The sequence below is a fragment of the Labrus mixtus genome, chromosome 8 (genome assembly GCF_963584025.1).
Source record: "Labrus mixtus chromosome 8, fLabMix1.1, whole genome shotgun sequence".
In the NCBI taxonomy this organism is placed as follows: Eukaryota; Metazoa; Chordata; class Actinopteri; order Labriformes; family Labridae; genus Labrus; species Labrus mixtus.
Window position 1 is genome coordinate 24099284 of NC_083619.1, and position 72089 is coordinate 24171372.

General features: G+C 39.6%; 2 protein-coding genes across 5 annotated transcripts; both read left to right on the top strand.

The window, feature by feature from the left end:
* The first annotated feature begins 4976 nt into the window (after positions 1-4976).
* LOC132979467 (unconventional myosin-IXb-like) lies at positions 4977-37393 on the top strand. 4 transcript variants are annotated; one of them, XM_061045303.1, is made up of 42 exons: positions 4977-5169; positions 5264-5309; positions 5636-6487; positions 12186-12280; positions 12459-12521; positions 12710-12809; positions 14354-14454; positions 16279-16402; positions 16696-16785; positions 16884-17000; positions 17402-17536; positions 17980-18101; positions 18571-18712; positions 19040-19229; positions 19400-19475; positions 20714-20803; positions 20915-20954; positions 21106-21228; positions 22467-22547; positions 22651-22761; positions 22933-23055; positions 23627-23776; positions 23972-24102; positions 24965-25306; positions 25501-25582; positions 25832-26029; positions 27743-27852; positions 27964-28043; positions 29501-29688; positions 30489-30596; positions 30786-30956; positions 31054-31095; positions 31184-31295; positions 31421-31494; positions 31600-31792; positions 32591-32719; positions 33004-33109; positions 33288-33419; positions 33585-33708; positions 35012-35112; positions 35199-35323; positions 36226-37393. In XM_061045303.1, the coding sequence occupies exons 3-42, from the start codon at positions 5702-5704 to the stop codon at positions 36504-36506; spliced, it is 5688 nt and encodes a 1895-aa protein (XP_060901286.1). In that variant the 5' UTR covers positions 4977-5169; positions 5264-5309; positions 5636-5701; the 3' UTR covers positions 36507-37393. The 4 variants fall into 4 exon arrangements, with proteins under 4 accessions (XP_060901286.1, XP_060901287.1, XP_060901289.1 ...); XM_061045304.1 differs by lacking the exon at positions 5264-5309; XM_061045306.1 differs by having other exon boundaries at positions 4977-5309; positions 35199-35335; positions 36226-36360.
* Positions 37394-38811: 1418 nt separating this feature from the next.
* Positions 38812-56781, top strand: mfsd14a2 (major facilitator superfamily domain containing 14A2). The gene is made up of 12 exons (XM_061045316.1): positions 38812-39044; positions 42167-42262; positions 47143-47205; positions 48585-48712; positions 49386-49500; positions 49663-49881; positions 51292-51405; positions 52614-52685; positions 53713-53825; positions 55355-55452; positions 56135-56292; positions 56400-56781. The coding sequence occupies exons 1-12, from the start codon at positions 38961-38963 to the stop codon at positions 56610-56612; spliced, it is 1473 nt and encodes a 490-aa protein (XP_060901299.1). The 5' UTR covers positions 38812-38960; the 3' UTR covers positions 56613-56781.
* The last annotated feature ends 15308 nt before the right edge of the window (positions 56782-72089 follow it).

A 72089-nucleotide genomic window follows, 5' to 3' on the forward strand; every position in this document is an offset into this window, starting at 1 on the left:
GCAGAAAGCAGCGCTGTCTTGCTAAGAACATGCAACAGAAGCCAGGAAAGATTGTTCAGGTTTGACAGCACTGAGGAGCCTCGTTCTGTCTTGTTATCCCACCTATTTTTTTACCATGTGCAGGTAAGTTGAGATTCCAAACATTTGCCGGCACTCATAAGACAAGATGCATGAATTTTGATATCTGATTTCAAGATGTGTACTGTGTCGCGTTAAAATGCATCTTTTCTCATATGGGATTATTTTTGCTGAATACGGCGCTGCAGAATCGCCTGTATGGAGTGTTTCAGCCTGTGCCGTTTAGTCTTTCTGTTTTTTATTTCTATTTCTACCTATACACCGACTTTTTCTTTCAACAACTTCCTCATCTCCTTTTCTAGAAAATGACCATTACCTGGGCAGAACAGAATTAAAACAAAGTCATGCCAGAAAGAAAAAAAGCAGCAGAGGAGGCTTTGTTATTCCCCGAGATGGATCATCACACTTCTCCTCCACAGGGAAGAAGAAGGTGGTGGGATGACAAAGGCTGCAGCTGCCTTTTCTTCTCCTGAAGCAGAGTGAAAAATGACATAATGGCAGCAGAGCTCAGGTAACCTCACACTGGACACTGATACCCTTGAAACTATTATCTCACTCTTGGGTCGTGTTTACAGGACTTTTGCCACTGCAAGAGTGTAAAATCCAAGTAATTCTGAGGACAGAGATCTATGTAGATTACTTTTTGAGATTAAAACAATGAAGACATGATAAGGAGATTTGAGTGCCATAATCTCAACATTTAACATGTAACTTGGAGGAAACAAGAGCCTAGGCGGGATTTTACGACTTGTGCAGCTGATGATTTTCCAATTTCAAATGATCAAAGTAAAGTAAATATCAGGATATCAAGACACTATCTATGGCTGTGTGTGTAATAGTTGTTCTGTTTGGCTCCAGATCAAGGCAGCATGACCGTGAGATAAAGTTGTTTACCGCTGAGCAGTGATGTAATGAAACCTCCGTTGGTTCGTGCAGACTAAAAGTTTGTCTTGAAAACTGAGACCACGTGTCCCGAGGCTCAGACAAACTATCTGAGTACAAACGATAATAGGCAGAGGACTCTTCACAGCAAGTCAGGGAAAGAAATAAATGTACTGTGTGAAAAGAGAAAGCTGATATGTGCAGTTAAAGCTTAAAAACAACCTGTGATCACGCCATTTACATACAGTAACATAAACCTCATACCAATGGGCCCCTCAAAGCTGAGGCCTGTATCGAATACAGTATGAACCGTGGTGACAAGTTACAAACAAAGAATGCATTTAAACTTTACATTTTCTGTTTTTCTGTGCTCAAAACTTTTCAAACTTATTTCTTCAAAGTAGATAACAAAGACTTAATATTATGAACAGTTCATAAAATAAGAGATGTCGTGCAATGTTCAAACCGCAGACTGTATAAAGAAAGGACGGCACAAGCGCTCCACCTACTGACCAGCTGCACTATAGGTCATAAACCCCGCCTCCTCGATGTTAGCAGATAACACATGGAGCAAACTTTCAATGTAAAATACACATGAAATACATTTTTCTCACACCTGGTTTCTGTCACAATGGTAAGCTCTCATCACATTGATTTGTGTTCTAGTCCTCTGTTTTAAAATATTTTATTTTTAGCTGGTTATTTGACGCTATAAAAAAAAGGAAAAAACGCCATGATTGACAGCTCTGTTGACAAATGCGGCTCCTGCTGCGCTGTGAGCAACAAATAAACAGAGTAGAGGAGAAACGGTGAGTAGAAGTGTGACAAACACGAGTGTGTGCTTCAAATCGACACAAGAATCACGTCTGCTGTGGACTGTACCCACCTGAGGGACCTTTGACCTTTTATCTCTAAGTTTGATGTGTGTTTAGGTTTTCGAGTAAGCTACGTGACATCATCAGTGGATCCACCGGCCAATCCCTCGAAGACTCAAATGAGCAATTTGTAATCGCCTGTCACAGGTGGGATTTTGGCTTCATTGTTGTACAACATAGGGAGGTGGAGATACGTTGTCAGTCTTTATACACAGTCAATGGTTCTAACGCAGATGGTGTAAGTAATCATGATACACTAAACATAATCAGAACATTTACTTTTCTTAACTTAAACAAATAAAATAGAAACTTCTAGTTTAAGTCGTATTTTCACTTTTAATTTAGTAACTTATCTAAGCCCTTGTGTAACTCTTGCTGCTGGATTTAAGGAGTGATGTAAGCAATGCCTTACATGTCATCAAAACAACCGTTCAATTATTGCATTTGAAAGTACTAAACTGTGGTGTAACTCCAACCAAGCACTCGTCTTCTGTGGGAACATATTTTACAATCAACGGCTGGTTTAGTATCAGACTAAAGCATATTTTCCTCTCAGGTTTTTTTCAGACCTAATGACCTTTTCCCCCCACATTGGTTCTGGAGTTTTCATTTGCATAAACCACAGCACGAGAGCAGCAGCAGAAATGATGACTTTGACAGGACTGAGCATGATCGAAACATCACTTACACCCATGATCTCAATTTAACATGCCATCACTTTCACCAGTCAAATCAAGATGTTTTGTTTTTCTTGCAGAACGAAACACAGAAAGCTTCCATTCTCCCACTCAGCGATGACTTCTCTGAAGATGCAGAACTTAGTTCATTAGTGAGCATTGAACCAAACAGGAATTGTTCACAGTGGCTAAGTTCAGTTTCTGACATGAAAGAATGAGCGCCCGCATACCTGAGAGCCCCGGCCGACGCCGAGTGGAGAGGTGAGGGAAGACAGATGCGTGGGATTGAAATTGTCAGGGCCACCTATACAGTAAAGTAATGAAGGAATGCTGTAAAAGTCATTGCAGGTCCAGACACTGTGCAGCATGTAGCTTCTCCTGATTTATGTCTAAGAAGAAGAAGAAAACGGAAGGGCAACTTTGGATCACAGACGGTCTATTCAGGAGGATTTGTGGGAAGTAATACTTGTATCTGTTTTAGTTAGTAGTGTCTTAATTTTGTCTTAAAGCTGCAGAGCTCCCAAAAATATTCATGGTTTAAGACAAAACAAGCGTTATTCATGTGTCAACTATGGGCCAACTTACCTTGCAGAGTTTACATTTGTACCGTTACTTGTTAAATGTTTAGATTGTGATAATGTGGACTTTTTCCAGCTGTGTACTCCTGTGCCTACTGAACTGGATTCAGTGTGTCTTTGCAGAACTGGCTCAGTCCAGCAGGAACAAGAGTGACATCTAATAAAACAAGCCTCCCATCGTCCACATTGAAATAATTAGAAGGAGCACGTCAGAAATGACCAAAAACATGTAAATCACAGCACCTATAGGAGCAGCTTTTTAGACAGGAATGATGAATTTGCAATTCTGACACAAAAAAAGATGTGTGTGTGTGTGTGTGTGTGTGTGTGTGTGTGTGTGTGTGTGTGTGTGTGTGTGTGTGTGTCCGTTTCTGTGTATATCATGTGTGTGTATCCTAATTTGTGTCCCAGTGTGGCTGAATCTGGCTGCCTCTGCAGGTAGTGGTTATCAGCAGCAGCTGATTTGTGCTGAGTAACACTTTACGCATGCCTCACTTCATCCCTCACACTATAATAAGCTGTCAGAGTGTCTGCAAGCTGCTTCTCTAAATTGGGAAACACCGGCTCAACACCTCTGCAGTCATTATAAACCTGCATGGACAGGCGCGACATTAGCATAAGCAAAACTGATCATCAGAAGACATTTTATTGATTTTGGATGCCCTCAGTTGTTGAGGTGCTGCGTGAACAGTTGCTTTTCTCACCTTGGGTCATCTTTCTGTGAACTCATTTATCAACAAAATAAAATAATGCAACATGTGCAGAAATTCATACAGCTCCTCCAGAGAGAAAAAAAAATGCATATTGATTTTTGTTTCTTATAACACGGTTGCTTCTCAATTCAATCAGAAACTCTGCCTGTTATTCTATCATTGTTTCCTGCATGCTGATTTTCCTGTATTATAGGCCTGCATTAAATGTTATTATTAGCCATACTTATCTGTAATTGAATGATAAATACCTATATTTCATATTAGATAATACTTTTATTATTCAAGGGGAAACATAGCATGCTGTACGCTGCTCTACCCAGCTCTAATATAAATTTTAAATGACATTGAGTGTGCTGACTTTTCTGTTTTCTTGTAGTCTTTTTTGCGGTCGTGCACCTGAAGATTTATGACTGTTTGAGTGTGCTCCTTTTCTCTGCTGTTTTGAAACACAGCATTGAAGAAGCCGAAGGTTTTCTGGCACAGCTTCACCAACTACCAAGGTGCATTAAGAGTGGAAGGCTTAGAAGAGGTCAAAATGCTGCAGAGACACGAAGATCAACTTTATTATCAAATTAGACCGACGCGTTTTTGGCATGTGGCCTTCATCAGGGTCATCACAGAAACATAGCATTGACACGCCCCCATCTGAAACATTAAAAGTATTTACACATTAATCCATCACTTAATACTCCAAGGATATAATACACCTATAGGCCTACACATTATTCAAAGGGCAGTCTTAATGATAGCCTACCTTACATGTGGTATGCTACTTAATTTATATTTGTATGTTAACACTTCTTTGCTTTCCAGTTACATTTAAAATGCAGGTTAAAAACAAGTACCATGACTTTTTTTTTTTCATGTGATTAAATATTGTCTTGTGATACCGCATCTGTCCAGCAGGGGGCGCCATTGCAACAGTTGAACTTCAGGTAACAAATTGGGCTCAATTAAAGTGTTCATTCGTAACGCTCCCTATTAAAAAATCTCCTCCTTCGTAATAAGAGTTTGTCACAGTCTCTTCTTCTGCTTTATTTCCGGCAGTTTTATCACATACTGGCTTTGTTTTTCCGCCTCCTTTCGGTGAGAGTGGGGTGGACTTCCACATATCTTCACCTCGTCGACGGCTGTGTGTGTCGGTGTGTGTGTACGGTGTGTGTGTGTACGGTGTGTGTGTGTGTGGAGGAATCTAGGAAGTAACCTAACTTCTCGACCAGGACGACGGGAGACCTCAGTCCTCAAATTCTCTGGAAAACTGTGACTTAAATCACTAATTTCGTGTCCGAACTGCCGCGAAGTTACTATTTCATCATGTTTAAAAGCGAATAAGCAACTTTTTGGCTCACCTTTTTGGGCAGCACAGGTGAGGGAAACTTTTTTTTTTAACCTCCTGTAGCCCATATTTTTTCCAGTATTTGGAGTTCGTCAACGCTCCCAAGTTTTACCCTCGCTTTTAGGAATACTTCGGCTCTTAAGGATGAACTGAGGGTTTGTTTTCGAAAGGTAAGACTTTGACATGTTGTATGCTACTTTTTGACACTTGTTAAGTGTTTGTCATTTGTTACTTGGCATGTTGTGTATTGGGATTTTGATACACAGGAAGACTTGCTGTATGTTCATGTTGATACTGCTGGGGAAAGCAAGGTAAACAGAAACTCACATTTTTATATTCTTATGTCATTTTCTCGCGTTTTAATACTAGAAATATTACATTAGGTGTTAGAAATAAGAGTGATTTAAAAAAAAAAAAAGCTTCCTCTACCACTGCTTTTGACTTGAGAAGGCTTTATTTTGATTATTTTGGTCTCTGAAATGTGTTTTTCCCCCAGTGGAGATTGGCAGAAAGGTGGGGCTGTGCGTTATGCTGAAGCCTGCCTGTACATCAGGATATCAGGATGAGCGCTACAGATGGAGCCGGGGCCCCTGAGCGGGACGAAGAGGCCCGTGTCGTGCAGATCTACCCCAGGCCGTCCCAGGACACAGCCGCCTACTGTCCCCTGCAGGTCAGTGGTGGGGACACGACGAGGACAGTCATCCACAACGCCGTGGTCACGCTGGGCCTGGATGCCAGCCAGAAGTACAGCCTGCTGGAGGTGAGGGAGAGCGATGGAGAGGAGAGGTTACTGCGGGCTGGAGACTCCCCTTTGGAGCTTGTCCTGCTGTGGCCACCAGAGACGCAGAGGTGGCACCTTAAGACCCAAGGCTACTACTTCATCCTGCAGCAGCAGCAGCAGCAAGCTAACAGTGGAGACGACCAAGTGGAAAGCATCACAGAGGAATATGATGATCTTTGTAACCTGCAAACTGTGACTGAGGAGAGTATCCTTGAAGTGTTACGCCAGCGCTTCTACAAGCTTAAAATCTACACCTATGCCAGCAGAGTCCTCATCTCCCTCAACCCCAATAAGTTCCTACCCACTTACTACAATCCCAAGTTTGTCAACATGTATGAGAAGCAACCACTGGGCAAACTAAGCCCTCACATATTCGCCATAGCAGATGTGGCCTTCCGGGCAATGCTGAATAGGCAGGTTAACCAGTGCATTGTGATATCTGGTGAGAGTGGCTCTGGGAAGACTGACAGCAGTAGTTACCTCATCCACTGCCTGACCGCCCTCAGCAAGAAGACGTACTGCAGCGGGCTGAAACGAACCATCCTCGGTGCAGGACCGGTGCTTGAGGTAGGTCACTGTGATGTGTAGTCAGCCACAAACACACACACATCTGTTTCAGGAGTCCTCGTTGTGTAAATATACAATTTTGAAAGGAGTTTGCTACTTCCTTGGGATTTTTAGCATCTCTTAGTATTATCAAATGTACACAATTTAAAAAAAAAAAAAATCTTGGAATAAGTGATACAAGAAAGAGTAAAGAAGGAAAAGACGCATAAGTGGAGCCACATCAGAATGAGGACTGCAATTTAACATGCAAAGGTTATGACATTTTGCCTCTTAAATCTGAGTTTCAAGAGTTAATGATGATAGAAAAAACCTTAACACATCCATTTCTGCGTAGAAAAACGTAATCTGTCTGTCAAAAACTGAAGGGTAACATTTAATTGGCAACACTTTGGGACCTTCATCGGGCAGTCAGTTAAAAAAAAAAAGGTTTGTGATCCCAGTGGAAAGCAGTTTTGTTTTAGGGTAATGTAAGGGATATTAGGTTGTTGTTTTTGACTACAAGAAAATCTTATCTTCCCTTTTTTCAATAGACAAATGAACCTCTCACCAGTCTACAGCATGTTCTGCAACATGCTGTATCACGTCATGTGACTCCTACCTAACCCGAGTGGAAATAAGAATTCTAAATAAATATAAAGAAATAATCAATTTAGTTCTTGATGGTGTAGTTTGCTATTGCAGGTCATAAAAAGGCATCAATACTTATTCCAGCCGGTTTCAAACAAACTCAAAACTCCTCACGGGAGTTTTATAGTATTCTTATTTTGATCTCCCTCAACTCAAATCTTTTTTTAGACGTGCATATTACTGCTGTTGAAAAACGGAGACGTGCAGAAAAAGAACCTACTCTCTTAGTACAGGAAATACATATCATCTTCATCTGGTTTGTATTTCCTGCTGTAATGAAAAACAGCAATGTAATCAACGCTAACCACTAAATGCTACATGTGGTAATCCGTGTGGTGTCTTCTTACTCACTTATGTGTCGGAGAAAATGCAGCAAATGGCCTAAAACATTCATCAGCTTCATTAAGAGGCAGAGAACCGATAATGTCCATGCTTCATCTTCTCTATCTGATCAGTCAAACATCCAATTATCAGAGCTTGGAATTGAGTCAATGAAAAAAGTCGATAAGGGAGTTTGCACACTTCTTTACCACATGACTTCAGTTTCACTCTCACGCGTTTGGGTTAAAAGGTCTCTTTGTAACACTGTGCCGAGTCAATGAGTAACAGAAGACACTTTTCACATTTCCTTGTTATGTCTGCTTTATGTTTCATGTGTCAACAAAATAATTGATGTGAAAGAAGGCCCAGTGCTTTTTGAAGGGAATCCCTTCCTTCTTGAAACGTAAACACCTTTTATATTGATGGAGGAAAAAAAAACAACAACAGGTAGTTCCCCCTGCTTTTGTTCGGTGCTCTGGACTTGAGATTGACCGCAATTAGTTGTTTTCAAATTCATCATTGTGGAACTTAACTTGATTTTTGTGTGTGAACATTTCCTGCTTCCAAAATGTGGAAATTCTGAAAGAGTATTGTGAGTGGGGATTAGTGCGAAGTGCATGTTTTATCAGTCCATCTAAAGACCTAGTAACCTTTAACACAAAGGATCCTGACCCACACTTGCTGTTACTGATCACACTGATACTCGTGTACCCTATCACAAGGGGCCAGCGTGGTTTGACTAGATGTGTATTCTTCCTCTCTGAACAAGTTCAACAAGTTCCTCATGAAATAAGACACAGCTTGAGATTTTCTTCCGTTAACTGATCTTTCTGGCATTTAGTTGTTGTTTTTTTATGGTCTTTTGGTAGCAGGCGTTACAAGAAGCTGAGATTTGAGTTGGGGCTTGTCATGTGGTTAAAGGGTGATTTGATTGAAGGAAATAAGGAACAAGTTTACTGAAGACAGAGGTCAAACCACAACAACAGAGGAGGCCCTGCACAAGTGTTTACACCAGAGCTGAATATCAATAGAGGCTTAGCTGAGACCTGTTGATGAGATCCCTCCTGGAGTAACCAGGATTAGTTGATGTGTTGATTTGTTTTAAGGTTTTGCCATTTGGGTGCTTTGCAGTAATCACTTTTGCCATCTTTGGATTTCCTTTTAAATACGAGTCAAAACCTGAGATTCTTGTTCCCGTTTCTCAGACGTCAGAAATGTGTCACTTCCTTCCTTGTTACTTGATTTTGTTTTATCGCTATATGTCAGCATTTAGCTCAGTCTGCCAGCCGTAGTATTCTCTCAGACGTAAGAAAACCGCCTCTGCCTAACACAGACAACGCCTGCTTTAAATCTAGTCATTTACGAAGATATCAAAGAATGATTTAAGTTATTTACGTTTCAAATCTGAACAAATCTGCAGCCAGCAGGTGATGGCACCTTGCTTTCATTGAGTGTGCTGGTTTCCTGACTGAGTCCAGGTTTGTGTTCAGGAAGCTGAGAGGTGAGCTCTGCAGGGGGAATGTGCAGGGCGTTGTCTCTGAGGGAACACCGGAGAGAGAAGAGAAAAAAAGAAACGTGTCAGAACAGGCTCAGCCAGGTCTGCTGGTGAACATACACTACAAAGTAGAAATCTCCTCCTTTCTCTCTCTCTCTCTCTTTGAAAACGCTCTCCTGCTCTCCCTCTCTTATTTCATGTAGCCGTGTATGAACTCAGGGGCCGTGGACTCTCTCAGTTTGAGTCTTGAAGCCGTAATACACACCCATGGTTAATGTTTCAAGATGGTTTTAATTGAAGGTCTTTTTGTTTGACTAAATTGTTTAGGACAAAAAAACTTCATATTATTTGTGGCTCACAGTATCCTCTCATCATTCTGCTTTTGGTAGACTAAATATAATGTTAAAGCAGTCCCTTGACATAGATAACTGAGAAATGAATCACATAAACAAGAAGTTGCCAGATAAAACTTACGGGAAAATTATGTTTCTATTTTTTCTTATAAATGTTTCCCTTTTTCTTAAAAGTGTTCAAATTCAAAAGTAAAACTCTTCTCTGTTTTTGTCCTGGCATAAAAAAAAACATGATCACGTGCAACTAACTAAACAATGATGAGTCACAGGCATAACATTTAGAGATTCTCTAAACCTGCACAATTTACAATGTCAACACACTAAACTGCTGGTGATGGAAATCACACCGTGCACTTACGCAGTTACATTTGATGAGAAAGGATACGGTACAAAACAATACAATATGATACGTGATATGTGGAATATCATAATAACACAATATAGTGATTCTGCATTAATAATATATGCCAGGGCGCCGGTGGCCTAGTGGTTAGATAGAGTGGGTAGCCCTTGAAGTTGTGGCTCCTTTCCCCACTCTCTCTCTTCCTGATTTCCAACACTATCCACTGTCCTGCCAAAAAAAAAAAAAGATATATGTCATGACAATCACATTATGATACATCATGATATCTGTTTAACTAAAGAATATAACATTCACCTTAAAAGGGGAAAGTGCACGATGACTGTATTCATTGACTACAACTTGATGTCTCTTCTCTCATCATGCTTGTTCCATTATAACGTCCACATCGCTGTCCCACAGTATCCTGCTGTCGACTTTGTCTTTAACCAATTACCTTCTCATCACATCACCCTGGTTCATTTCATAAGCCCACTGTGTGAGCGCCATCCTTATTCTAAAATGAAAATATACATTTTAAGGCACCAGTGATACGACTAGTTGCACCACACGAGTCAGGAAAAGCGTATCGATATTTGTCCAGCTACTTGTAAAGTTCATTGTTTGGTTGATGCCATATAGATAATTAGTTTAATTTGTTCACCACAGAAACCAAATCCCCAAGATATCGTACTCAATGTGCTTATTTTCTCCATCACTTGTTCTTTGTTACTCCGGGTATTTCCCACATTGTTGACATTTTTTGAGGCCAAAATCCTGTTGATAAAGTTGGAATTTTGTTGACTTAATGAGAAAACAATTTCTCCTTGAATTCACTTTTCTCCTTTTCCTCTGTTAGGCCACAGGAGCTCCTGTTTAGGGTCTAAAGTGGGACGTGGCAAACACCTGTTTCTCCCCCTCTTCCTCATACCATCTTCACTCCTCTCTCTGCATTCCTTTCTGCCTTTCCCCGCTGTATTCACATGCTTTATGTTGGTGTGATAGATCTGCAAATAAAAGCCAGGTTTGAAACCTCCCGTGCTGTGTTGACAGAGGTGCACCGGGTAGGAACATTCCAGCGATGCAGCGCTTTACCTGCCAGTGCTGCATGAGTACAGCAGTCAGTGCAGACAGACAGTAGTGTGGCCCTCAGGGAAGCTCACACTGGAATGAAGAAGAAGGATACCTTCTAGGTGCTGACTTGGGCTCAGCTGCAGCTAATGAGCGTAATTTCATCCAGTGACTGGGCGGTGTCTGTTGTGTTGTTGCTGTTGCCCATAGTAACTGTCTCCAGTCTCAGGATCAAAACAATCAGCTATTGTGAAATGTTTCCTCTGCAACTAACGTCATTCATAATCCTTGAATTTTTTTTTTATACAAATCTCCTGGTGTATCTGTGTTGATGCAGTTAACAGGACTCCTGGTGATGTGGATGTACAGTTAATGCTTTAAGATACCAAATGTTTTAAAACAATACTGTTATTCTAATGATTGTCAAAAATAAAACTGCAGACCTTCAGTCACATTTGAACCCAGAGTTGAAAGTGACAGAGCAGCCGTGGTCCTTTCAAATTCTCAGGTCTGCTAATAATGACATTTCTCAAGTCCTTTTGTCGTCTTATAAAGACGCAAAAGTCGAGTTTACGTCCTTTACTAACAGACAGTAAGCAGAGGAGGTGACAGCAGACGTTATGAAACGTTGACAATGTATTTATGTAATTTCAACAGTCTGCAGGAGTTTGCTTGCAATTTTTTAGTAATTGAAAACAAGAAAGTTCTTAAATTAGGGAAGCTTAAGAGTTCCCATTTTGTTGCCATGGATAACAAACAGGTATCCATATTGTTTGATTGAAGGATATAATTCATCACAGTGTTATTTTGAATGCAAACTGTTTCAGTTAAGAAGCAATTTAAAATTCAGGCCCAGGTTCAAATCCGACCTGTGGCCTTTCCCACATGTAAGTCCCCACTCTCTCTCTCTCTCTCTCTCTCTCTCACTCTCTCTCTCTCTCTCTCTCTCTCTCCCTGATTTCCGTCTCTATCCACTGTCCTATCTCTACAATAAAGGCACAAAAAGCCCCCCCCCCAAAAAAAACAATCTAAAATTCACAACATAGAATATTAACATATTCAAGAGACTTAAATTATCAAGACATAACCTACTTGTGTTTTTTACAGTTATGATCTTAAGTCTTAGTATTACTGAATACTGATACGTTTCTGATGTTTTTAAAGTATCCATGAGTGTGATTTTCACACCCTTAATTAGGTCAGGCTTCATCTGCAACAATCACTTGAGCAACAATCGATCAAAGATTTCTAAATAAGCTGAGAAAGAACATTGTAAATTACATCCATACTTCCCACCAACCTTAATCATCCATGTCCTGAGGTTTCTAACTGGAACAGGGCCCCTTCCCTCTACAGACCCAAGAGATTTATCTGAAAGCTGTTCTGTGTTTACAGTGTTCTGGTCCCTGGTGCCAGCGTCTGTGAGAAACGTGCCCACAAATTTTTTCTGTTTACTTTAGTGAAAACTGATGTTCCCTATGTTTCAAACAGGCCTTCGGCAACGCCAAGACTGCAGAGAATAACAACTCGAGTCGCTTTGGGAAGTTCATCCAGCTGAACTATCTGGAGAGCGGCGTCATCAGAGGGTGAGGCTTTGTGTTTGAGTTCTCTCCCCGACTGTCTGTGCTCACTTCTGGAAGTTATTTTGTTGATATGTGTTTTTGTGTATCAAGTAATTTGGCCGTACTTGGATGATGTTGGACAACCCACCAAATGTTCACACGCATGGTTGACGTTCTCGTCTCGTGTGTCTCTCTCTTTCAGGGCATTTATTGAGAAGTACCTGCTGGAAAAGTGCAGGGTGGTGTTCCGAGATAAGAATGAGAGGTATGGTGAAGAATCATCCAGATGGAATTTCATATCCTCACAGACACACGCCTCATTCATTGTTATTTTTTTATTCTTACATTCCTGGCGCCTGACATGAGCAGAGAGAAGCACGATCGCCACCTTTACTTTCTGTAAATAACAGCCTTGATTAATTGTGTTGTCATTCTTTCACCTGTGGTTTGCAGGAACTACCACGTGTTCTACTATCTGCTCGTGGGAGCGTCCAAAGACGAGCAGGAGGAGTTTCACCTCCTACAGCCGCAGGATTATCTCTACCTCAAGCAGGTACTTTTGATCCGCCCATTTTACAGCTGCAGTAACTGAGAGAGGGGAGGAGGGTGAGCGTTAGGCGGGATTTCACCTGGTGTTATCGAAGAGGGGAAAACCGGCGGTTGATGTTTCAATGGAATCAGATCCACATTATCTGGAAACTTCTCAGCAGTAATGTGTGACAAAGTAATGTGTGACAAAGCTTGGTCAGAGTGGTGAATAAACAAGCACTCCAATAAACTCTGAATCTGCCCTTTAACCGGGCTTACAGTGCCCCTGCTTTCTCTCAAACAAACGCCATCATATTAAAAAAGTTGACATATTGATGTCTTTGCTTATTAAATCCTGTTTATTAATGCCTTTAAGAGCTGTTGCTTGATCGAAAACCCCCGGTGCTGACTCAGCAATAACTTAAAAAAGGTCGGTCCCTTTTTGTTTGTGTTAACAGTTCTAAATGGACCGACTGCCAGCGTTTAGCCTCGCCATTTAACAAGTATTTTCAGTTTCTTTGAATTCAGACGCACTTAATCTTTGTTTGTGATGGGATTACAGATTTAGCTTCAGCTAAAACTTTCCTGCTTGAGTGTCTCATGACATGAGAAAAAAAGATTGAAAACTCAGAAATAAAATAAGAAATATATTTTTTTACTCTTTTAAACAAACAGTGAAAAAGACTTTTCAGTCCTCCATATCTTGACTTATGTGACTGAATTGACCAAAAAAGTTCTTGTCTATCTAATTTAAAGCTCAGTCAGGTTCAGTGAAATCAGCTGTGACTCACTCAATGAGACTTTGTATTCATTTGTTTTATTTGGTTCTGTTCAAACAGTACTATGTAGGGGGAACGTTCTTTTTCACTTTGGCCTATACAACGAACAAAAAGGTGCAGGAAGAAGAAAAACGTATTAACCTGCCCTTTGTACAAGGAAAAAAAGTAAATAAGATAAAATTAAATACATTACAGTAATGTACTGTGGCCAGATTACGTGCTTAAGTACATTCATATTCACATAAACCATGTGTGCGTACAATCCATCACACTTCACTGAGAAAAGAGAAACAAATGATACAGGATAACTTTAATTAAAGTTGACCAATCAAAACCAATCACCTGGAAGAAAGTCCTCCTGATCCATACGTAGCTAATGTTTTCTTCACATCAATAGATTTGAATCATCGATTGTTGTCTGTCTTGACAGTTTCATAATTTGACTCCATAAATTGAAACACATCTTTGTTTTAATGTTGTTCTAAAAGAATTTAACTTGACATGATGTTTTCTCCTGTGTTTGACCGAACTATCTCTAATAGTGAATAACTTCTGTAAATTAAAAACACCATATGTGCTTTAATGGTGTGAGCACTACATGGACAAATACTTATCATAAAGTTTCAGCGTTTTATTCCACATAATGAAGAAGAAACAAATAAAAAGAGATGCTTTTTTTTGATATGACTCTTTAGATTAACAAGGTAATCTGAATTCAAACATTCACCTCCGTAGCATCATTTATTAACCCCTCCTTTTCTCTCTCCATCTCACTTCTGATTTCCTGCAGGAAGACTTCTCTTTAGATGACGAGGAGAATCTCAGGCAGAAATACAAGAGGCTTCATCAAGCCTTGGAGATGGTCGGCTTCCTGGCCACCACCAGGAAATAGTAAGTATGATTTTAATTTGAAATGATGCAGGCAGGTTGAGCTAAAGCTACCTTTTAGGAAAGGTCAACAAATGACTGCTGAGCATTCTAAATGTGATTGTATGGAAAAGAAAAGCCTCTAATTATGCCTCAATTGAAAAAAAAAATCACGTTGTTTTTTTGTCAGACGTGTAGAATTTGTTTTGAACGACCCAACAGTTCACGTAAGGAAGCGTAGTCAGTCCATTGAACATTTATTATTACAGTAAAGCTCAATCGTTGGTACACCAAGAGGATGACAAGCATGGAGTGACAGAAGTATTTGAAAGAGGGAGTGCTAGCGGTCTGGTTGTTGGTGCGTGCAACCCATGTACAGAGGCTCTAATCCTCAAAGTGGGCGGCCCGGGTTTGAGTACGACCTGTGGCTCCTTTCCCGCATGTCATTCCTCACCCTCTCTCTCTCTTTCTCTCTCTTTTTCTCTCTCTCTTTCTCTCACGTGCCAATTTCTGGCTCTATCGTCTGCCCTGTCTCCAAATAAAACCTTACAACTGAAACAAAATATTTGAAAGAGAAAATCATATTTTTCACTCTTGGCTCTTAGTCCGGCGATGTATACAATGTCAACAGTGATGATAGTGTTAGTGTGTTAGTGATAGTCGAGGTTTCTGCCTCTCTAAAGAAGTTTATCCTCTCCACTGTATCTTTGCTAAATGTTGCTCAGTGCTCATGATGGATTAATTAAAGTTGGGTCTTTGTAGATAATATAACAAAGAGGAAGGTCTTTTTTTTGTAACGTGTCTTGAGATAACATTTAGAATGAATTGGCGCTATACAAATAAAGATTGATTGATTGATAATGAAGCTGCACAGCTCGGGAAGATGTACCAGTCTAAACACTATACACACAAGTAACGTAACATAGTAATGTTTTTTTTTTTAGCAGAAAACTGTTGAGTAGTTCCTGCTTTCTGTTCTGCTGTCAGTAACAGGTCAGAGCTTGTCAAGTCAAGCAGGAGAAAAAATGCAGCAAGCATGTGAATGAGTGCCTGACAGCCTCGGGACACAGTGCGCACAAAAAAAAAAAAAAAAATGTACAGCATTGTTTGTAACCTGTTCCTGTTAGCTCCCCCGGTGAATAACCACAATAAGACACAACGTTCAGAGTAGTATGAACCTCCTCGGTATCTGTGACCTGATTGTGCAGCTTGTTTCTGTGGCTAATGAGTTATCAGGAAAGAAAACTGATATCAGCTACTGTGAGCTGTTTAAGTACTATGTGCCTGCTTGAAGGCAGCACTGATATGTGACTGTCAACACAGCAATGATTAGTATATCAGACTCTGCTGTTAGCCGGAGACAAGTTTCTCATCTGTTTTGATTTATCGTGGACACACTGATGAACTGCGAGGAAGGTTGAAAGAAAGAAAAGATAAGAGATAATGAAATCAAAAAAGATACAACTAAAGGAGTGAGAAGAATAACCAGTCAATGTGAAGCTTTAAGTTTAAGACTGGGAAAAAGGAAACTTGATTTGAAGGCACAAAATATGGAAAAAGTCAGATTTGAATGAATGAATATCATGATGTGATTTGTTCCAAAATAAAACACATTTTAACTCTGCAATACAACTGAAAATACAATTGTTATAAAAGTTCAAGGCAAAACTAATGTATGTTTGTGGTTGGGTGATCTTTTTTCCTCCTGTATCAACCTGTGTACTAGAATGAAAAAGATTGACTTAGTAGGAAATTTTGGAATTACAGAAAGTCGTTCGCTTCACCTCTTAAATTAAAGAACCCAAAATCCTCATGCCAACACTTTCTGTTTGTATTTCCACCTTGCAGCATATTTTCCATCCTCTCGGCGATCCTTCACCTGGGCAATGTGACCTTCACACTGTCTGAAGACAGTGAAGTCCTGGAAGTGGGACCTGATGAAGTTTTGTCCTCACTGTCAGACCTCCTGAAAGTGCGTCTCTACACTGAAACGTTCAAACTCCTCTAAATCAAGGACATGAAGTCTTAACTTTCTAGTTCAATACTGCTACACTCAGGATGAAATCTAAGAGTGTGACTAATCTACTAAGTGTGATGAACTGTGTGCGTCATCGCTACACCTAAAATAATTCTGTGTATTGTTAAAGAACAAACATGCTGTAACCTGCTCTGATGGTCAAATTCAGCTGTAAGAAGTATTTTCTCTTTCTATTATTTGTGGTGTTGAGCTGTCGTAATCATTTTATTTTTATATTTTTTTTCAAGGTGAAAAAGGAGCTTCTGGTGAAGACTTTGACCAAGAGGAGAGTAGTGAGTGCCAACGCCTCTGTGCTTTCACAGTACAACCTACATGAGGTACAGAGTTTAAATTTACTGTAAGATTTAGCATGGTTCATCCAAAGCCCCCTCTTTTCTTTTCTAACTTTCTTTGTTTGACGTTTCCGTGTGTTCAGGCCTACAGTGTGCGGGACTCCATGGCCAAGTCTTTATACAGCGTCCTGTTTGACTGGATCATCCTTCACATCAACCATGCAGTGCTGAACAGACAGGACATCAAGGACTCTGTCTCTGTAAGTCATGTAACAGAGTAAAGGCAAGGACTACTAAGTTAATAAAGAGCAATAACAGGAGGCCATTTTTACTCAAATAACAACATAAATATTTTTGAAACGTTCTACTCAAAATGGGTAGAGTGATTTTTTTTTTTACATTTCTGCATCTGATCAATAAACACAACTGTATGTGTTAAGTCTGAGGGTTTTTTTAAGTCCTGAAAAGGGAATAATAAAAAATCTATGCACACATAAATCTAAAGTCATTAGGTAGTTGGATTAATACAAAAAATACACTGTAGTTTGGCAGGAATTTACACCATTAAATTAGCTCATCAGTGACATAAACATGTACTAAGTAGGCTGCCTTTTGTATGACAGTTATAAATTGTCCTGTTTGCTCATTTCTTGTTTTTTAGTGTTTGTCCATCGGTGTTCTGGATATGTTTGGATTTGAGAACCTCCGCATGAACAGCTTTGAGCAGCTGTGCATCAACTACACCAACGAGAAACTGCAATATTACAACAACCAGCACATCTTCAAGCTTGCACAAGTAGGTGTTTCTCATTCTTGAGTGTTCTTGGGCAAAACATTGAACCCTAAATTTCTCCTGCTGCTCTGTCAGCGGCGTGTGAATGTGTATGAATTGGATTAGTTAAAACTGAAGGACACTTTACAGAACAGCCTCTGTGTGAACAGGTGAATTTGACCTGCAGTGTAAGAAGTACTTAGCGTAGTCAGTGGACCAGAATATGTTCTTTTTATATGAACTTATAAACAGATACATTATTGTGTATTTTATCATTATCTCAGTTGTAGCTTCAATCTGTGATTAAGAATTTAGTGCTTTCATTTTTTGTCTCATTTCAGTTTGTTTTTATTTTCAAGGAGGCTTAAAACTTGCCGACACCACGGTAACTATGTTAGTGTGTTGTCCTTATTTCTGTTTGTGCTGTTTGACTAACAATGCATCGTTGTGTTTGAAATATATTCCAGGAGGTCTATGTGTCAGAGGGCCTCACCTGGAAAAACATCGACCACTCTGACAACAGTGGCTGCATTCAGCTGATCGGCGACAAATCAAGCGGACTCTTTAAACTGCTGGACGAGGAGAGCAGGTAGGTGAACTTCAACTAAAACATTTGGGCGCAAAGTGGCAGCCGAAGGGTTCAACTTTTTTTTTTAGTCAGGCAGAAGAAGTCACCTGCTCTTGGACAAACTCTAATTTGATTTCATGGCCCAAGATTAAAGAAAAAGTTGGCAGTGTGAGAATCTTTCACCATCTCAGGGAAATATCAGCGACATGCAGTTTGAGTATGTCAGACTTTATGGCGTATTTGAAAAACAGACATGATGAATTACATAAAAGTAATGGAAGAAACATCCGGCCATATGCTGAATTATTATTTTACACATCGATATCAATCTGTGCATCTCTGCTGGTTAACAATAGCTATTATGTTTCACTCTCTCCTGCCTGACAACAGACGTACTCTGTCTCAAGTCTTTTTCCATATTTCCACACAATCTGCGTCTCATATCATGTGTTGATATTGACCCTCTGTCCCTCTCTCTGTGTATTTTCAGCTGCCCTCAGGCCACGGATGAAACCTTGATGAACAAGTTGAAGAGGCAGCATCATGACAGCCCGTTCTTCTCACCCGCTTCAGATACAGAGTCATCTTTTGTTATTCAACACTTTGCTGGCAGGGTCAAGTATAACATCAAGGTGCAGCATATTTCAGACTCCTTTAATTCTACAGAGTAAATAAAAACTGTCCCTGTCTACATTTGATATGAAACAGCTTGATAACTGAAACCCAGAACTTGCGTGCAGCAGCCTTGTTTAAAAAGCTACTGTGGGAAAAGCCAGGAAACGTGTTCAAACGAAGTGAATCATTAACGAGGCTCCTTCTTCCAAACTGACTCAGAATTGTTGCACTGTGCAGTTTGAAGATGTGAATGATGTTATAAATGTGCACAGCACAGATTCCTTTTTTTTTTTTTTTTAAATCTAAAGCTAGAATAAAAGTGAACAATTTTTTTTGTTCTTCAGGATTTCCGGGAGAAAAACACTGAGCACATGCGTCCTGAGGTCATATCACTTCTACGGAGCAGTGAGCGGTCTTTCCTGCATCACTTGGTTGCGTCGAGTCCGGAGGCGCAGTTCAGATGGGGAGTCCTTAGAGCCACCATCCGCATCCTCTCAGTGTTCAAAAACATGGGACGCAAGCGGGCTGAACTGAGTAAGAAGCAATGTTTGCTAATCCAGTTTCATTCTTAGCTAATCTTGGATGTGTTTGTGTGTTTTTGATGCAATAGCATGTTAGTTTACCTGACTTTAGTTAATAAAATGTGATTGAAATATTGTGTTTTAATGATAATATACAACTGACTTGCTGTTTTGTCACCTCAGTTAAAAGCAGACATAACTCCCGGATATCTCTCAAATACATGAGACAGCAGAGCAGTCCCATCAACAGGCTGTCCAGGTAAGTTCAGTTATAGTGGATATTGAGTCCACTGACATGCCTATCCTCCACATAAACCTCCACTGATTTTCATTGTGTGAGTTCAAAATGTTTGGATCATACAGAGACTAAGTTTCAGAGCATTAATATTTGATGAGTAATTCCATCAGCCATGATAGTTTACATTCAGAAACAGACATTTCTTTGTTATGTTCTGTTCACTCACCGACTAATTTTGATCAGTTAGTTAACATTTTATTTGTTAAAGGGGACATGTTATGAAAAATCCACTTTTACAGTGTTTTTGAACATATATTTGGGTAACCTGAGTGTCTACAGACCCACAAAATGTGAAATAAACCCATCCAGTCCTTTGTGGTCTGCATAAGTCTTACAACACAGAGAAAAATGCTCCGTTTCAAATGTGCTCTCCTTGTGATGTCACAGTGGGATTCTGATAATAAAAATAACCTCCCCTCCCCTCCCCTGGTATCTCCACCCATGGACTCCACCCCTAGCCTAGAACAAAACTTTTGAGCAGGTCTGCCATTTTTATTCTCGCTACAGAGGAGTGATGTCTACGGGGAAAACTCAGGGGGGGCTCATCGCATTTAAAGAGACACACACACCAAAACGGAGCGTTCTGAGAGAGCTGGTTTATACAGGGTCACAAACCTCCTCTGGTGCTTCATTCATGTTATATTTTGACCAAAGCACAGCACAGATGTTTCATTTAGACCACAGGGGGACTGTTTGAAAAAAGGGGGAAAAGGGGTATAATATGTCCTCTTTTAGGAAATGTCATTTAGACCGATAGCATTATTAAAGGTGACGTATAAACAAGTCTCTAAGAGGAAGGAGGGTCTCTTACTCGAGCTGTGTTGCAGGTCTTACCAGTATTAAAGGAGAATAAAAATGTCCCCCCATTTAAGAGTCTGTATGAGGAAGTATTGAAGCTACGTGTACAGTACTTGTTTATGTGGATCAGGGGCTAGTTGCATGTCAGGGGGAGTTTTCCCAGAATAAATGGGATAGTAGACAGGCAGAGGCCTCATCAGATTAAGAGTCAACAAACATATTGAAAATTCATTTAAACGGTTTTCCCTTTATGACATTTTTTAAAAATACAAAGTATGACCCTCAGAGACAACACACATATTCTGAACATCTTAAGTTTAATGTGAATTAGAGATTAAAGAAAAGAAAATACTCCTTGCAGATTGATTTAAAGCATCTCTCTCTCTCTCTTGTATTTCCAGCAACAGCCTGACCTTGGATTTCTCCTTCGATCGCTCTGACGATCTGACTCTCGACGTATTTGACATCTATACATCTTATGAGCAGAAGAAGTAAGTGAGCTTCATGCCTTTGGAATTTAATTTGTTGACTATCATCTTCTCTAAGTCTGTTTCCATAGCTGTAAGCTGAAGAGTCATATATTTTGTTTGTACTGTCTGCAGAAAGAGCCGAGCTGGTCGACAGAAGCAGCTGATTCCAAAGGTAGAGGCATCATAATGTGTGCAGATTTGATTCAACTTTTAATAATTCGGCATAAATCTGAATAGAGATTCAGTTGTAATTCTTCGTCTCAATCCTCTGTCCATCAATGTGTCCACTGAATGCTAACAGATGTTTGTGCTTTAATGAACAGAACCTCGTGAATCTCAGCTCAATCCAACATATCGTTGGCCTGACTGCACATGACCGAACCAGCAAAGTTATCTTCCACCCTCACAGGACGACAAAGCCCCCCACAGTGAACGCCCAGTTCCAGGTCTGTCCTCTTTAATGTATTTTCTGACTATTGATGCTCGTCTCATGATGCAACATATATCAAGCACATCTGGCACTTCGGATCTCATGTCAGTTCTACATTTATCAAACATTTTATCTGAACTCCCGGGTGGCGTATTCTTCCTGTTTCTTCTCTGTTTTTGGACAACATTTGGGAATGAGAACACTAAATCACATGTTTTCTTTTAAGTATTTATGAGGTTATTGTTCTTCCTCTAATCCCTTCAGGATGCATTGTTTTGCACATTAATAGTTTGATGTGTTTCCAGAAGAATTTCACTGTTAAAAACAAAACAGCTTTTTTTTTATTTTGATATACTTTATTAAGCCCAGAGGGGAAATTCTGTTTACACTCTGTTATTTATATGAACATGCTTCCCACGCACATAGGTCCGTAGAGTCCATCTGAAGGTCTTGAGCTGTAGTCTCAAGTATCCACTTTAGTAAATTACTGTAGAGCTAACAACTTTTAATCAGGGCTGTCACGATTAACTACTTTATTGCGATTTATTAAGGTTTCAAATTGATGCTTTTTTTTTGTTATTGCATGATATTTTGTCTCTTTAGGCGCACCGTAGATGAGCCCCTTCAGTGTCTGTAGTCACAGTGATGGAAAAGAACGAAACTGAGAGTTTTTTTATTTTATTTAAATGAGACATTCAAATATCCAGCAGACTGCTCAGTTGGAAAGTTTGAAGTAATATCCACCTCATAACATCAAACATTTCAGTTTGTTACCGCTCTTTGAGCAGTTTTCATTTAGTTAGTTGAAGTGAGTTCCCTTTTCCATCTTTAAGTTAATGTCGTAACCTTCAATCTACCACAAGGTCCTCGCTTTATTTCAAAATATAAGCAGAGTTAAATTGGTACAGCAGGTAAAGTAGTCTCACTTTGAGACATGTATTCAAAATAAAAGCGTAACTGTTTTTATTTTTAAATGAGAATTATTGGAATTTCAAACATGCGATTAATCGTGTTTAAATATTAAAATTAAGCAATAAATCTTGACTTAAAATTTGTTTGTCGTTTGACAAACTAAATAAAAACTCACTCAATGTTTTTCTCTGGTTTGTCAACTGTCTTTATAACATTTCTGTCTTACTTAACTAAGTAGCAAACTAAATTTTAACTAAACAGTAGAAGCATAAAGAAATCTCATTACGATTCCTTTCATCGTAGTAAACTGTGTCACTCATTGAGCTTTTATGCGTCCGACAGGCCTCGCTCGGGAAGCTGATGGAGACGATGGAAAAAGCAGAGCCGTTTTTCATTTTCTGTCTTCGCTCCAATGCTGAGAAGGTAAAAAAAAAATCATCTGTGAATCAGTGGCAACATGCTGTTAAGTTACACACGTGTTCTGTATAAGACAGTCGATCACAGCGAGAGTGTTTTGTTTTCACAGAAGGAGCTCCACTTTGATGACGAACTCGTGCTGCAGCAAATCAAGTACTCCGGCATTGGGCAGATTGTTAACGTCCAGAAGTCTGGCTACAGCGCCAAATACACTTTTGAGGTTTGCAATCATTAGAAAAAGATGTTATTATATATCATATATAAATGTAAATAACTCTCCTACTTCACTGTACATTCAAAGTAGTCTAAAGATGAAAAGGCATGCCTGTGCTTTAAAATGACAGGGAAGTATATTTGGACTTCTGATAGTTTGTTTTTCTCTCGCTGACAGGAGTTTGTAAAAAAGTTCAGAATGCTGCTACCTAAAGGAGCTACGGCAACACCCGAGCATATAACAGAACTTCTCGTGAGGATGGAGCTACACAAGAACACCTATCAAATCGGGAAAACACAGGTAAACATATTTACAGCAGCAGTCATTTATTTTTGATTTCTGCTGTTTCACAAAGTCCAGGGGATTGAAGTGCTGTTGCCATATGAGATCCTTTCTTCACATTTGGATTACCCAGGAGTTCTGCATGCAACACCGTGTTTGTCTAATGTGTCTTTTTTTGGATTTAAAACCTGACATGCAGAAATGTTTTTGAATATCAAATGTCCCATAAGGGAGTAGTTTTATGGTCAACTGTGGTAGAACAACATTGTGGTTTTCCTGCTTTACATAAAGACATGCAAACATAGGAAAGTCAAATACGAAGTCATTTATGTACTGAAATGCACTTCAGGTCACACAGTAACTTCACCTGCTTGCGTCACTTCCGTTTTTCTTCTCGTGCCCTGATTCGCTTAACTGAACTGCCAATCAGAGTGATTCCTCTCACCGACCGCGCCGACAGCGACATGTCGAATCGCCCTAAAAAAATGGCAGACGGGGACATCGGGTAGCAACAAAAGCTAGGGCCGACGATCGACGTTCTCCTTGGTGTTTCAGGGCCTTGATGTCGCCTTTTCTTTTACCTGCTCAGGTGTTCCTGAAGGAGAAGGAGAGACAACTGCTACAAGATTCACAGAACAGAAAAGTGATGCATCACATCATTATTCTGCAGCGCTGGTTCCGTGGCTGTCTGATGAGGTTACACTTCCTGCAAAAGAAAGATGCCACTATGATTATACAGGTACCGTTTATAGAGGCAATCTCCTCATGGAGCTACAACACAATCAAAACACTCCCGTTGTTACAGTTTTCTAAGGATATCCTCTTGAACGTCAGCTTAGTGTCCTTTGAATAACAATAAATATTTTTCAGATCTTTGAGCAAATACAGAACGTGCTAGACGGCTTTAATGAACAAGGAGTTTGGTGTTTTCCAGAGGAACTGGCGTGAGTTTTATGAGAAAGAAAACAGAGCTGCTACAGTGATCCAGACAGCATGGAGGAGTTCCCTAAAGAAGTCAAAGCACCCACACGAGAATGAGGGTACAGCACGGCCTGGACGGGACAGGTAACTAATAAACTTACTCTGCTTACATTGCAGAAATGTAATAAACTAACACTATTATACAATTCAAGCTTAGCTTTTAGGAGGCAAAAACAACACATGAATGATTGAAGTATATACAGTAGTGCCTTTGTATGCCGTCCACCCAACCTCACTCTAAATACTGTTCTCAGGAAAGCTGCATTTAAAATCACACGTTGACAGAATGTTTATTCAAGAGCTATGTTTATTGGTGTGCTGGTCTTTGAAAAAAAAAACTCTCCTCTAAAGCAACAGAGGCATTTAAAAAAAAACATTTATTGGTTGTTGCAGCATTAAAGTCCAAGCGGCTCAAACAGCCTCTACTCAAAACGTTCTGACTGCTTACATGTGTTGCTTTTTTTTTAAAGTCTCAGAAGCACTTTTTACACAAGGGCCGTCTCTCTGGCAGCATGTTTGTGTGTTTAGGTTTGAATGTCACACAGGTAGGCTGGTATTCAAGGAGAATGTTAATGAGTGAGGAAGCAGATTTTTTGATGATATAGGATGTTTAACAAAAGTAGATTTTGTTTTTGAATTATAGTAGTAAAGATATGTGTTGAGAAGGAATTTTTAATATTAAAAATGTGCGTCCCATTCCCTCTGGTGGACAAATATTATACTGCATAAACATATTGGAAAGCTTGCAAAAAGTCAGCCGATATATTTGCCATACGCCATAACAGGTTCATATCCGTCCAGGTTTTAACGACTGAACATGAAGTCATTATTTTTAACTATTTGTGCATACAGGTAAACTCAGAGTTAATGCAGATAGTGAACCATTAGCATGCACAGAGTACAGTGAGTCTGCTGCCAGTCTGATTCAGTGATTCTCCTGTAACAGCTTGACAAAAAAAGAGTTCAAGAGGCAGAGCAAAATTGAGATGAGTCCCAGCAGAACCCAGGAGCCCGACCCGGTCAACGGCCAGTCAGCACAGAGAGACCGGAGCAGGGAGAAGCGAGAGGGCAGAGGTTCTCCTCCCCCTCTGAACAGACCCCTCTCCCTCCCACTGGACCCTAAAGTTTGCAGCGACGATCCTTCCACCAACCCTCCCAAGGCCAGCTCGCTGCAGCGCTATACAGAAATGGGGGGCATGAAGGAGAAGGCCGAGAAGTGGCGGGAAAGACAGAGCGATGACTCCAGTCCAGAACTGCGGCGACGAGACAATTCGAAAGAAGGATTTCAGTAAGTACTCCACAAAGGTACTCCAAAGGTACTCCAAACCTTTGCCCACCTGGAAGTTTTTCTATTTCTTTCGTATCTGTATTGTGAAAGTATGACTTGGCAACAAGTTTTTGATGATGTTACTATAAATTGAAGGGGGATTTAGTTTCACAATAATCCACAGCTCTGCTCTTATTCCTCTTTTGCAACACCAGGGGCAAGGGGAAGTCCATGTCTGTTGATGAACTATCAAAGATCAGCTCCTCCGGCTCTGATAGCTCCCCTTCCACCAGCAAGGTAAACGATGCTAATAAGTCATTACATCATCGAAGAAACTCTGTATCCACATAGAGAACACTTAACGGTTTCTTCTTTTTGCTCCTCATATAGCTGTAGTAAATATCCTGTAAACATTAGGTAGGGCTTTGTCTATGTACAGTGGTCATATGTGGTATAAGCTGACAAACAGATGAATGGAGGCGTATTTCAAAGGAGTACGAGAATGCCTCCCAGTCTGTGCCTCATCATTTCTCCTGGCCCAATCAGGTCAACGTGCGTCTCCGCAAGCTGCCCAAACACAGGCGGCGCTTAGCCTACACCCGTAGCGGTTTGATGATTAACTTTGCGGGTTCCAAGGAGAGAGAGTACTGGAGCTTTCCGCTGCCTCCAATCAGCCCCCTTGGGTCAGTAATGAAGAGCAGTGTCAGTAGCATGGATGTCCGGGACTTCAAAACTCAGGTCAAGGTACTGACCGAAGAGACGTTTTGACCTTCAGCGGCGCTCCCCTGCATGCAGGCCTTGCATGTGTATGCCTCGAATGCCTGACTGACGGCTTCATTGTTCTGAGACTTCTTATTTCTGCTTTGCAGCCCAGGACAAAAAAAATATGTTGTTGCTTAAGGAAAGCAACTACGAGGAAATCTCGAAGCTCAGTTTTTACCTTTTTTGTCTCGTCATCTAAAAGAAGCCCTTAGTCTGCAGGATAAGTTTCAAAATACTGCAGAAAATTATGAGTCACTATTACTTCAATGTTTTTTGGTTTCTTAAAAAAGAAGAGATTTTTACTTCAGTTATTTTAGCTTTTTTTTCCTTTTGTGTTTACAGATCAAAAGTACTAAAACATTAATGCAAATGAACGTTCATCATATACAGTGTAAGACAGCATTTACTTTTATCAAAAGCTTTTATCAGAAAGTTTTTAACTTATTATGAAACGGACTAAAACTCAAACTGGTGCCAATTTAAGAGCTACAAAAACAAACCATCAGGGACAAGATGGACTTTTTTCTGTAAACTCATTTGAATGCCTCAGACTGCTGCCACAGGGTCGGTGTCGGACAAGACGATTCACAAACGACTTCCTATTTACGTTGTTTTAAGGCAGATATTCATGAGTTATACCGCTGACTGTTAAAAGACAGCAGGGTTTGTTTTATGTCAGAAGGCTCTATCAATGCATCATAAGAGAAAATCAGCAAAGAAATGAAGATGTACCCCTTTTTGGTATAGGGAGTGCAAAAATTAACACGAACCCAAGTGTTCAAGTTTTTCTCAAAATCATTCAAAATCAATCATTGTTCTCATGTAAACATTGATATCACCAGGGCCCGACCGATGTGGGATTTATCCACCGATTTGGTACCTTCTATGTTCCATCGGTAGAGATAGATAGATAGATTTAGATAAACACATTTATTGTGTCGATCCCTCAAATGCAGTTATCAAACACCTTGTGGAAAAGATTTATAATGAAGACAAGATGGTCACTCCACTGGAAAGTAACTGCGCATGTACGTGCGTCACCGCTTGACACACTTGGAGAGTGATAATGCTTGTTGAAATCCATATAGCGCCCTCTACTGGTGACAGAAAACTGCTAGCATAATACAGTGAAACTCAAATGAAATGCTATTTGACTGGTGAATAAATCTAGTAATATCGGCGATAAAATTATCCGATAGTGTCTGGATATGCTAATATCGGTCGACATTATCGGCTGGCCGATTAATCGGTCATGCCCTAGATATCACTCAAAACTTTATACAGCCGATCACATCAAATAATGAATATATTTACAAGGGAATATGAAAATCTGTAAATGTGTCATTAAATCTCACCTCTGTGTGTAGAAAACAAGTGTTCATGATCATAACACACTGACAAAGTTTCATCGATTTGTTAACTAACTTTGATCGTACTAACTTACCAAAGCGAAAAAAGGTCAAAGTCCAGCTGGTGGCGGGTGATAGTGGAGCTTTGCATGAGGAGTAAAAAATGGTGGAGGACTACCATTATCCCACTAATACTTGATCCTGCCTGGTGGTGGTGGAGGAGCTGGTGGTTCTTCTGACATCTGAACACATTTAGTTTTTCCTGTTCAAAGTTTTTTTTTTTTTTAAATGGTCTTTTCTGTTTTCATACTGTGACTCAGAAGATGTACATTTTTTGATTCTGTAGCGGCTACCAGCGGAGCCTGATGGGTCGAGGTTCAGTCTTCCAGCCAGAGGAAACGATGAAGAGTCCGGACAACAAGGATCTCGCCAATCACAACTCACAACTCCTGAGAGGTGAAACCCGTCTCTCAGATCAATTTAAATTCATCAAGGCTCTAAGCATTGGGTAAAACATAAACGTTATGTCACTGCACAGAACTGATACAGTCTGTCTTTGGATTACAGGATCTGGTTTCTCAGTAAATTCCTAAAGAAGCGCGCTCCTAAATATTCCCCCAACAGTGAATCTCCTTCAGATAAAACCGGTAAGTAGAAGTTTGAAGATGTATTCTCTAAAGCAGAGACCTTAATGTTTTCACAAGTACAGAGCAGATATTTAAAAAATACACATGAAGATGGTCAAAAAATGCTTTTTGATACCATGTGTTTTAATAATAAAGTTTATTTTTTATATAGCGCTTTTTGCAGACTAAGTTCACAAAGTGCTTTAGATCAACAAAAAACAACAAGAGCATACATACAATGAAAAAAGAAAAAATGAGTACGTCATGGACGACATTATAAAATCCTGCTATAACCAGGAACAATAATTGGCACAATAAAACATGAGTAGGTGCACTGGGTGGACCTGATTACCCAGAGGCCTGTCTAAACATTAACGTTTTTAATTGTTTTTTAAAAGACAATAAAATATTTGTTCCTTTAATTATTGATTTAGTCTAGAAAAGTGGTTCGACCCTGGTGGGTCTGGACCCAAAAGTGGGTCGCGGAAGTGTTATCAGTGGGTGGCAAGAAAGTGCCTGTAAAAAAAACCTTGGTGTCAAACAGTCTGCTAATCGCTTTTTTAAAAGGGTTTGTTTTGTTGATTGTCTGGTTTAGTTGGTCATCGTGCACGGTCTGAGGTACAAATCAGTTGACAGAATCCTGCAAACTGCACCATTTTTTTATTACATTAATCTGAATTGTTGAAAAAATATCAGAAATTTGTGTCGCTGTTTGTCAGTGAGGAGTGGGTTAGTGGGTCCTGAGGCTAGACGAGTTGAGAACCAACTATCTGAAAGAACCAGAGCTTGAATACAAAACGAAAGATCTTCAGGCTTTTTTTTTTAAACCAAAAGAAGCCGAGAACAAAAAAGAGACAGCAATGTCTAAACTGCACAAAAACATTGTTAACATTTTGGTGCCGAAACATTGCCAACATCTTAATATAATTTAGAGAGTGTAAAGAGGTGTGTCTCTCATTTCTGGTTATAAAAAACAAGAAATTACACACAAATTTAAATTGTTTTTGAGGTTTTTCTTATTGTATCATATCTAAGTTTAAAGTTCTGGTATCATGACAACCCTAACACACATACAGTGTACTTTGAAGGCAGCAACAGGGACAATGATAAGTGTCATTGTGTTGACTAAAAGGGATTTATTAGACGGAAAGATCTAAAGGTGAAATAAAGGAAGATAAAAGGGACAATTTCTTTATTTACGTGTACTTTTTTTCTGTAAATGTTGGTGTTGATTTTCTAATATCTCACAAATGTAGGTCACAGTTTACTATCATACATCACCTTCTCTCTGCTGCCATCTGGAGATGAGTCAGAGGTGTAAAACTAAACTTTATTTTCTTAAGGTGTTATCAAGCGGCTCCACTGAGTAAAGATATTTTATTTACATTTAATTGTATAGAAGGTGTCTCAGATCCCTTAATAGACAGAGTAGATATTTAATGTATATTTTCATTTCCTTTTCTTCCATTGTCTGACAGCAATGACTCTGGGTAGCTACACTCCGCATCCATACCACATGCCAAAACAGGACAATGAGCGGGTGAGTCGAAACCCCACCATTCGAATAAGCCGGTCCACTCGGACGACGCAGTGGAACAAGTCTCTCGACCGTGAGATCACCGACACCCAAGAGCTTCGAGACCTGGACGAATTCCTGGGAAATCAGGTGAGGTCATCACCTGATGAGGGGAATGTGGAGCACAGGTATAGAATAGTTTTAAACGCAAACTCAAGACCTACATTTCAAACTCATGTTGTCTCATTTAGTTTTTCAGAATGAATGATAGTGTTTCCTGTTTTTATCTAGTTATTTCTGACCTTAGTTCTTTGATTGTGGGGTGGGGGAGGGAGTCATGTTGTTGCTGATTAATTTATTTTTATGTAAAGAACTTTGAGATACTTCGGTGTATGAAAAGTGAAACTGTATACAAATAAAGTTTTTGATTGATTGAATGTGGAGCACAGATTGCCATCTCAGGTTTTATTTCGAACTCTTCCATATCTTGACCCACATATTACTCTTGGTCCAGTAGATATGCCAGTTTTGTCATATACTGTAGCCAAGTTCTGTTGAAAAATAAACCGATAATAACCCGATGGAAATGATACATTTGAACTATTTAAACATTCAGCTGTCATGGATGAGAGAATTAAAAGCCGTATTTTATTCTTATTCTCTCTATTAGATTTGTATCTTGGACTTCCTGCCTTTGGAAACTCAGAGAAGCTTTACAAGATTGGAATAGTTTTATATTTATCTTCTTAAAATAGTTTTTTTTAATTCTATAGCCCTCAAATGGCAAGTCGAGGAAGGCACAAGCCACACAAGTCTCCCCTTTTGTGTTCCTGTCCGGGACCTTTGCAGCACGTCATTTCCCCCCCCTCTCTCTCTCACTCTCTTTATAATGTAAAGGAAGAAAATAGGAAAGTACTTCACCTTCATAACTTCCTCATCTTCATCCCCAGGTGAATGAGCTGCAATCTAGAATAAAAGAGCTGTCACCAACAGAGAAGATCTTCCACACATCCACCATGCAGTTCAGAGAGACCATCAAAGGCATGTACTCCGTCAAGGTCAGTTCAACGCCTTTCCCCTGTACGATAAAACGTTTACATCTAGGAGGAAATGACAGAGGGATCAGTCTGTTTGTACATTTTACAAGTGCAACAATACAGTTCATGATCACTGCATGGTCATTGTTTCATACCTGTTGAAAGACCTTGTTCTTTTTCCTACTTCCTATCTCACTTTGTGACCAATAGAAGCCTCAAATCGGCTACAAAGATCTGATGAAGGGCTACGTAAACAAGGTCGGTACGCTCGCAGGGCCCAAGCAGAAGTCTGAAGTCTCGCTGGTGGTCAACTTGTTTCAGTCTGTGCTGGACGGCTTCATCAGGGGCCAGATCAAACAAGCAGACTCTGAACCAACCAAGGTAAAGAATGAGAATTGATGTAGATCAGCCAAGCCAGTGGGTATAAATAAACTACCTGTCATACTGACTCGTAACTCTCTCGTGTGGTTACTCTCAGGCTACAAAGACAACCAAGAAGAGGAGGAAAAAGGACTTATGTGTAAGTCTAATGTCTTTACCTGTACTGTAAACTGTCTCAATATAAAATCCACATAAATAATCAGAGTGTTTGTACATCCTCTCTTCAGCTCAATAGTCCTCTGGATCATCGGTTCAGCACTTACCAAGTCAACATCATGCAGTCATGTGACCTGTGCGGCTCCTACATCTGGGGGATGGAGAAGGCCTACATGTGCAGTGGTGAGTTCAAGAAACTGCAACACCACAAGTCACATGCACATGTACAACATTTGGAGTTAAAAAAAAAAAAAAACACAAGAAAGTGAACATTAATGTTTACTCTTACTTGTGTTTTTTCTTTGAAGCCTGCAAGTTAATATGTCACAAGAAATGCCTGGACAAAATCATCACAGACTGCTCGACACGGTGCGCCAGGCAGGTAGGAAGCAATGAATACAAGTTTTATTTTATATTTCCTAAAATATACACAGCTTCTTTCCCGTGGCCTTCTGCTATAAACTCGTCTCGTCTTTGCTCGTGATAGGATGACAGTGTACCAGGCTCGCTGCACTTCGGGGTGCAGGTGTGTGTCCTCACCAGTAAAGCCAACCCCGTACCCAAAGTGGTGGATTCCCTGCTGATGCACGTGGAGCTGAACGGCCTCTACACGGAGGGAATTTACCGCAAGTCGGGCTCAACCTGTAAAGCCAGGGAGCTCCACCAGATTCTGCAGACCAGTAAGATATTCTTTGCAAATCAGCTGGAAGAAAAGCTTTAAAAACAAAACAAAGAAATCATGTCACACCCTGTACAGCACATCAGTTTCATGCTTTGTATTGAAATTATGTTAAATTGCATTGTCCCTGTTAAATAAATAAATTCAACCAAACAAATCCAGTTAGCAGTTCGGTTTGCAGCAATGACAAGAAGTCAAATGAAAAGTTACTGTGGACTTAAAGTTCATCAAATTACCACCAGCAAGAGACTTGAAAATATTTGTGATATTTTAGGTCTTTTAATTTCTCACATTTCAGCTATTTTTCCCCCTTTTTTGGTGTCTTTCCAATGTTGTTCCTCATCTGCTAATGTGTTTGTTTTTTATGTTTTTGTAAATAGGCTAGAGTACAGAATTTCAACCTGTGATGAATTGCCAACTGTATTTAAACAAAAACATTTTAAGGATCAAAATATATTTCAGTTTACTCCTCTCAGGCAGGATCCAAAGAAAGTTTGTTGTCCTTTGCACCTCAATAAATTTGCCTTAAGTCATTAGTGTGCTCCAGTACTTTTGAATTCTGGATCCTGCCTGAGAGAAGGAGTCCACTGAATGTCTCAGGTCCCTCTCTGAGAGCACCCAGCTCCATGTGTGGAACAGCTGAAGACATTTTAAGGATCCTAAAACTCTTTCCTTCTATCAATATCTTGGAAATATTTTTTTCATCATGCTGCGCTGAGCAAAAAACTATTTCTCTACCTTTTAAAAGAAGAATGTTGTGTGTTCATGGGTTTGTTCTTCTTCATCTTTTTGCCATCAGATCCTGATGGAGTCTGTTTAGAGAAATACCCGATCCACACCATCACAGGTCTGGTTAAACGCTGGCTCAGAGAGCTGCCGGACCCCCTCATGACGTTTTCTCTCTACAGCGACTTTCTACATGCAGCAGGTCAGTGAATGTTGAGAGTAACTACATTTTAAAGTGTAAACCACAGGAGTTGAATTAAACCTGTTGGTCTGTAGTTGTACTGTGCATCTTTATCAAAATAGTTTTTATCATGCAATAGGTTGAAAGATTGTTATTTACACTCTGCTTTAAATCTTGTAATAAGTCTGGTCATGAAACAGATAGATAGATACTTTATTTTATCCCAAGGGAAATTCAAATAAGAAAATGTCCAATCTGGAAATGAACTCTTGCTGGTTCATTGATCTCCATGTTTTTGTCCTCAGAACTGCCAGAGGAATCGGAGAGGATAAGAGCTGTTTATCAGAAATTGGATGAACTTCCTCCTGCTAATTTCAACACGTTGGAGCGGCTCATCTTTCACCTTGTCAGGTTGAAAAATCTCTGTTACTCTCTTTGAACTATAATCTTTCTTATGCATTGCCAGAACAAAATGTTTTTTCCCCCAGTGCATTAAAACAAGGGTGACAAAAAGAAAACGTGCATTCGTCATGATGATCGTCCATGTTAATGAAAGTCATGTGAGATCTTGATCTGTTTGTTTTTTTAGGGTTGCAAAAGAGGAAGAGCACAACAAGATGACTCCAAGCTCTCTTGCTATCGTGTTCGCCCCCTGCATCCTTCGGTCACCTGATGTCAATGACCCTTTCCTTGGCATGAAGGACATATCCAAAACTACAAAGTGAGTCATAAAGTGACTTTCTATAACTTCCCATGGTCTCAAGGAGTTTAACTGTCTTTATTTCATTTTTAGTCCTCCCTCTTCTAGAAAAACCCTGGCTTTAAAATACTACATGTGTTCTCTGACATGTGGGTGTGTACTGATTTCTGACCCTGTTGTGTGCAGGTGTGTGGAGGTCCTGATATCTGAGCAGTTCAGACGCTACAACGAGAAGATGCAGAATATCCAGCAGCTGGAATACGCTGAGGCGCTGGCTATCAATCAGCTCAAACTGAGGAGACAAAACACGGTGAGAGAAATGTACAAGGCCTTGATCTAAAAACTCAGTCAATCAGCTTCCTACAATCATTTCAGTTTGTTAGTTTGTCAGGACAGCTGTATATTGCAGGGATGCTTAATGCATCAAGACAGCCTAAGCTGTGCCACAGAAACAGTGAACCATCACTGATACTTTGAATTCACAGTCACAAGTGTTTTAAATGTCTGTCTGCCAGGAGGTTAACTTAAAGAGATAATTCACCGGTTGAAACATGAATCTGTATTGAAATTGGGTCATATATGAAGTAGAAATGTGAAATTTTGAAGTTGGTGCCATCTTGACTGAGAAAATGCAGAAAGTGTTTTTTTGGCTCATGTGGATGAAAGACAACATCTCCCAGAATGCACAGTACCGCAGGCCACTCCATCAGCCTTAACTGCTCGTCGCTATATTGCGGTTCGTAGAGATAGCCAGGAACATCCGATTCGAGCACAAGACCATCAAAATCACTTTCATCCATATCAGTTTGAAGTTGAAACATCGGTTCTTCTCAGCTTTCTCCATAGAGCCTGTTAGCATAGCTTCCAAGCAAGATGGCAGACGTTGCTTTTAGATTCTAGGAGTGAGGTCCCGCCCACTGATCTGTAATAGGTCTGTAGTTTCAGTTACCACTAAATGCTTGAGTCAGAAGCTGGCATCTAATTTTTCATGAAAAGTTTCAACAAAGACTTAAAATCAAGAACTTAACTTGCAATAAACTCACTCAACTGTTAAACTTTGGAAAACTTCCAAAAGTACCATAAAACTTCAAATACAAGTCCATCCCTATTTAGGGCCCAGTCCCTTTCACGAGCTTGGTGTTGCTGCAAGTTTTGACAAATAAAGGAAGGTCTCAGGTAGAGGGCCTGTACATTTATTGATTGAATAGTTTTTAGTTTGATCAAAAATAAGTAGAAAAAGCAGTGCAGCAGGTTGGCTTAGATGAGCTGTCTTACAAAGCAAGATCAAACTAGTAATGTGTTATTTAATTTATTAACAATATCCCAATTATCTAAAAAGTTAAATTTTCCTTCTGGTGTAAATTATTCATTTTATAGTCTTTCCGATCTTTTCTGTGCATGAGCTTGGTTTGAAAATAATTGTTGACCTGTCTGATATTGACTCCTGTCCTAAATAAAGGCAGGGTCATTCATAGACTGAAGTAAATAAAAGCCTGGGCTGTAAATTGAAGTTTTACGGCAGTTTAAAATTCAAAGAAATTGTTAATTTTTGCAAATAAATGCAGTGTCTTGATCAAGTCGGTTACACCATGACTTCTTTGATTTCTGTGCAGGTTGTTGAAAAGTCGTCAGAGGTGGACGCTCCAGAACCGATGCCTTCAGATGAGACGGAGAGGACCCTCATCGACAGGATCAAGTCCATAAAGCAAGAAAAGTGAGATGAGAGTATTTTAGAGTGAACTTCACTGTGTGCAATGAATTTCAGGGACTTTAAATGAGATCTTGTTTTGCTGTTTTCAGGGTGGACTTGGCTTGCAGGTTACCTGACCTGGAGCAAGACAACTCTGATAACGACAACATGGACTCATCATCGTGGATGAGCACAGAGAGCCTCGAAGACAACCTGGACAGCCCGGACTCGGAAGGTCAGTAGGGAGGTAAGGTACCTTCACCTTCCTCTGGGTTAAAGGAGACAGTTTGTGGCTAAAGTTATTGTTTCATGGTGTCTCCCTGCAATCGTTCATGGTATATATTATACAAACAAATCACAGCTGTCTGTAGAAAAAAGACAAGATCTAATGCATGACAGAAACATTATAATGAAGGGCTCAGTATGCATGAAATGTTCTGGGTTAGACGAACGTGCTGCACCTAGTGTTTTTAGTCAAAAGGTCAAAGAATCTTATCAAATACTCTCTAACAGTCAGCCCTGCTTTTAAACATTTTATAACACTCAGAGACAGAGGTTTGAAAGTTATCATGGCCCCAAATATTTCATCCTACATTGTGATTCTTGTGAGATAAACATTTGAAATATGCCATAAACATTACAAAGTATTCTACCGGGAATGTGTGCTTTCACATGTTTATGATAAATACTGTATCTGCACATTTGCCCCACTCATCATCACTGCATTTACATAACAGGGCTGCCTTTAAACCACTTAATTACCTGATCAGAACAAATCCAGACCATTCAGGATCTGGATCTCAACTTAGAAGGAGGACATACCAGCTGCTGCGTTGTTGTCAGAGATGCCAGCACTTAATGTCTGATGATATAGTAAGGCCATTTTATGACTAAATCAGTAGATATTTTACAGATTGATCCTTTAACAAGTGATTTTTTTAAGCACATTTAGTGCCTGAGGAGTCACCACATAGTTGATGATATAATCAGATGTGTCTAACCAATAACTAAACAGCGAGTGTTTTTTTTACTGCTCCATGAATAAGCTGTGTTATCTAACCTATAAAGGGACTTGAGGTTTACAGTGCGCCGTACAAGAAGCACAGAATTTGATAATCTGTCATTTTTTGTTACCAGGAAAAGTGACCATGAGAATTAAACCACAAAAACCAGACTGCCCACCTAAACCTCCTGATCTGGCGCAGAGAGTCAGAAGTCTAATGGCTCTGTCAGGTGATAACCAGAGAGAGTTCACACCAGGACAAAATGAAACAGATGTTACCCGACACACGTCCTTCCTGCCTATCCAAGACAATCCCTCACCAAGTGACAGGCCGCAGGACACCAGCAGTACTATCAATATGAGCTCTGACGATCTGGAGATCCCTTACATCGATGACGACGAAGATCTAACCTAAACATGAAACAACAAGCTGTAAACTTTTTCATTATGTGTTAAAAATTGAATGACAAAAAAAGAAAGTGTAAACTTTGTTTTATAGATTTACCAATGCTGCTACAAAAACAGTGCTTTGAGAATGTGTTTGTATTTAATGGGAGGTTGTAAAGACCGTCTCTTCAGGGTGTTCATGGCAGATCTGGACCCAACATCAAGGACTATTCTGCCTTTTTTTTTTTTTTCTTTATCAAACTATGGAAACACGTGATTTTAATCCATTTCAGAATTGTACAGTACACAGTTTATAATGGGAAGGTGTTTTGTACCAGTCATGTGAAGCGGTGTGACGAGTTTGTTTCATCTATTGAGAAAAACAGGACAACACGATGAGGAGCAATTGAGGACACAAGCACCTCTTTTGCAGAAGGACTTCATTCTGGCCTGAACCAATGTGGTACTCAGGGGAGGTTTTGGCCTTTTTATGGGGAAAAACAAAAGTTGTAAGTGTACCATAAAATGAGAACTCCTCCATCACAGAGAGCAGCGTTGTATGATGTGCCTTCATTGAGTGCATTTTATTTTTACCTTTGAAATGTTTTGTGTTGTTGTTCTGTTTCCTGTGGCACAAATCACTGCTGTGACTGAGCGTTCATTCAACACACCTGTAAAGAGAACGCTCATAATGCTGCCTTTTAAAACCGACTGAAAATACTCTCCTTTGTCACTTTTATATGGTATTGCAAGGCAGTGCAGTTTCACCAAGTAACATTTTGTCTATGCATGTAGATTTTCTTTTTTGATGTGCATGCCTGTACTTTTATAATGGGTATGAATAATGCGTATGTAGGTGAACATTCTCCAAGTTTGAATACCTTCAACTAAAATAAACTGACAGTTTCCAATGCCTCTTGCTGTAATAAAATAAAACATATTTATATAAAGAGTTCATATATTTATAGCAGGTTAAGGTTACAAATAAATACATTTAAGGTTTGAACTGGCCGAAGAGGGGCTGAGGCTCTGGCTTATCATGCCCACCTTTGCTGTTAGGCAACCCTTGTTATGCTCATGTTCTGTTAGGCAAGTCTTTAACTTCACTATGAAACAAAACCATGTACTACGTGAGTCATTCAATAGAAAGAGAAACAACTACGGAAGTTCCAGCTTTTCACAAGACATTTTGCAAGAATCAGAACAACGCACAATCGATATGTGGCAATCATTTTTAAAATACTAATCCTCATGTATTATCTTTATATTTGTTTACTACCTATTTTTTTTAAAACATTTGTTTTAATGTATTAAGTGAACAAAACATTGTTTAAGTCTTTGTCAAAATTATTTTACAGGTTAACCCCTTCGACAGAGACGCAGTTCTGCTTTGTGTTTGTCCTTACTTTCTTTTTTTTTTGAAGACACCAGTGACCCGTAGTTCACACTGACTTTCTTTAATTTGGAACAGCCTCTGAATACAGTTTGGTAGAACATTTGTCTGTGCGTTGTTGACTATCTGTGCTCTTTTCAATTCAACTAAATCACAACATTTAAAGCATGTAAATGAATAAACCCCACTGAATGAGTGGGGTTCATAATAATAGTGGCATCGATTCACAATTCGTATAAATTTCTTCTGCAACATGATGTTGAATTTGTGTTGGTTTTGTATGCGTTACTCCATACTTCCACACATACATATAAGATAAGTAAAGATAATATAATCCTGAGATGAAGTGACAATTATCAGAAAAAAATGACAAAGTTTGAGATAAGGTGACAGAATTAAGCAAAAATAATAATAAACATCGAGCTAGCAACACTTTTATTTAATTAATTACATGTAAAAGAGGCATGCCAGTTAAATAAAACAACATTTATTCATTGGGCAAATTAACACTTAGGAGAAAAGGTGTTTATCTATTCTGTCAAGGATTTTACACCGCAACAAATCTGAATCAACCTTATAGAGGTTTTTTTTTTATTCGGGGAGAACAAAATATACATTTTCTTAATTAATGTATTGTAATTTTCTTTACGGGTGAACCGTTTTTGTCTAATGAAGTAGCTGAACATTGTGTACACTTTATCCGTAAACACAGCCGTTCTCCTTATCCGGTACTTCCGCTGTGTACGTCGAACCCGCGGTGTGACATCCACAAATCAAACATGTGAGAATCAAGAGCACGGCGGTCTTGTTAACCAATCAGACGGCGCTGCCCGGAGTTGCCGTTTCATTAGTCAGCCAATCGCTGAGCAGCGTTGTATTGGAAGGGGGCGGGAACATGTGTGGTTCAGGGAAGACGGGTTGCAGTGAGGTTGGTGGGGGGGGAGAAGAGAAATCATCAGTTTAGCCCGCTGCTAGCTTCCTGTCTGTAGCAGATGTGTTATGAGCGTAGAAACAGGAATCAGTAGATTATTTTACTTTCGATAGGTGCAACGATGACCCTCTGACACCAAGGATGGACATAAGTTAACAATGACGGGGGAGAAAAAGAAGAAAAAGCGGCTGAACCGCAGCATTCTTCTGGCAAAGAAAATTATAATAAAAGATGGAGGAAGTGTGAGTTAAATATTTATTTATCTACGTTCACTTCGCTTTCCAGTTGAGGTAGCCTGGCTCCAATCAACCGAAGTTATAACACGTGTGTTTATAAAGACAGTCGAAAGCGGTGTTTGTTTATGTCTTTCTGTCTCCGGTGTTTTGAGAATAACGTTAACCGTTAGCTGGGTTAACTAGCGCATGTAGCTACCAGCTAGCTTAGCTCAAAGCGGCCTGCGCTGACTCTCCGTCGTTTACACGTCAGCCGGTGTTATGTCGAGAAATGTATACCTGCTGAAAATTGCATGTGCTCGCAGAACAAGGCAAAATATGGCACAAAAAAACGTCTAAACTGCTAAAATTTTGCTTCTAACCAAAAGAACACTGTGCGGCAGTAATTTACACACAATCTTACATTTACTCAGAGTCAAACACTGTTTACGAAAACAGAGTTTACAGTGTAATTACATTTAATTTTATCACGAAAACACGTCTTCCATCGAGTCTACAGTGTAATTACATTTAATTTTATCACGCTTGCACTCCACATATTTTGTCATCACAGATATATTTGATTAAATACCGTTTTCTGACACTTCCGTGAGGTGCCAGCGATTCTTTTTTTCAAGGGATGCATTTCACGACATAACACCTGCTAATGTCAACGTTAGCTTTTTGTTTTTCTTTACTGTTTTACTCGCCTTTTGTGAGTCATTAATCTCACAAACACTACCAAATAAAACCAACTCTTTGCATTCAGGGTGTGTCACGGTTACTCAAATCGTTTTGACAGAGCATCATCACTAGGAAGCAAATAGTCTGGCTAGGTTTAGCTCACTAGCATGTGTGTTTAATTGGGGTTATTGTGACTCTGCTTTAAGCTACTTTCGTGTGACCTGGCTAAATGTTTGTCTGACAATGCACGACAACTAGTCATGCAATGATGCAGATCAGTACTTGCAGAAGTTGCGGTGTGTAAATGGGTAAAGCATTTAAAAAGAGTATGACACTCAGGTTGGTTTAACATAAGCAAACACAACATTTTAGTGCGAACTTTGACTGATATTTACTCTGACACCAGGTGTATCGTGGTTGGTAAATATATGATAAGTGTAAAGAATACTGTCGGAATTATTCGTGGAAAAAAGTCATATTTTTTATCCTCATATGCCCTTTACTGGATGCAACAATCTAATTCAATTGTCAGATAAAACATCAGGGATTCTGGTGTTTTGGATCCTTGCGATGGTTGAAGTGATGATGGCTCCTAATTAGGCTGTAAGCAAACTGTGAATAGGCTCGGATTGTTATAAATACAATGAGGCACTGGTGCTGGTTATGTAATTGTTTGGGAAGCAATGTTAAACATGCCTGATATGTATGAAGACACAATGGTTTGTAATAATAAGGGAGGGAACCAGAAACTGATCCTTCTCCTCAGTATTGCCCCTATAATGATCCCGATGACTAAGTTGTGTCACTTAATATTTTATACACTTTACGTGATCCAGCTCTTTTTTCAATTAGACTCTTGTTTCAGAAAATTGTTATTGTCTTGCTGAAATTACTGTGGCAAGGTCTAACCACTTAGCCATTAAGGCTTCCCTCTCAACATCCAATCAGAGAATCTAATAGGCTTATATGCCCTTCTGGTAAAAGCGAAATATGAAATCCATAGACGTATCAGGTCATTGATACAATAAAGAGGAAGTTGCAACATCCATATAGGGACTGAGGCTGTTACAAACAGTTCCTCATTTTACGTCAAAGCAGGTGGTGTGATCATTGACTTCTCATAGAAGGGAGGATGTTTCCACAGATTCGCTGTCGCATATAAATTTGTCGACAAGTTTTCTGTGATGTGATGCTCTCACCATCACCATGTAGTGAAGTGACAAACCACATCAGAGTGTAAACTAGTACTCTGTGTCTCTGTTAAGGTGGCTCTGGCTGGCCTACATTTCACTCTCCAGATTTGTTGCACCACGTCGATTTAAGAGAGTACCTGCTTCACATCCACGCTCACGTCAGCATCATTTCTCTCCTCATTCATTCTTGTATAGATTTAACTGTGCTTCAGTTGTATTTTTATTTAAATAATATCTATTTGTGTTTTCTTCATTATGCTTGTATTTTTGGATTAAGAGTGACCCAGCAAATTATGAGACAGAGTTTGTGTTCAACTGTTATAGAAGTTTCTGAGTTTCAAGCATAACTTTCATACTGGAGTAAAAAAAGGTACACCTTGTATCTGCTTGCTCTCCACAGAATTAATATGTTATCAGAGTAAGGGCAATTAAAGTAATCCTACAGATGATGTAAACAGCTTAACCTTGTTGTCACCTCTCCAAAATGTTGTAATTAGGGTAAGTATGACTGGATTAATAGAGCCACAGTGTTTGCCTGCTTTTAAATTAGTCCCTGCATGTAGGCAGATTAGTCACATTTTGTTTGGGGATTTTATCTACGGTGCAACACAACAAATCACGAGTCGTAGAAAAGAAAGTATGAAGCAGTAAAACGGCGGAAAAGAGGCCAACAACCACTGACATCAGATTAAAGTTTGTAGTTATATTTAGTGATCACGTTCTCAGTAAAACTGCATCCTATCTGTGTCACTGATACAGATTTTTACTAGTTGCCATCTTGGAAAGTAACCCTAAGGCAGTGACGATGAATAATGCAAATGCCTTATTCAAATATTTCCCTCTGTTTATTTACAGCAATCAAATGATGAGTGTGGATGTAAATCTACTCATTGTTATGTTTATCTCCAGTGAGTGTGACCTGTGAGTAGATTTCTATATTTATGTGGAGGGAGTTTAACAAACAGGTCATTAATATGTATTTATATTAGTTGATTGTTGTCTTATTGAACACCATTCTACATTCAGCACTGTATTAGCAAGTTATAAATGTGTCACAGTTGGGTAAGAGTAATAACCTCACTGCGGACTGTCCCACAGGCTCAGGTGATGTAGAGTCTCTGGGTCATTACACACATGCCTTAAAAATAGATTCTCGTTTCAGGTTCGATCTGTTAATGTGTTACCATTAAGAGGCACTTTGATGCGTGTTCAAATCTTTGTAGCTCCTCAGCTATTTACATCATTATCTCTTTGTGTGTCTCTCTCTCCATGCAGCCTCAGGGAATCGGCGAGCCCAGTGTTTACCATGCTGTGGTGGTCATCTTCCTGGAGTTCTTTGCATGGGGTCTCCTTACCACCCCGATGCTCGCGGTAAGCCCTGATACACACAACACTGTTATGTAAACAGACATAACGGTTTGTAATATATTCAAACGCCCACACCTCTCTTCTGTGTAAACCCAGCCAATGAGTGTCATTTTTCCATTGACTGAAACAACACAAGGCCCTCCAGTGTCCAAGGCTGATTTCATTTCTAATCAAATGAGCGAGGTTCAGTGTGACGCAGTTCTTTTTTTTTTGTGTAAGTGTTGGCAGATGTTGTGCCAAGTGCTAACAGGGCTGAGAAATATGAAAAGCCGCGGCTAATAGGGGGGGGACCCTGATAAACTAAACTAAAAGAGCAATCAAACAGTTGCATTGTTTGCGCACCAGTTCTTTGTGTAAACGGCTTATGAAGGGGTCACTGGTTTGCGTTGTCGACCACGGCATCAGATGCCTGCCAGGGGAACGCAACACATTCACCTCAGTGCACGGCAGAAAAGTGTGCTTTTGGCATTTGCAGCAGACAACTTCGAACATCATTTGAGTTTTTGTCATTCCAAAGTGATAGCATCAGACCTAAAAAACACAACTTCTCCCTTGAAAACAGATCACATTTTTTTAGCAAGATGCTGAGATGACTCATTAAGATGCTTTAGAACTTAACAGCAGGGATTGTGTATTAATAGTTTCCACTTCTGGCTGTTGCTTTTTACATTTTCAGCCACGTTCTGTATTTGTTGTATTCCCCTCCATTTAATCTTTATAAACACATATTTTCCTACCAGTGTGAATATCAGTCTGAAGGAACTGGTATCGCAAACAAATGACGAGCAAACATCTGTGAGCCACATGGTGGAAACCAGACAGGCTTAGGCAGTGTATGCTTCTCAGCAGTGTCTTGTTTGAAGAGGTGGTTGTATGTGTAACTGTGAAGCGTTAATTACTGGGGGGAGGATAGGGGGGGGGGGGTGTTGCCGTCAAGATCCCTGGGCGGAGGCAGGATTTGCATTTTGGACTAATCAGAGGGCGCCTGAAGATGAGAGGGTCTGCTTCACTGCTCCCAATGAGCACTGCTTCATTAGTATCCAGCAGCAACAGTCCTCTCTGAGCATTCACAGTCTGTGCGTGTTGGGTAACTGATTCCCAGAGGACGAGGGGCTATTCTTCTTAGCCATGCCATAAGCTTAACGATACCCGTAAACAATATCCAGATCCTGTGGTTCAGTCTCTGTCGGGCTCCATGTGCTCTGAATTAAACAAAGGCTCCATGTTCCTGCTCCATGTCAGTGACACTTGCACTCTGTACTGTCTGCACACTGGCGTTATAGACTTTGAACTGAACATCCCATCGATTTTAAACCTATGTGAATCAGCCTTTTCATTTCCTTTTGGACAAAGATAAGGCCTTTACGGAATACAGTGTCTGCCTAAGTATCCTGAAATACTTTCCTATGGGTTTTTTTATATGCATGGCAGCATTAGTAAAGAAAGCAGGATTAAAAAAAACTGTAGGAATTCTCTATTTGTATGGGTTGTTTTCTTTTTGGAGAGAGGCGGGTTGAAATCTTTTAAATATAGCATTCATCAAGATACACTTTTTTTTCTGATTCGTTATGTAAATCAGTTTCTGCATTCTTTCTTCTTTCTCGATCCCCCCTCTCTCTCTCTCTCTCTCTCTCTCTCTCTTCTATGTTCGACTTTTAAATTCAAATAAATGTAAATTCACCCAAAAGTGGCTTGAATAAATTAAACAGGATGCACTCGCTGAGAACTTTCCTTTTCTGAAATGACGTTTGATAGCAGAGCAGTGTCTCAGTAAGATGATTGGTCATTCAAAACCCATCTGACGGATGTCACTGATGTGTTACAGCTGTAGTTGTAGCAACAAAGATGTAACTAAGGAGATCATTTTACTCCCCCACATGGATGGGACAAAAGATCAATACAGCAATACGTCTTTATCCTGACTTGTGTTGTAATGATCAAATATTGATTTATCCATTTTATTTTTAAACGATGCCCTTTACAGATTTCCATTTGCTTCACCAGACACTTTTGTATCATTATATGATTGTCCTGCATATTGTCACATTTGGCAGAATCACTGTATCATGATGACATATCATATCTTCTCATGAGTTACCCTGCGATTTACACCCCTACTCCCGGATGCCAAATGGCTCTTAAAACCAGTTCCTTAATGTCAGATTTGAACTTAACACTCAAGTCTCTGTGGCTGCAGTCTGCCTTCTGCTCTGTTCAGGTTGAACATGTATTCTTTCAGTTTATACCATTGTGAAACAATCAGACTTTAATGCCGAGTTTTTAACAGGTTAAAGAAATCATCCAGTCAAGTTGGAGCAATGAATTCACCTGTAACAAGGAATGAGGGTAGAAACCTGGCTCCTTAAGAATCTGGTTCTGCCTCAGCTTATCGAGTCTCTTGAGTCCTGTAACGTAATGTTATATCTGGAGTAGAGTCCTGTCATTTAAATCATATCACTGGTGCAGAAATATACGTCGATGTCTCATTAAGTTTCAAATAAAATGAATTGTCAGCCAACAAGCACATCAGCATTATGAATCTGATTAAACCAAAGTGCAGCCTGTCTTTGGGTTAAAAGTCTGCCAACTCTGCCTGCTGCTGTTGCAGAAAAAATCTTCTTCCTCTTCCTCTTCCTCCTCTTTATCGTCCTCCTCCTCCCTCACTAAAAGCAGTCGTGGGAAAATCAACCCAAACCTTGTATGAGGTCCTGTTAGTTAAAATCAGTAATCCAGTGTTGAACTCTGTGTTGAAATCAACAGGATGAAAGCTCACTAAATGATGTGTTTGAGGTCAAGATGACTAATAGGTCAAGGTAAAAACGATGTCATCATGATGTGTTCAATTTAACGTCAAGTTGAAGACATTTCAAATTTTGGTTAGACATTTGGATCAATACAGTTGTCTGGGCACGCCAGTGGCATAGGGGTTAATTCACTCGCTCAATGTATGGAGGCTGTAGTCCTCGAAGTGGACAGCCTGGGTTCAAATCTGACCTTGGGTTCCTTTCCCGTATGTCATTCCCCACTCTTTCTGTCCCTGATTTCCGACTCTACCCACTCTCTACAGTCTCTCGTTGTTTGGAGGATACATTTGTTTGTGTTCTCTGGAATGTAAAATATGACCAGTTCTGTTAAATATATCATTTTGTTTTTTGCCTCATCTTTCCACCAACTAATAGAAAAGGATTGATAGTGCTATCAATAACGACCCGGATCAACAATGATATCAAAACTTTTAATAGTATAGGTTACTTGAAACCTTTAAAAAAAAAAGGTGGTATATGTCAACACCATCTTTTGCCCCCCCCCCCCCCCCCCCCCCCCCCCACACACACACACACACACACACACACACACACTTGTAACATGTCAGAAGTGATAACAGGACTCTAAAATGTCAAATTTGAATTTGACCCTGATTATCCATATAAGGAGGTTGTCCAAACAGCTGATTTGACTAGTTACAGATTAGAAGGAGCCAGTTTAATGTTTCCCTTTTAGGGCTGGATGATGAAGCTGAAATAAAGGTCTCACAATGAAATGTTTTATTTCACTAAACATTAAAACCTGTAGATGCTTCCTTACTAGATTTTTTCATGACTTTATTTGCATTGTTGAATGTAGCACTTCATACTGTTCCTGTTGTTGTGTAACATGTTGGTAGTACTACGTAGTGCGCTCCATTATAAAGGCTTGTATTACGCTGGGTGTATTCGTCATGTCCTTACATGGCAGTCTGCATTAAATGCATTACAGTGAGCCTGCACCATTACCGTGTCAGTGCACGCACGATGTGGACAAAGTAGACCGTGCTCCCCCCACCATGTTGACAGTTATACTAAACACTAGATACGCCTGATACACAGCTCTGATGGGTATCATTAAGGCTCACATAGCTTCACATTTTGGTTTCTACTCGCCATGTTTGTAATTATATACGACTGTGGGAAGCTGAAATGCCTTTTGCCCTTTAGGCAAACATTTTAGATAGTTTTTTGTTCAACTAACAATTTTAACATTTTGCTGCTGGCCCCAGATTTCCACAAAATGAAGTTCACCATGCACCGGCTTTTTAACTAAGTAGTCCTGCTACACACTAGGGCCCGACTGATAAGACGTTTTTTTGTGTCTGATACCGATATTTTGGCCGTTCTCTTCGATCTGCAGATATAAATAAAGATATAGAAACACACATTTATCGTGTTAATCCCTCAAATGCAGAGTACATGTACGTGCATCACCGTTTGACACTCTGGAGAGTGATGATGTTTGTTGTTATCCAGTAAACGCTCTCTGCTGGTGAAAAAGTTCTTCTAGTGTAATACTATGAAACTCAAATTAAATGCTATTGACTGGTGAATAAACGTAGTTATATCAGCGCATATCTGAGATAAAAGTAGCCGATACTGATAGTTACTGGATGGACATGCTAAAATCGGCTGATATTATCAGCGTGCTGATTAATCAGTCTGACTCTACTTCATGCTGAATGTATTGACCAATGTATTGCACATTCTAACAATCTTTTTATTGATGTTTATGAAATGGCTCATCAGTACACCTGGCTTTTTTTTGTCCTATGTTTTTAATGTACCGTAGATGTATATATATATATTTAATTGTCTTACATTGAACATGTGTCGAATCTTCTTCCATAGACTCCAATGATTGAATTTAGGGTTTATCTTCTTTATTTCTTCATCTCATCATTTGGCAAGCATAGTGTAGATTATTAGTCTGAATGGCGTCACACTTGCTTTGCTCTCTGGCTGAACTCTTAACTCTGCAGAGTGCATCAACAACTGTCGGTGATTGTTTGAGACGTGATGCCGACTTTGTGAATAATGAGGTTTCATCTGGTATTATCTGTGTTTGTTCTCCAGGTATTACACCAGACATTCCCCCAACACACATTCCTGATGAATGGGCTCATCCATGGCGTCAAGGTAAGACATCAGAACAAATGAGCGCCATATTTCATTTCTGAGGAGGGCAATATAACAGTCACACATGCAAACCGACAAAACAGTGGGGCCTGATTGTTCACAGGTTATCTCTGGTGTTTTATTAACAGTGTGTCTCAATAGAAAGCAGTATCTGTGTGTTTGAAATGTACCACTCTAATATGTGATTTATTGTGAAAACAACTTTGTGCGTGGAGGAGTTTGTATGTGTAACCCTGCAGTTTGTGTCCTTGGTACTGGATAAATGACATATTCAATGTATTTGTTTGACTCATCCCATAAAGCCACTGAGGTAAACATGCCGGCAGCCGTGTTGTTTTGGGTTTTTAGTGCTACACTTAAACCAACGTTCTTCTTCAACACTGCAACTTTGACTCACTTTTGTTTGTGGATTTAGTTTTTGCTGAGCGTGTGTGCTCTTTTTCACGCTGCCCGACTCTTAAACAATGACATGCTAACACCTGCAAGCTGTCCAGTAAATATAGCCAGTCGTCCAGGTGGCCACAGAATAACTCACAGAAGCACCTTCATGTTAAAGTGCACCTCGACAGCCCTTTTGACCCTGACGAAAGTGTTTCTAAAGATAGGTGGAGCGACTGCTTGTTATTATTCTAGATCTTCTATAATGGCTGTTATAGTGTTGAATTATTATCGGTTAAAAGCATGAAACTCTAAACAGAACTGTTGTAATAACACAAATGACGTTAACATAAAAACCGTATAAATCATCTGTGTTGAAGGGCAATGAGTTTGTTTATCAGTATCTCCACTTGTTACTGAATTTTGAACAAGCACCTCACACCAGCAGGCCTTGGGTGCTATCTTGTTTTTTTCTCAGACTCTAGGTAAAAATGTACTTTTCCACTCGTACAGCTGCAAACAGACATCTATATCCACTGAATGTGCGAGCAGAAGAATAGTAGAAACAGTGGGAGATAATTCTAAACAAATAGTTTTTAAGATAACAGTCCTCATGAGGTCAGTTTGGCTTTCGAGGACAAGCTGAATTTCAATTGTATGTAGTTTTCCATGTGTGGCTGGTATGCTTTTTTTTAGACATTCATGTAAAACCATGCATCAAATAAATGGTTTGTACATCACAATCTTTCAACCCAGCAAGTCTAAAATCTTTCTGTGCTGCCAGAGTGTAGTACATGTGAATACGTTAACTCGATCAAACAAACCACTTACACACTTTAGGATCTGATTCATCCTTCATCCCACATCTAAATGTTTCATATTGTGTTTGTCTTTGTAAACTGCGACTGGATGCTTTGAATTTCCCTCGGGATCAATAAAGTATCTATCTATCTATCCGTCTATCTATCTTAATCATCCGTTTCATCCTCCATCTTTTCCAGGGCCTATTATCATTTCTGAGTGCTCCGCTGATCGGAGCTCTCTCAGACGTATGGGGACGCAAGTCCTTCTTGCTGCTAACGGTCTTCTTCACGTGTGCACCCATTCCTCTGATGAAGATCAGCCCATGGTGAGTGGAAAACACACACACACAGCAGCTGTTCAGTCTTTTTGTGAAGTCTTGTCCTCTGCTGGCTCAAACACTGAGTACGTTTACAGGCAGTGAGAAAAAGTCCATCTAATGCCTTTTATGATTCATGTAAACATGTCAAAAACTTAATGACTTGAATTTCTGGAAGTGGGACTAACACATCCAGAAAATGTGGTTGGGTATTGATTAACTCTGCACCTGGCTTTGTATGTGAGGTCAAACATTATAAATGCATCACATAGCAGAAGTCTATAAAGTGTAGAGTATGTGTGAAATGTACAGAAATGTAAAGTTCTCCATGTTTTACACCGTTCGACATACAACCAATCCGCCGGTTGGTAACTTGTTAGCACGGTCGACCAGTCGTAACTAGCTGAAAGGGGGCATGTTGCCACCTACCATCTGTAATTCTGTCACTTAACCGATTGTCCCCTGGTGCTTGTATGGTGGGATAAGGACAGTAGTCCAATGAAATAGCCTAATCAATCTATAAATGTAGTTCAGTAAAGGTACGGACTGTATAAAATAATTAAACAAAACACAAAAGAATAGAATTATACCCTAAAATAAACAAAATGAGAAACCTCAGAATCGTACGATGTAACTTGAGTTGTTAGGGTTAAGCCAAACTCTTCTTTTTTTTTTCTTTCAGGTGGTACTTTGCGGTCATCTCCATGTCGGGCGTCTTTGCCGTCACCTTCTCTGTGATCTTTGCCTATGTGGCAGACATCACGCAGGAGCATGAGAGGAGCACAGCATACGGTTTGGTAAGCAGATGGTCGACTAAAACAAAGTCCTGTTGGAATAATGTGTCTTTGAAGTCCTCCAGAATGATGATGTAATCAGGGAGGCCTTTGATGGAGAAGCCTGTATCACTTTAAAAACAGATAACTGCATGATCACTCACTTAGTCTTCTCCTCTCCTCCAGGTATCAGCTACCTTTGCAGCCAGCCTGGTCACCAGTCCGGCCATTGGCGCGTACCTGTCTGTGACTTACGGTGACACCTTGGTGGTGATCCTGGCCACAGCCATCGCCCTGCTCGACATCTGCTTCATTCTGGTGGCCGTACCGGAGTCCCTGCCCGAGAAGATGAGGCCAGCGTCATGGGGAGCGCCCATCTCATGGGAGCAGGCAGACCCCTTCGCTGTGAGTGACAAGACAACACATTCTTTATTTTTCAGTCAGGTGTAACCCAGTATCATCCTCAGGTTTGTTTTCAAACTGCCAGTTGATAGAATTTTTCAACTATATTTTTGATTTTTCAGAAGGATCTAAAGACTTTTCTTGTATTGAAACATCACCTCCTGCACAGCACCACACTGATCCTTTACAAGATTTCATTATTTATAATGGAACATTTTTAGAAAGAGAGCATTGTTGTAGCTTTTGGATGATAGTCTGAGAATGTGTGTGAATGTAGATATGATCAGATTTGTTCCCTCCTTTTTTCTAACATTTGCATATCTGCTATGGAGACCGTTAAAATCTCTCTCGTTAAATGTTTGGGCCCATATTTCATCCCTGATAACATCAAGCATTACTTATAGTCTTAAAGGTTTGGGTGTGGTCATACGTTTTGTTTTCATTAGGTAGCAACACCCAAAGAGTGTTTTCATGGTATCCTGTGCACTTTTGTTGCACAGCAGCGAAACAAGTCTGCATTAAAACATTCTGTTAACTTAATCTCTGTTTATACCAACCATCAAAAAATCATTTTATATTTAGTAACAGAGTTGTTGTGCCAGAACGTTTAACGGAAGTGGCCAGCAGGCTGATTCAAATCTAAAACTTTGGCAGACTTAGTAACTTTGTTCTCCGTCTGCTGGATTGAAGGCATGTTTGAAAAAAAATAAACATGACCAGTAGGAAAAGGAGAAGAAATTATAACAGCAATCAAAAATGTTTTACACACATATGGGCACTTAAGATATCTAAATATTTTTTTAAGACGGGCCTGAAAAATCAACCTGTCCAGAAATGATTTATAGAAATAACAAAAAGACAATATAGAGTGCTGGAAGAAGCGGAAAACTTGAAGAGCTTGTTTGAAGCCTCCACCTAAATTAACTTAAAATGTCGCCATAAACAACACATAAAATAGATACAGAAAATAATGTGTAACGAGAATAAACATACATGCTGTAACATGTGTAATATTACGCTGCTAAGCCCCGCTCACCCAATAATGCACCAAACATGCACTCTAACCGTTGTCACTGCAAACTGTCTATTCCACTCCACTCGGCTATATCTGTCCGACTCAAGAGGGCGGAGAACGCTGACAGCTGTTCAATCTACATCCTGTAAAAAGGTTCAAAAACTAGCAGCTGCATTGTGGCGCACATTCGAGAGAGAGAGAGAGAGAGACTAATAAAGCAAGTGTTGCCTATTGCAGCTTTAAGTATTTTCAAATCAAAGCTTCAATCTGCTTACATGACATCATCAACAGGTGAAATATTCCTGTTTATAGCTAGAAGTTTAACTTGTTCTGTAAACTTCACCAAACGATTCAGATGTTTAACAAGCTCAATGTTTTCTTCCTCTTCTCTTTGTCAGTCTCTGCGTAAGGTGGGCCAGGACTCCACAGTGCTCCTCATCTGTATTACAGTGTTTCTCTCCTACCTCCCAGAGGCCGGACAGTACTCCAGTTTCTTCCTCTATCTCAGACAGGTAACACACTGCTCTCCCTGCCTGCATGTTTATACACAAAGGCCACTAGTATGGCTGCATCATACACGTAAAAATCCATATTTATGGGGCGCTGGTGGCGCAGTGGTTAGTGCGCGTGCCCCATGTGTGGAGGCTATAGTCCTTAAAGCAAATCCAGCCTGTGGCTTTTCCCACATGTCATTCCCCACTCTCTCTCTCTCTCTCTCTCTCTCTCTCTCTCTCTCTCTCTCTCTCTCTCTCTCTCTCTCTCTGATTTTATTATTATTATTTTTTTTAAATGCATATTTACAACCACATGTAGCGGTACCTACTATCCACACTAAACACCAACAGCCCTTTTCACTGTAGAGTTAGTAAATGACATCGCCCTTTTTTGGTGAAATTGATTCATTAAGGACGATACTAGTTGTGATTTTTGTATTCTATAATGTCATTTGTGGGGCCAAAGAGAGACTGAAATTCTAAGGGGACTCGGGTAATTATCTCAATACTGGGAAACTTGTGTAAACTAGCCAAACATTCTCATCTCCACGGCTCAGAGATGGGATCAGCATGTGTGCTGAGCAGCTTTTTAAACTGAGTCCCAGCAAAATGCTAATGCATTTTAAAACACAAGTAGGAAGAAAATGAACACTCATAACACTTGAATCGTTAAGGTGACAGCTATGGCTCAGGAGATAAAGCCTGACAAGGTGTGATCTCCTCATCCGAGCGGCTTAAAGTGAGGACTGCACAGTTTGGGTAAACAGTGTTAGAAGAACCAGTCTGGCGAGTTTGTCACACAAACGCACACAGTGTCCTGCTCCTCTCCTGCCGTCTTTGAAAAAAGACTGGAGAGTATTTCAGGAGTGTAGGAGCTAACATTACTCTACACACCTCCCTGTCCGCTTTCTGCTGACGTCGCGGTATCCTATATCTCTCTCCACATTCATTGTCATAAATTACATGCACCTCTCACCAGCTGCCCTACTCCTGCTGTACATCTGAACTGAATACACCAGAGAATAACAAGGGGGGGGGAAGGAAAAGCACTTATTGTTGTTCCAAGATCCTGCAGTAAACAGCCTCTTTCTACTAAAGGCTACAAATGAACCCCGTTCTTTCTTTGTGTTCAACTGGGTGAAGACTTTGTGTTTGGGGAACATAGTTGTCTCTGCTCGTCTGGTCTTGTCCTAACCTGTGTTATCTTAATGCTCTCTCACCCTCAGGTCATACGTTTTTCATCAGAGACAGTGGCTGCCTTTATCGCTGTGGTGGGGATCCTCTCAATATTAGCTCAGGTACTTAAAAGAACACACACTCACACATTTGCTGTAAAATGACATGTTACATAGAGGCTTCAAAGATAACCCTTTTGATTTCCCAAAGCCCAAGTTGTTCATTTGAAATAATTTGTGTACCTCAGACAGCTTTCAAAGCCACACTTTAAATGGGAACAAAACATTTAACAGGGAAGAGAAAGGGTACAAAAATCAGGAGGAGCTTTAGAGGACAAATCTCTCCGTCAGAATTGTTTTTTTTTTGTGTGTGTCCACAGTAGAGTGGGACAAAATATTGATGCAACATTATAACTTTATATTGACCTGTGTGATGCAATTTTTTAAAATCCTGGTGCTGAATATTGATACGTGAATTAGAGACAAGAAAAACAGCACCGTAAACAGATTTGACTCACCACGTCATTACTTCATGACTCCTCACGGTGGCGCTTATGACATGAATGAGGGAAAGGTGTACAGAAGTCACAAACAAGAAGTCAACAGCAGGAAAAAAGAAGAAGGAGAGACTTTGGAATAATGTCAGATAGTGGTGGAAAAGGAGTTTAACTGCAAATCAACATCAGAAAGACAAAGCAACATGTTGTTTGAAGGTTTTTCTCTTTATTCCTTCTTGAAATCTTAAATCTAAATCTTGTGAGCCCGTGAGTACAACGTGTATACAGCTGCTCATGGCTGCGTTCTGCTACGCTCGTGCTCCAGAAATGATCCCAGTAGGGTAGGGCGGGCACTGTAGGACAGAGCAAAACAGTGACGCTGAGGGAATGGTCCAAGTGGAAATTGCAGGTTACTCTGCTATTCCTACTCCTAGCCTCTAAAGTAAAAAAGAGATAAGCTCACGCTGCTCAAAACTAAAGTTGTTTGGTTTAATCACAATAATAAATCATTGTTTCAAGTTCAAAATAGTGTTGCATATAAGTTAGCTCAGTCAGAGTCCCTGCTCATGAAGAATTTGGAAAGGACAAACAAGCAAACATCTGTTAATTTATTTTCCGTTGTCTTGTATGACCTCTGTACTGTGTTTGAACAGACGGTGGTTCTGGGGATCCTGATGCGCTCAATAGGGAATAAGAACACAATCCTGCTCGGCCTCGGCTTCCAGATCCTCCAGCTGGCGTGGTACGGCTTCGGCTCCCAGCCCTGGTTAGTAACATCCACAGCTTGTTTCACACAAACACACACACACACACACCAGATTAAGAAAAGGGGTTTTTATTCCCACTTTTTTTTATTCTTGATGGAAGAATTGAAACCTCCCATGCACCTGATGGCACCGCCTGTTCAGCTAATGTTAAAATGATGAAGCTTCACAAATAGATAACAGTGATGCAGGTATGTAATCTCAAAGTAAATATAATTCAGCGTCAGACGGAAGTTTGTCTTGCATGACTAAGCATTTCCTGCAGCAGTGTGAGAAACATTGTCATATGCCTGTGAATCAGATTATTGTGGCTCGTATAACCTCAGTGAAATGGCAAATGTTTAACTTGAGTATGAAACGATACAGCATATTTATACTTTTCTTTATATAACCTTTCAAGATTAATGTTTTACCACTGATGACAGAGGTTTGTGAAGTTCAAAATATACTAGAATGTTTCCTTTCACTTTATTTTGGTTTCAAAGAACCTTACCCACAGGCTGATTCTAACACAACTCTTTAGAAAGAATATAAAAAAATGTAAATTACATAACACCCTTTGTGGTCATGGCTAAATCCCCGTCCATCCATCCACTGTTTTAATTTTTAGTGAGTTATATGTTATGGTCCACCGTTGTTGTAATGCCCTGGCCAACCACCAGAGGGCAGCATAGCCTTAATCAATATCACTGCCTCCAGCTTGTTGGTGACGCTGCTGTGGGATAACTGACTTCATCAAAGGCATCAATATCGTTTTGCAACCTAAGTGATTGTTTGACTGATGTAAATGCTTGAATGGATTTTAGTGTGCAGTTATAAAAACCAGCAGATGTTTTGCTGCATTTTAAATTTCAGTTTGAGATTTAATTTAATTATCAATTATAAAAAACTTTTGAGTGTCTGATCATGATTAATGATACTTAGTGTCACTCAGTTGAAACCTGAAAATATGACAGAAGATGATATCCAAAAAAAAAAACGCAAACTCCCAACGGGGTCAACCTATCAGCTTCATTTCCCTCGAGGTGAAATAAACACTTCCTCCTGTCTCGCTTGTTGTTTTGGCCCGGAGGCAGAGGGACTATAATATCTATTGATTCTTAAGAAAACATTCACAACACGTCTCCTCGGTGCTCCTCTCTCGCTGTGATCAATATCTGAGAATTAAGTTAGATAAAGGTCAAGTTGGCTGCATTATATCAAGGTCCCTTTTTTTCATGATCTCAGACAAAAAATAAATAAAGACAGTGTCCATTGCACCAAGCTTCTCTACCTTTAAGGACAAGTACAGCTCCCAAAACTCATCATGGACATAAACAACTCATCATTTACAGTGTTTTGAAAATAAAATATAAATATTGGCTGTATTCTTCTAAATGAGCTTGACATTTTGGACTTCAAATACATTACAGCAGCTTGTTGTATAGCTACAGTTTGATGACATCAAGTTATTTAATGTAGGTAATCGAGCAGGCTTAATGAAGGTTAATAGTGTTTTGTATCTTTGACTAATGAGCTTTGTTGTTTGCAGGATGATGTGGGCTGCCGGAGCTGTTGCAGCCATGTCTAGCATCACTTTCCCTGCTATCAGTGCCATTGTGTCCCGTAACGCAGACCCTGACCAACAAGGTAAGTTTAGTGATGAATAACTCTTTGCTTCTTTTGACGATTATTTTTGTGAAGTGCGAGACTCTCATTTTGTCTTGTGGATAAGAATGCAGTACATTAACTAGTTTGTTGATTTTAGAGCTCGTTGCCTTAATCAATGCACTCTGGTACACTCAACAAAGGGGAAATTAAAACAAATACTGGTCCCACTTGTCAGTTGAATATTCAGTTGACTACTAGGGCTTTCACACTTGCAGAAAAACTCCTGGTATTTCCAGGAGGAGCTGTATGTTTGAACGCAAACAGCCAGAGTTTCTCCTGCCAGGCCCCCCTAGTATTTTTTCCGCAGCAAGTCCGAGTGAGCTGATGTGAGAACGCAGCAGGATATTCTCCAGAGAATTCACCTCGAGCCAATAGGAGAGAGAGTGACGTTTATATACTGACTGCTTCACGGTGCATGGAGTGTATATGCGCTTGCAAGTAGAAGGCTTATAAAAATGCACCGGTGATTATACTGAATATGTGTGATAGAATTTTGTAATTGGTGGTGCTGAGTAGCGATATTTTGATACAAAAAAAATAAAGAAAATATAACTTTTTAATTAGCTTGAAACTACCTGTTGTTCTCATTATTCTTAGTCACAGTAATGAAGCGTCTGATGGACATTCTCCTCATGTGTTCTCTTTCTCTGTCTGCTTTCAGGTGTCGTCCAGGGGATGATCACTGGGATCCGGGGCCTGTGTAATGGCTTGGGCCCTGCTCTTTACGGTTTTGTGTTTTACCTGTTCCATGTGGAGCTGACGGACACTGACGGCTCCGACAAAGGTGCCAAACCCAACATGGCCAACCCCACTGATGAGGTTTGCAAAACTAAATCTATAAACAAAATCATCTATACAATCAAATCAGTAGTTCCATGTACGGTTTGCTGTTCTCTAACAAATACTTCCTACTATCTTTTCTTCAGAGTTCCATCATCCCAGGTCCTCCCTTCCTGTTTGGAGCATGCTCAGTGTTGCTCTCTCTGCTGGTGGCGCTGTTTATCCCGGAGCACACGGGGCCTGGCATGCGGCCCGGGGCCTATAAGAAGCACAGCAACGGGGCACAGAGTCACTCCCACAGCCCTCAAGGAAGCGGGGCCGAGGGCAAGGAGCCGCTGCTGGAAGACAGCAGTGTATAACCTCAGCTAAGGGGGGCAGACACCTTTGCTCCAACCTCCTGCACACATAGACAGATACACACATTTTGGACACACTATTGCCTCAGGCAAACATCAGACTTCAATGCCATGAAGAGGTGTTTGTGTCCACAGCACAAAACGTGGCCACTCCCACTTTAGCAGCCCTTTTTTTTTTTTAAAGCAGGGTATTGTGGGGACTCTGAAGACCCTGTGTGAAGAGGGCGTTTTGAGTGTTTTGGGGCTGCAGTGGAAAGGTGTGTGTGGCTTGGCTGAGCAGGACTCCAATCTTTGGTTTCCATAAAGCGGTAACAGAGTGGAGTGTGCCACAGCTTTACCCCCACCTGGTGTTAAAAAAGAACAACAGTGATTTTGATTTGGAGTGTGAGTGGGGTGTATCTCAAATGTTACTAAATCCCAGTGTGATTCTTCATATTCCTCTGTAGCCAATAAAATGGCAACTTAGCCTGTTTGTCCAATGGGAGTGTAACAAACCGTTAGTTGCACACCTCTTTAATGGTCTCTCACAAGCTAATAATCGTCAGGACGCATATTGCTGCTGCTACGACAGCTCAGAGAAGGGAACACAGTTCTTCCCCCGTGTGCTCGGCGAGGAAGCAAAGCAAACTTGTAGACCTGTGAGGGAGACCGATATTAAAGAGGCGCTGCCTAATCAAAAGTTAGGACGGGTCAACCAGATATAGGAAGCTTTTTGTGTGATCACATTTTGTTCACACTTCTCGCAGAGAGAAGTGTGCAGAGAGACCACTTTATTAGCGGAACGCGTTTTTTCAATGTTTACTTGCCATTCTCTAGATAAGTAGTACAGTTTGGGTTGTATATTTTTCTCTGTTCAAACTGAAGGCTAGTTGTGCTTCAAGTTCTTATTCAAGAAACAAACGTTGCCTCGAAGTGACTTAATATATATATATATAAAAATGTATATATATTAATTACGTAACCTGTATGAAGACCATGGTCTGAGAAGGCTCTGTAATCTTACGCTATTGCTCCCATCGGAGCTCTTACACGCATTGAATTCCCTTTGTTTTCATGCCCTTCCTGTCGCTTTGTTTTCTTGACATTTTATCACCATCAAGGTTAAGGCTCACAGAACCATGGATTTCTTTTCTGCAAGCCTCCGGACAATTATTTATAGCTCGAGCATTGCTATCAGCAGGTCAGGTCTCTGACTCGATACAGACTCTTTGAATGGATATCATTAGGTTCTCTCTCATGCTGCTGCAGTAGTTAATTCAAAGGTTAATTATATAATATAATATGTCGGATAAAGAGTTCTATGGTGATAATTTAATACGAACTATGAAATGGTTTCACAAAATCCTTAAAGTTTATAAGATTACATGCATACAAATCTAAGCTAACTTAATTCTCACGCTTTACCAGTCTTCTCAGACGGGTGCAGTTCACCCAGGTCTATGCATGCCAACGTGCGCCACCTACAGGAAGAGAAAGTAGCTGCAATAGTATTCTTCCTCTAAATGAGGAAGAATCGTCTTGTCTATCGCCCCCTACAGGCAAGACGTGGGGGGGGAAAAAGGCCGGGACATTGGGCTACAAAAAAGCTGCAGTAAAGTGAAATATGGCATCATCAAGTTTACTATACGAGTTTCAGTTTACGTCCTTGCTACCCTCCTTTCAATATTACGTCTTTAATTAGAAATAAAGTTGCGATCAATCAGTGAGACCCTTGTGGACTGAGTCGTCCCAGAATTAATCTTTAGATGTGACACATTGGAGGAAAAAAAGAAATGGAAGACCTTAATGTGCACATTATCAAGAAGAACTGTACATTTGCAGAGCTGCAGCGTTTGTTGTTGGTCTTGCCTGTAGATGGCGCTGGTTGGACGTGAACTGCAGGCGTTAAAACCGCTGCAGCGCTGTAAATGGATAAGATCGGTTGAAGCCGTTTTATTTCAGGTCCTTTGCATCAGTGACACCGTGTTCCCTTTCGTTCACGTCGTCTGAGCCTGGTCGAGTTTTAACAGTCAGTTCATAAATGCCTCAAGTGCATTTAAAAAAAAGACGAAACACGAGCCGGTAGGGAGAAGTAGCTTAAAGTTGGTTTCATGCTAATTAACACCTATCGTAGGAATTATGTGCGTTGTATAATTTGTGCCAAATGTTGATTTTGCTTTTTCATACTTTGTGTGTATGTGTGCCTGCGTACTTGAGGGATTTTTTTTTTTCATCATTTTGTTTTGTTCTTCTCTTGTCTTAATTCTTTGGCTGAAGATTTAAGTTTTAATGCTATTTTTTATAGCTTTTTCTTCTTTTTTTTTAAACTTCATCCAATCATTTTTAGTGATCTATTCAACATTGTGGCTACATTGTTAGGTTATTGAATGTCCCATCTGTCTTTCTTTTTTTTTTCCACCTCGGTCTTCATTTTAGAACAAGCATTTCACCGGGTTAGTTACATTTGAGAAGCAGATTTTCCCAGATTCTTCAGTACATCATGACAACAGTGACTGAATGTTCCAAGCTGTAAATGTTGACCACACTATACCCTCAACTTTTTGACTAAACCTGTCAGAGTTTTATTTTTGAAGGGGGATTTACTATACAGGAGGCCATTTTTTTTTGTTTGTTGATTTACTCTCTGAATATCATATAAATATATTTTTGTTGTTATTGGACCAACTTATTGGTTAAGCCAAAAATTCAAGTCATTCTCAAATTGGAAAGATTCTGCACCAGCCCCATGTGCACTCGTACAACTTCCAAGACTGTAAATGTACACAGATCACCTGTACATACAGCAAATGTATATATGTACTGCTCGAGGAGACGGCCACTTCTTGAACTAATCGGTTGTATGGTGCAATTATTATTCAATATTTCTCAAGACTTACCTGCTAGCCACTTCTGTTTTTAGTACGATGTGGTTTGTGGCCTGAACCCCCCTCTCTGTGTGCCTAAAATTAGCCAAGAAATGAGTATGGCAACATAAGTAAATGGTGGTTATTATGTAAATATGGGAAACTAATGACAAACTATTTATTAAAGGTTTATTGTACAATGAAACGTTTGAGTTTGGCTTTTTAATTTTTGTCTGTGTGTTTTGCTGGATTCTTATGGGAAAGGTCATTGAACAGAGTTTTTATTTCTCTTTAAATAACCAACACGTAACTCTTTTAGTGTTTAAAACAGAAATGTAATAGCTGCTAAGTCCCATTTGATCCCATCACAGTTAGTCCATTGTTGGCTTTTACTACAGTTTCTAATACCAGACGATTCGTTTAATGCTCTAACTTTGTTGTGTGTTTGTTTTTCTAATTCAGAGTTTAATTGGCCTCTAATCCCGCTGTATGAACTAAACACACAGACCAAAGCTCATTTACTCTCCGAGTCGGTCTTTATTAAAGCCACATGGAAGCAGACATCCTTAATACACAACATGTTTGGTAGTGTGGCGATCAAGGTAAATATACTTCAGCTGATTTCATTATTTTGTTGTTTTGTTTTCAATTTGAGTTCAATTTGAATGAATTCTCATTGCCAGACACCTACTTAGTGTTATAGTGTTAGTTTATGTTTTGTTGTTATATGGGACACTTGCAAGGGGCGAGAACCAAAACTATCAGATAAAGTAATATGTAATAAAAACTAAAAACCTCGGCGTTTTTTACAAATGTATTCAAATTGACTTCTGCCACCAAGATGCAAGACAAGGACGCATTACAAACACAGACACAACCACCCTAAATACTCTGAATATGTGTGAAATACAGTGGCAATGACATAAACTTAACACATTATCTCTATAATTGTATTCTATTTTATGTAATTTATTCGACACACAATACAGTTTCAGTCTTTTTGTTTGTTGTCATTTCAGTTTGCAGAGATGTTTTTGATTATTTAGTTTTCAGTATTTTGTTAGTTTCCGTTAATAATCACAAAACTACGCAGTAATATTTTCCTTATCTAAAGCGGTTCCTTCAATACCGTTGAGAGGGGAATGTCACAGCTGTATGAACATCAGGTTCTTTTGTGAAATGAATTTTCTAACTTGTCAGTGCTGAAATAAGGGCTTTACAAAAGAAACACTGATAAATCCGAGCACATAACCTCTCTGTCATCGTGATTAATGGTGTCTTCACATCACTTTCACTAGCGCTCCTGGGAGATTAGTCGACCTACACAAACAGATGAGTAGACACGTCTGCCACTGTCTGTGTAATTGAACATTTCCTCTCACGTTCACAGGATCGCCTCTGCATGCCCGAGCAGACTGTTCCCCTCCTTCTGTCTGTGGAGGATATGATGATGTAGGCAAAGTGTCCAAGTGGAGCAGCAGCTGTTATGTGGTCTTAACCTGGGATAGAAGAGATAATATTAAGACTCTTAACCGTAATCCATGCCCATTGTTTCCTGACGAGCCCTCTAGCAGCCCTGGGCACTGAAGTGGATTTAGTTACAGTGAACTCATCAGCACAATGGAGCGCTTATTAAACATCTATTATCACCAACTACTGTGTAAACTGTGGTATGTGCAGAAATCCAGTCTACAGTGTAAAAAAACACAAAGCTGTATAGAAGTAAACCCATATTAGCAGCTCTACTGATCTTCCTATCATCTTATAGCTTACTGTTTTTTGTTTTCTGGCTAATTTAAAATGTGGTCTACTACCCATGTCAGCTCTATTTCTAGCTACAGAAGGAGAAAAGATACAGAAATAATGGCAAATAGCTGCTGAGAAAAGGTTTAACATTTAGCAGCACACCGATCATTGTAAAAGGAGTTTGTGGAGACCAAACAAAACTCCCATGAATTAATTTTTTTCATTCATTAAATGACCAGAAACGTGAATTCAGATGCTCTAATGTTGTGTTATGGGACGATAAGTTGTTAGCATGTTAGCCTTATTAAGCTTGCAGTATTTTAGGCTTTCTATCAGCCTGGAGTTGTTATTCAGAACCCAAGTGGCCAAAGTTTAATCAACTAATCCATCTTCTATCAACTCTAGTTTTACTTGAGGTGTTTTCAAAGAAATCTAGTAAAGGTTAAGAGCTGAAGCCAGAACGAATTTTACACATATTAGCAGCTCTAGGCCATTTTTTCAGGCTCCTTTTACCTAACTTTGTATCTTTAGACACATTTAAAGTTTTGGTTAACAGCTTAATTTCCAGGTAGCCAACAGAATAAAAAAAAACCTCTGTTAGCCTACGTTAGCATCAAAGAAAGCTGCTAACTGGAAAAAATAACAACAGTGAACCATTACTGTTTTAACATTATTTTTTATAGGTGACCTACAAAATATCTTCAGAGAGATGATGAGGTTTTTCTATTTGAGTAGCTAACGTGTTAGCCATAGCAAGTCAGCAATGTGTCGAAATGTCTTTTGGCTAGTTTTTTAAAATGCCGATCCCTAGATGCCCCAGAATTAAGTTGACTTTTCAATACGAAGTGTGCAAACTGTGTCATGTGGGCTTCAGGAATCCAAGGGATGGTGTAAGAAAGAAAGTTAAAGCCCTGAGGAATTATAACCTATATAAGCAGCTCTACTGACCTATTTAGCTAATTTTAGCTTATTGTTATTGTTTAACGGCACATTTACAGTATTTGTGAAGTGTCACAACTTTCACCAGCCTAGTTTCCAGCCACAGAAGAAAAAAACTTCTATAAGCCGACTTCAACCCTATGTTCCCTCATTTCTATGAAATTTCCCCCCCATCAAAGTTAGGCCCTAAAATCCCTCGTCCCGATTGACCTTCAAGGATTTTTCCCTAAATTTGGCCCTTTGTCCCCTCATTTCATTCCCCCAGCGTCAGGGCTGGCACTTATAATGTAGAGTTACATTGAATGGATGTAGGTTAGAAAAATATTATTGACGTGCAAATAAACTGCAAGAATAAATCACTCCATGCATTCACACCAAAAGCGGAAAATCACATAAATCGCTTAAATTCACCCAAATTATTTGCTTAAATTGAAAGAACAAGCAGGTGGCGCAAATGAGGCAAGTAATAATCTGAGGGAACCAAGGGCTAAGTCAATCAATCAATCCATCAATTTTTATTTGAATAGCGTCAACTCATAACAAGTGTTATCTCGAGACACTTTACAAACAGCAGGTAAAATACCTTACTCATTGTTATGTTACAAAAAGCAGGTAAAAAGACCTTACTTATTGTTATGTTACAAACAGCAGGTAAAAGACCTTACTTATTGTTATGTTACAAACAGCAGGTAAAAGACCTTACTTATTGTTATGTTACAAAAAGCAGGTAAAAGACCTTACTTATTGTTATGTTACAAAAAGCAGGTAAAAGACCTTACTTATTGTTATGTTACAAAAAGCAGGTAAAAGACCTTACTCATTGTTATGTTACAAAAAGCAGGTAAAAGACCTTACTCATTGTTATGTTACAAAAAGCAGGTAAAAAGACCTTACTTATTGTTATGTTACAAACAGCAGGTAAAAGACCTTACTTATTGTTATGTTACAAAAAGCAGGTAAAAGACCTTACTTATTGTTATGTTACAAAAAGCAGGTAAAAGACCTTACTCATTGTTATGTTACAAAAAGCAGGTAAAAAGACCTTACTTATTGTTATGTTACAAAAAGCAGGTAAAAGACCTTACTCATTGTTATGTTACAAAAAGCAGGTAAAAGACCTTACTCATTGTTATGTTACAAAAAGCAGGTAAAAAGACCTTACTTATTGTTATGTTACAAACAGCAGGTAAAAGACCTTACTCATTGTTATGTTACAAAAAGCAGGTAAAAGACCTTACTTATTGTTATGTTACAAAAAGCAGGTAAAAGACCTTACTTATTGTTATGTTACAAACAGCAGGTAAAAGACCTTACTTATTGTTATGTTACATAAAGCAGGTAAAAGACCTTACTTATTGTTATGTTACAAAAAGCAGGTAAAAGACCTTACTTATTGTTATGTTACAAAAAGCAGGTAAAAGACCTTACTTATTGTTATGTTACAAAAAGCAGGTAAAAGACCTTACTTATTGTTATGTTACAAAAAGCAGGTAAAAGACCTTACTTATTGCTATATTACAAAGACCCGGTAAGTGAACATAGGGTTGAGGAAACATAGACACGCCCCCGCAGAAATGGTCGCTTGAAACGTGAGCACTTGGCAGCTAAAACTCAATTTATTTTTCACAGGCCTCGGATTGGGTAAATAACAGAGTAGATGTTGGGTGAACTCTGGTTTTACATTTACAGCGTAAGATGACTTTTCACATAATTTAGGGATAATAATTTCTTTTTTTTTTCTTAAGTAGGTATTCATGTGTAGCATAAAATCAGCAGCTGCTAGTATAAGCTAAGCATATTGAAGGTAACACATTTTTACAGTAGTTGGCTGAGACAGAAACATTTTAAAACAGTTGCGAAAAATGGTATTATGTTTATCAGCAGACTTCACTTGGATGGGATAATAATGTTTGAGTACTTTGGATGTAAAATAAGATAGAAAGTTAGCCACACTAAATAAGAAACTGTCAAGTTGTCAATCTACTTGATTTGGATTGATCTGCCCCCTAGTGGCTGCAACAGCTTTAATTCTCTTGATGCATTTAATGTATTACTTAAATCAGATTCTATTATGATTACATTAAAGTCTTAGTCTTGGTAATGGGGTGAGAGCTTTTATTGAGCATTCATAATCACCAACCTCAGTAGATACCGTTTCATACCGGGCTTTAAAAGTCCAGTGGTTCTGATGTGTATCACACTTTTATTCTAGTTTCGTCTGCATGTGAAAAGCTGTAGAAACATCTTGACGGATAACCCTTTTCTTTCGCTTGTTGCACTTCAAAGTAGGACGGTTGAATGCTGCGACTCACAGCCTCCTGTGCTTGTGGCGACACAACGCATCATCAACAAACAGCAGGTTCCAGCTTTCTGGGAATTAGGGGCACACAGCCTTGTCAGGATTAACGGCTCTCTGGCAGAGAAAGGATTGGGCATGTTTTAACAAGAGCAACTTAACCGAGCGCTTTACAGAAGGTGGCTGCTCAGATCACTTCCAAGGAGAGTAAGAGTGAGCACAAGTGGCTCTCTAGAGCGTTCCCCCCTGTCGTTTATTTGTGCTCATGTTTGGGATGAAAAGGGGCCGTGTGACTGTTTGGGGGGAGCCGCTGGAATGTATTGTGATGCAGAGTCGCTGTCATAGCACATTTACCCTCCAGGCTTCAATTAGGTGCATGAGAGTAGAAGAGTGCTTACATGTTTGGAAACCAGGCCTCCTGGACTTGGCTCGAGGCCATGCACCGTCCACAGCGCCATTACTCTGAATGTGCATTAACCTCATGAGAGGCACTGCATCCATCAAGCTCCGTCTCAAAACTTTTAAGTATTGTCTTGTGTAAACGTCAGCAGGAAGAAATCTTTCTTTAGAGCAGTACACCTCGAGCCCCTAAGACGCACTGGGAAGGGGAAGCGGGGCCCAGAGGTGGATGTCCCACTCGGCGTGGACGCACGGCAGCATCTCTTCCTGTGGTGGAGAAATGAAGCGTGTATTGGCGTCTAGGAAGAACCCCGGGATGAATCATGTGTGAACCTCATTGTTCTTCCAGTCAAACAGGTCGGTGTGAACCTGAGTTTGTCACTAACCTCTGCCACAGTCTGTTTTCCCATGTTCTATATGCAGACCGCCAATATTTCCTCATATGACTTCCCAGCCGAAGCGGTTGATGATTAACTCAAGGGGAAGGTGTGGGCCTCCGGGTACTGCATGTTTCACTCACAAGGCCCGCACATCTGCGGAGAAAAACATCGGAATTCTTCCTCCAAAGCCATAAAAACTCTATTTTTACCTCTCCTGCATCTTTGACAGTTACTGTCAAATGAGAGAAACAACACCAGTGTGTCACAGCATGTTCAAAATAACAGAATCAATCAGTCTTATCTCTCCGAACCCTGACCCTGTCATATTCAAACATACATGATTGAATGAGTTAAAGGTTACATGTTGACGCGTGGTTGTTATAAAGCGGCAGCAGGATGCACACACCTGAAGAGAGGCAGAAAGTGCAGCTTGAGGCTTTTATGAAAGAGCACTTTAATCTCCGCATGCACAGAGCTGATCATTTGGAGCAGATTGATGTCATTACTGAGAGACACAATATAAACCAACACACCTGTTCTTCACCACAAATCACATCTGTTTTATAATGCTTCCCATCATTTTCTACATTGTCGCATGAGCTAAATTAAATCTCTTTTAACTCCCTGAGCCACATTTAAGCCTTTTAGCTGCATGGAGGGGTCACATAGAGGTTACTATACGTCTGTTATTAACCCTCTGAGAGTCATGACTGTTTGTCACAAATAATGTTTAAATCTCTCAAACCTATTCCATTGGCATGTTTTTAAATGTTTAATTGACTTTAATCCACAAAGATTTATGGCCCAAATTATCTGCAAAGCTAGTTCATTTTGACATTTTGTTTTCGTTTGTTTTTTTAAATCTATGGTACGCATAACTTTTTTTCACCAGAAAAGGCAGAGGGCTGTGTCAGGGGGGGAAATGTTGATATTTCTGTACAATAAAGATGGACATCATGTCTCCGCCTCCTCCTGTTGAACTAAAGTGAAGCCAAAAATATCACCCCAACAGGTGCAGACATTTTGTGCCAAGGCGGTGCTGTGGTTTGACGTCCCACTCCTTCCGCTAACCAGAACGCATTTAATTTAACCATAAAACGGCAGACACCCACCCAGCTGTGAGATCTCGTTTTTTATTTGTTAGTTGGCCAGATACATCTCATCCGTGAGATTATATATTTTTTGTATATGTTGGACATATAAGAAGTTGTTTAAGCATATCAAGTCAATTATTTATTAGGATATTTTTTGGCTTGACTCGCCCCCTGGTGGCCATTAAATCAATTAAACCACCTTCATTTGTCTTGAAGTAAAATTGGAAAGAGATCTCTTTTGTGGTGTTTTAATGGCTTTATATAATTTCTAAGTACATAGTTTTGTTATCTATAACATTTGGAATGAAAAACTATTTCTGTTATCAAGAAAAGTAACATGTATAATGTTCGGGGTCAATTTGACCTCAGGAAAAACAAACACGATTTCAAGAGGATTTTAATTTTAAAACAGAACATCAGTAAGGAACACATAACAGTTCTTTATTTACATTTAAAAAAAAACATAGACCGAACACCACACAAGGGTTATACAGCTAAAACAGCTTCAGGTCAAATTGACCCCAAAGAACATTGATGCGTACAACATGTGTACAGGAAATTAAAAACATATAATCATGTTGATTTTATGTTTACCCAGTTGTCCCCATTAAATTAGGAAAAGTCATTAAATATGAAGCAAAACAAACGATGTCAACATTTATTTAGAGACGTTAAACATTGACTGGGGTCAAACTGGCCCCAAAGATAATAGGAGGGTTAAAACTGTCTACCAAACCGTTTGGATGTCCGTGCCAAATTCCTAGTCCTTTCCAGGACATCCATGTTTGCTCATTGTTTGTTTTGCGACTCTAATTTCCCCGACAACATGGCCTGTGAATGCGTAGCTTAACACCAGCAAACGTGTAAATATTAGCAGAGGCAGCTTCCTTTGAGGCACCACAGAGGAAGAGTTTCCTCTCCAAGCAGGTTTTACGATGCACATGAGGAGCGATGGGTCACTCATACCGGAAAACTAAAAGGTGAGGGAAATCCTTTCAAACAAGTCTCAACTCTCACACAAAGGATTTTCTCAAGGTCAAACTTGTGATGCTTTGAAAAGTTTCTGGCTTCTTCAGTCATGTGATCTTTTGAGATTTTCCGACCGTCACATTACGCAGAAATTTGAGTGTTAAGGGGTACACATTGTTGTGTTTTCATTACTTCCCAGGGAAGCCTTTGTTTGGATTGATCTTTGTGCAATTTGACATCTTAACAGGCATCAATGACTTTTAACATCAAGGTTGTCGTTTTAGTCAGATTTCAGATATCATGTTATTATAAATGTGAAAAAAAAAAACACAGTCGCGATATTGAATGTTTCATAAACTGTTAACTGGATTTACAATATTGTGTCTGTCTCTCATGGTTTATTCTTATTTATTTATTTAGCCAAGGGGTTCATATTTGTCCACAAAAACATGAAATTAAAGCCAAATCAATTAACTCTAAAAACATCATCAAAAATACAATTCCACATATCTTCCACTCATACCACTAATTATGATTAAAGTAAGGCTGTGATAGTGACAGTGTTTGTTTTGATTTCAGATGTTTAATTGTATTGGTATGACCCTCATGGCAGAATAACCTTTTCATTTCACCTCCCAAATTGTTGCCTCAAAGAAGGAAAAACACACAAAACTTTTAAAGTATGAGTTAGTAACAGAGGCGTTTGAGGGAGGAGATGGGATTGACAGAACCATCGTGGAGAACAGCGCTGTGTGTGTGTGTGTGTATGCACGTCTGAATGCTTGTGTATGTGGAGCTCCCGCTGTTTCTCTACATACCGTGCTTCTGCAATGCTGTAACGCAACCTGAATTCACAGACTGACGCCGATATTACGCCAGTGGAATCAATTTGAATGCACAAAAACGTACTAATGGCGGCGCTTTGTTACAGTGCTGTCGGGGTGTCGAGCTCTAAAAGAGCTTGTGTTTGTTTTATGCTTTTAGAAACATGGGGATACAAGATGAATATGTGGAGATCTTGCAAAAACAACAAATGAAGCCAAGAATATTTATCAGTATGTGTCACCAGTCTACTGTGTTCCTTTCAAAAAAATGAATGAATATAACATGTTTAAGGTACAATGATGTTAGTCGTCATCAGTCAGTCACCCCAGTCAAAAAAGTTTGGATCTGCCCCTGAGTTGAAGTCCAGTTTAAAGACCACATCTTCTCCTTGGGGTAAACTCAAGCCCGACCGTGAACCCTCTTTTTACCTTCCACCTAAACCCGACTGATGGAGGCCATGCCGTGCACGCAACAGTGGGACTGCTCCAACCTGCACAATCCGCTCTGACCCCTGTGCTGGCCCAGCAGAGGTCAGGATTAGGAGGTCGTCAGGATTGGGAGTCAGGTCTGAAAAACAACCTTTTTAGTTCCCAGCATCAAGCAGCGGGCTGCCAGCGTTCACATGGTGTGTTTATGACTCATTTGTTTTTCTCCTCATCTCAGACTCCAATAACACATCAATAGTTCTGAGGCATAATGGCCCTAATCTGGTCAAAATAGCACAGCAGGGAACATGCGCTGCTTTTGACTCACCAGTTAAGATAAAAAAAATGATGGAGAATGACCTCATCCGTTGGCAAAACAAGTTTTTGAATAAACCATTCTAGTTGTTCAAAAGTCGACATTTTGAATTGGGTTTAGAGATGGTTGATGGATCATTTCTTTCAGATGATATGACAATAGGTGGACTACTGAAGGACACATTACACATCTTAAAACAGTTCTGCAAGGTTTTTTGTGTTTTGATATTTTATGTTTTGCTGTATGAATTTTTTCCATTTCATGCAATTTAATTTTTGTTTCATTGTTGCTTTGATTATATGCATTGCGTGTATATCATTGAGTCACTCTGTTTTAAAGGGTTGAATGTGCATTAAGTGCATTAAGTGTATTATTCTTATGAATGTTTATAAGATCATGTACCTAGCTCTTCTATGCTAAAAAACTGAACAAAACACGTCCTCTGTATCACAATATCCACAACAGGCTCAAATTTAGGGCCCGACCGACATGTGATTTTTGGGGCCGATACCGATATTGATATTAGGAAGAGATCAAATCCAATAACGATAAATCAGCCGATGTATTTCTTAGAGCTGTCGCCGATCTTTAGAGATAGAAAGATATAGATTAACACAAACATTTTTTTTTTGCGTTGATCCCTAAAATGCAGTTATCAAACACTTGTGGAAAAGATATATTTACGAAAAACAAGATGGTTACTCAACTGGAAAGTAACTGCGCATGAACATGCATCATCGCTTGACACTGGAGAGCGATGATGCTGGTTGTAATCCACATAGCACTCTGCTGTTGAGAGAGAACTGCTCTACATACATGTACATACATACAATGATACTCAAATGAAATGCTATTTGACAGGTGAATAAATCTAGAAATATTGCATATCTGCAATAAAATTAGCCAATACCGATAGTCACTTGATATGCTAATTATTGGTGCTATATGCTAATAAATATCGGGCTCTACACAAAATATTGAAGAAAAATGACAAAATCAGACCCAACCTGAACTTTTCATCACTCATATTTCCTTTTAGAGTAAATAAAATAAAATAAAAACTAGTCAGAAGTTCATGGTAAAGAAAGGTCTAGTCACTCACTCAGGCTTTAATCTCATTAAGACTCCTCACTCCTGCAGACTGCTAACTCAACATGGGATTATAGAAGTCACAGCAATGCAATTTAGCTCTGCTTCCTATTTAATGCATGAACTTCCTGCAGTGCATGATGGTCCAATCAGCTCTGGGCTAATCAGCCTGGTGCTGTTGATTGCTGGATAGAGGGGAAACATTAAAGTGTGTAATTCTGAATGAGCTCGTGTCTCGTTGGAAGGCGTCAGTGAGTGCTTGACCCTGTTGCTTCGGTTTTCTTTCCATCCTTTCAAAAGTCTTAATGTCAACACATAAGAGTCTCATATTGGTAATTAACCACAAATATTACACATGGAGTTCATTCAACTCATCAAAAGGCGCTGTTCAATTACTTCTATGGCTCTGGCAGAAACTTATTAAGGCTGCATGTGTTTCAGAGAGCTTCTTATATTAGAGAAGGAAACGTAAAGAAGTACAGCAGGTCAAATCTCATCTGTGATTTTAGTGCATTCCTATACAACATGTGGGATGCAGTTTCTCTTCAGAGTGAACTTCAGTGAACCAGAACTGCTTGGATCTGTGTCTGTAGTTAGAAAAAAAAAAGTATTCCAAACCCCATTGATTTACATGGAAAACCATGGATTGAATAAAACATGGACCCAATGCATCCCCCGTTGGTTTCTGAAGAGGCATTCGGAGGCTGAACAGTAGCGGTCGCAAGATTTGAAATTCTATCTTCACCTAACTTTCAATCAATCTCAAAACAAACAAAGAGTTGGAGCTTATAGGCGGGTCTTTAGCTTCTTCGCAAACGTGATTCCCCTACCTGTCAGTCAACTATTCAATGCCCCTTATCAAACAAATATCTGCATACCTCTTAGCCTTATCATCAAAATGGAACAAAAGTGACCTCACACACAGTTTTTTGTTTTTTACCGATAAAGCAAATCCTTTTTTTGGTACCAAGTTGTAAACATGTTTATTTCTGCTGTAAAAACTGGCTATACTTGGGAAGTCAGGACAAAGTGAACACTTGAGGAACTGGAGTTGTTTTTGCACTTCTACATTGGATTCATTTTCCATCACCAGAATTTGCAACTTGCTCAGAGCAACATTTTTTGACTTAATAGCAATCGTATCTTTAATCTAAAAAAAACAGCTTTATATTGTTGTTTAAAACATTAAGTGGCCTTTAACATATACCACATTTATATTTCTGCCCTGGACCTTCATGGAAAAAGAGTCAAGACTCGTAGACAAGAGTCAAGTCGATGTGGGAGTCACTGGGCAATTTGTTTGTTTGTGACACAACTGCATGGAGCAAGTCCTGTAACCTTTTTGAGACAGAAAAGATCACAGATCAGAAAATGGAAATTACCAAAAAAAATTACAAGATTGCGGGGATTTTACATTCAGATAACATTGAGTGAAAGCAGCCATTGTGCCAGTATAGAAGGTGATGCTATGATTTCAAAGTAAATGAAGCTAAAAATCACAATAACTCTATGTAGATTTGACATTGTACACCCGTCTTATTATGTTGAGTCTCTAGGTTTAGACATCTGATTCTGTCCTTTTTCTTGCATCAGGCCAAGGCGCTAAATCATCAGAATTATCCTTGAAGTATTAATATAAGAATTTAAGTCGTGAAGACAATGTGTATTCAGGAAATGTAACAATGTTTTGGATTGTTATGACGGCGAAATAGTGGAAGAAGAATCTTCTCGTGTGTTGTTTGAGACACATTCAAATCGAGTTCAGCCCTGTCTTTGGAATAAAATAGTTAAAGAAGCCTGTAAGAGCTGCTCTGCTCTGTGTGACATTAGACTGGGGTAAAATGATAACCAAGCTCCTGTGAGGAACTTTGGGTTTATGTTGATTTTGGCGCCCCCTGTGGTCAAAGCGGCACATATTATCTCTTTGCAGATAATGTTTTTTTCATGTGCAAATACTGGTTTTGACTAAAACTCTCACTCTGTTGTCTTTTAACAATCAAACATGTCACTTGCTGTAAATCTTTCCTCTGTGGAAAATGTGAAAAAGGCCGTTTCTGCCGTGTGCTTGAACTCATTTTGTTTGACACCTTCCCCGAGGCAGCTCCTACAAGTATTAAAAATTGTTATAAGTTATGTGTTTGCTTATGTATGTCATGAAG

Excerpts from the sequence above, each read along its gene's own strand:
- LOC132979467 (XM_061045303.1), top strand. The coding sequence starts at position 5,702 with ATGAGCGCTACAGATGGAGCCGGGGCCCCTGAGCGGGACGAAGAGGCC. Across the intron at positions 22,762-22,932 it reads GCGCCAAATACACTTTTGAG|GAGTTTGTAAAAAAGTTCAG; the intron begins GTTTGCAATCAT and ends TCTCGCTGACAG. Across the intron at positions 27,853-27,963 it reads CAACTCACAACTCCTGAGAG|GATCTGGTTTCTCAGTAAAT; the intron begins GTGAAACCCGTC and ends TTTGGATTACAG.
- mfsd14a2 (XM_061045316.1), top strand. The coding sequence starts at position 38,961 with ATGACGGGGGAGAAAAAGAAGAAAAAGCGGCTGAACCGCAGCATTCTT. Across the intron at positions 52,686-53,712 it reads TCCTCTCAATATTAGCTCAG|ACGGTGGTTCTGGGGATCCT; the intron begins GTACTTAAAAGA and ends GTGTTTGAACAG. Across the intron at positions 56,293-56,399 it reads TGGCCAACCCCACTGATGAG|AGTTCCATCATCCCAGGTCC; the intron begins GTTTGCAAAACT and ends TCTTTTCTTCAG.